The 63,253-nt window shown below is 46.5% G+C and overlaps 1 protein-coding gene across 1 annotated transcript; it reads left to right on the top strand.

Moving 5' to 3' along the window:
* The first annotated feature begins 202 nt into the window (after positions 1–202).
* LOC143976218 (gamma-crystallin-3-like) lies at positions 203–39,255 on the top strand. The gene is made up of 3 exons (XM_077478633.1): positions 203–491; positions 36,049–36,291; positions 38,792–39,255. Exons 1-3 carry the CDS (start codon positions 489–491, stop codon positions 39,023–39,025), a joined length of 480 nt encoding a protein of 159 aa, XP_077334759.1. The 5' UTR covers positions 203–488; the 3' UTR covers positions 39,026–39,255.
* Positions 39,256–63,253: the final 23,998 nt, after the last annotated feature.

The following is a 63,253-nucleotide window of genomic DNA, read 5'->3' on the forward strand; positions in this document are numbered from 1 at the left end:
AACGTGTTCCATAGGAAACCATGGTAAATGGACTGTAGTACAAACCTGCAAAATGCAAAAAGCACTAAAAAAACCATAGGTGTGAATCAGGCATTATAGCACATCAGAAATCAGAACATGCTGTGATGCAATGCAACACACTCCATTTGTTTTTTGTTTTTTTTCCCTTTTGCTCAGAGCTTTCCCGGTAGCTGAAGTCATGAGACGTCATTGCCTTGTTCTTGTGTTGGGACTGTGCTGGGTAAGGCTGCAGCTGTGAACACTCCGTCACTGACCTCCTCCCACCCATACACATCATAGAGATGGTGTGTCCCTTTAAGCCAAGCTGTGTGTGATTTATGCATGTCTGACACACCCAGTGATCTATAAGATCTCCTGCAGTCTCTGTTGTCTCCTCTTCTCTTCTTGTACACTGGAGACCTCCCAGAGACCAGCCATCGCCTACAGGGGACACCGCCTGACCGCCTGACCGCCATCTGCCCCGCACAATGGTATGTCTGACGCTGAGTCTAGGGTTACAGCAGCTGCTGCACATAACAGGTCGGGAACATGCATGGAGGTCGCAGGTTTTGCTCAATCACATCCAGTAGGGATGAGGATTGGCTCCTTTGAAAAGCGATCTGTTTGTTGCACTTTTCAGAGGTGCTTGACAGGCACATAGCTCCCAACTGTCCTGGATTTCGAGGGACTTTCCCTGATTCGGAGCAATGTCCCTCATTCCTCCTCATTTGTCCCATCCTCATTTTGTCCCGTCCTCATTCCTCCTCATTTCTCCCGTCCTCATTCCTCCTCATTTGTCCCGTCCTCATTCCTCCTCATTTGTTTTGTCCTCATTTTGTCCCGTCCTCATTTTGTCCCGTCCTCATTCCTCCTCATTTTGTCCTGTCCTCATTCCTCCTCATTTTGTCCCATCCTCATTCCTCCTCATTTTGTCCCCTCCTCATTTTGTTCCATCCTCATTCCTCCTCATTTTGTCCCGTCCTCATTCCTCCTCATTTTGTCCCCTCCTCATTTTGTCCCGTCCTCATTCCTCCTCATTTTGTCCCCTCCTCATTTTGTCCCCTCCTCATTTTGTCCCCTCCTCATTTTGTCCCGTCCTTATTCTTCCTCATTTAGTCCTGTCCTCATTCCTCCTCATTTTGTCCCGTCCCGTCCTCATTCCTCCTCATTTTGTCCCGTCCCGTCCTCATTCCTCCTCAATTTGTCCCGTCCCGTCCTCATTCCTCCTCAATTTGTCCCGTCCCGTCCTCCTTCCTCCTCAATTTGTCCCGTCCCGTCCTCCTTCCTCCTCAATTTGTCCCGTCCCGTCCTCCTTCCTCCTCAATTTGTCCCGTCCCGTCCTCCTTCCTCCTCAATTTGTCCCGTCCCGTCCTCATTCCTCCTCAATTTGTCCCGTCCCGTCCTCATTCCTCCTCAATTTGTCCCGTCCTCATTCCTCCTCAATTTGTCCCGTCCCGTCCTCATTCCTCCTCAATTTGTCCCGTCCCTTCCTCATTCCTCCTCAATTTGTCCCGTCCCTTCCTCATTCCTTCTAAATTTGTCCCGTCCCGTCCTCATTCCTCCTCAATTTGTCCCGTCCTCATTCCTCCTCAATTTGTCCCGTCCTCATTCCCCCCTTAAATTTGTCCCCTCCCGTCCTCATTCCTCCTCAATTTGTCCCGTCCCGTCCTCATTCCTCCTCAATTTGTCCCGTCCCGTCCTCATTCCTCCTCATTTTGGTCTGATCTCTCTCTCTCTCTCTATCTATTTTTTTATTTATTATTATGATGATGCTTTTTATCTATCAAGTTTTTTTTTTCCCCAGCGTTTAAACCTTTCATCCAACGTCTAAATTGCTGCATTTGTAAATTCCAAAAGCCAATATAAAGGAATAATAGTGTTAAACGTGTGTGTGTGTGTGTGTGTGTGTGTGTGTGTGTGTGTGTGTGTGTGTGTGTTTCCCCCCCCCCCTCCCCCTCCAAAAGAAATGTCAGCGCCTTTTTTTGAGCAAAAAATTAAAACTGCAGAGGTGATCAAATACTGCCAAAAGAAAGCTCTATTTGTGGGGGGGGGGAGCCGTCAATTATATTTGGGTACAATGTCGCACGACCGCGCAATTGTCAGTTAAAACAACGCAGTGCCGAATCGCAAAAAAATGGCCTGGTCATTTGAGCAGCCAAATCTTCCGGTTAATATGTGATCAGTCGTGTCCAATCACAGCTGATCAGTGTAAACAGGAAGAGCTGTGTATCGACTTTTCCTCTACTGGTGCTGATGGGCATGAGTAGAGGACAGCCGATCAGCTGCTCTCCTATGGGTCTGTGCTGATTATCACTGCAGGATGCCCATCCAGGACCACCAGGTATACCAATTGGTGCCTAATGGGGATGGCACTGTGACGATCAGTGCCTGTCAGTGCCCATCAGTAAAGGAGAAAACTTAAATATTTACGTTTTTTTTGTAACCAATGAAGAAAAAACATTTTATATTTTTGTTTGTAGCGCAAAAGATACAGACCTGCAGAGGTGATCAAACAACCGTGCAATTTGTCATTCAAAACGTAACAGCGCTGAGTATTGGTTTGGGCAGGAAGGGGATGAAAGTGCCCGGTCATAGGTCACACCCTTATCACCCTCTGCTGGGCAGATTTCCCCTGCTGCTTGGCTGCAGAGAAAGGGGACTGAGGAATGAATGTCAGTCCCTTTCTGTGTCGCAAAATTGAGACTGTTTAGACCCATGATATTTCACTAAAGCCCCCCCCCCCCCCAATGGGGCTCCTCAAAAAAAGTAAAAAAATAAAGTAATAAAGAACAGTGTATGTATTCTTTATTTTTATTTTTTTTATTACTACTTTAATTTTAAAAAAATTTTTGTAAAAATAATAGAAACTACTGACCCCAATCTCTGCTCTACCGACACTGTCCATCACCCTACTGCCCTATATATACAGTATATGCACACATTTGAGCTTTTGGGTGCACCCGCTAATGCAATAGGCTGCGCACACCTATGTGCCCGGTATTGACGTGGTTAAAGCAGAACTGCAGTATACTTGCCTTCCCTTCGGTGCAGTGGTGTCCCAGAGATCCCTGTTGGCCCCCACACCTCTTCATCACCGCGTCTTCTGGGCATCCATCCCCCTAGCCCTTTGCATCCCTTTAGATGGGGTTTCGCTTTGGGAGTACCACCCAAAAAAAATTGTTGCCGGGGATGCCCAAAACACTCAGACGCCAAACGGCCTTACATTTTGTTTTTATTGGGGGGGAGGGGGGAATAGCTTTAGATTTTGGCTTTTTTTTTGTTTGTTTGTTTTATTTATTGCATTTTTGTGTAAATGAGATTTGAGGTCTTCTTGACCCCAGATCTCACATTTAAAAGGTCCTGTCATACCATTTTTCTATGACAAGGGATGTTTACATTCCTTGTAATAGGAATAAAAGTGACCCCAAAAAAAAAAAACGATGTTACTTACCTGTAACGGTGTTTCTATGAACCTTCCAGGATGGCACACCTGAGAGATGAGAGCTCCTCCCTACAGGAAACACAATCACATGACCGCTTTGTTATAAGTCCTCACCCCCCCCCCCCCTCCTTGATCCTCAGTATGTAATAAAGTAATCCTGAACTGGTTCACAAGGAGCATTGCTCTACATAGGTACTTACCACCTAGTGTTTAGCTTGTCTTTCCCTCCACATAGGGCGGAAAGTAGCCCTGCCGTCCTGGAAGGTTCATAGAAACACTGTTACCGGTAAGTAACATGCACAAACGATGGCACGGCGGCAACATTTAAAAAAACGTACCTGTACGCCCATTTGCCCATCCATGCCATTCTGCCGACGTACATCAACGTGCACCGGTCGGCATGTGGTTAAAAACAATTTTCTCCTATCACCTTCCAGGACGGCACACCCGAGAGGATAATCAAGTAACCTCAGGCCTACTTTAGGGTGGGACCTCTGCCTGCAAGGCCTTTCTGACAAATGTCCGGCTTTGACCTGGATTTATACCTCCACTCCTTAGTGCAGGGGTCTCAAACTGGTGTTGCAAAACTACAAGTCCCATCATGCCTCTGCCTGCGGGAGTCATGCTTTTAACCATCATGCTTGCAATGCCTCATGGGACTTGTAGTTTCGAAAAACAGCTGGAGGGCCACCAGTTTGAGACCCTTGTCTTAGTGTGTGAGGAAGGTATCCTAGCTGGACCATGTAACTGATCTGCAGGTCTGCTCCACCTATGTCCCTGCCTTCTCTTCGGATGCAGGATCTAGGTGGCATGGGCTCTTAAAGTTAAATCCTGAGAGCCTGTGAATTTTGTAGGTTAGAAAAATTGACTGTCAACCTTCTAGCAATCATGGTCTATAATGTCTGTAACTGCTGCATAGGACCACTAAAAGGACTAAATAGAGACTTGTTCTGTGAAACACGGAACTACTTGGTAAACAAAGAATATCTGGTTTTAAACCATTAGTCTGTTTAGGAGAACGCCTTCGAAAAAAAAAGGGCTCCCTGACAGATAATCCTTACGGATCCCCTTTTTACTTATTTGCCATAGCCATGGTGAAAAGGCAAGAACCCTCTCAAGGATAATAGATTAGGGGGAGGCTTATTCCCTGGGCCTCCGAGGACTGGACAGCCTGGTCTATATACCAGGGGCTCTGGATAGACAGTTGAATAAATGGTTCTACTGTATATTGGGATGTATCTGGTCTTTAACCACTTAACAACCGCCCTATAGCCGAATGACGGCTACAGGGCGGTTTCTTAACTCTGGGAGGCCGTCATATGACGTCCTCCCAGAATTCCGCTCTCGCGCACCCCCTGGGGCGCGCACTCGAGAGCATACGGATCACGGTAAACGACCGCTCATAGCGGCCATTTACCACGTGATCGCTCCGTCAAATGACGGAGTGATCACTTGTAAACAAACCGGCGTCATATTATGACGCCGGTTCCTCCCTCCCCCTCTCTGTACCGATCGGAACAGCGGAGGGGGAAGAGATCGGTGTCAGCAGCGATGTGGGCTGCATCTGCAGTTCCCACATCGCTGCTCACCGAAAATTAACCCCTCAATTCCCTGCAAATACTCTGCATTACTCTGCAATACCCTGCAATACCCTGCAATACCCTGCAATACTCTGCAATACCCTGCAATACTCTGCAATACCCTGCAATACTCTGCAATACTCTGCGTTACACTGCATTACTCTGCAATACCCTGCATTACCCTGCAACACTCTGCAACACTCTGCAACACTCTGCAACACTCTGCAACACCCTGCAACACTCTGCAATGCTCTGCAACACCCACCAATACCCTGAAACACTCTGCAATGCTCTGCAACACCCGCCAATACCGTGCAACACTCTGCAATGCTCTGCAACACCCTCCAATATCCTGCAATGCTCTGCAACGCAATACTCTGCAACGCCATACTCTGAGATACCCAGCCATACTCTGAGATACCCAGCCATACCCAGCCATAGTCGGTGATACCCTGCAATACCCAGCCATAGACACCCCCCCCTCCCGCCGCCCTCCGGTGCTTCTACCGACTCGCCAATACGATCAAATCCAGAATCTTTTTTTTTTTTCAGGCTTCCCAGCTTAGAGGTGAGATGCGGGGTCCTATTGACCCCATATCTCACTGTAAAGAGGACCTGTCATGCCATATTCCTATTACAAGGGATGTTTACATTCCTTGTAATAGGAATAAAAGTGATCAAAAAAATTTATTTTTGGGGAACAAAATGTCAAGCTAAAATAAATAAAGTAAAATGAACAATAACATTTTTTATTTTTTTTTTAAAGCGCCCCTGTCCCCGTGTGCTCGCATGCAGAAGCGAACGCATACGTAAGTCCCGCCCACATATGAAAACGGTGTTCAAACCACACATGTGAGGTATCGCTGCGAACGTTAGAGCGAGAGCAATAATTCTAGCCCTAGACCTCCTCTGTAACTCAAAACATATAACCAGTAAAAAAAAAATTAAATCGTCGCCTATGGGGATTTTTAAGTAGCGAAGTTTGGCGCCATTCCACGAGCCTGTGCAATTTTGAAGAGTGACATGTTGGGTATCGATTTACTCGGTGTAACTTCATCTTTCACATTATGCAAAAATTGGGCTAACTTTACTGTGTTTTTTTTTTTTAAGCACAAAACAGTTTTAAATACCACCAAAAGAAAGCTCCATTTGTGTGAAAAAAAGGACAAAAATTTCATAAGGGTACAGTGTTGCATGACTGAGTAATTGTCAATCAAAATGTGAGAGCACCGAAAGCTGAAAATTGGTCTGGTTATTAAGGGTGTTTAAGTGCCTAGTGGTCAAGTGGATAAACCAGAGACTCTGGATAGACAGTTGAATAGATGGCTCTATATTTAGCATGTACTGTATCTGGTCTATAAACCAGAGGCTCTGGATAGACAGTTGGATAAATAGACCAGATTCATCCTAAATACGGCCATCAACCAAAGGCTCTTGGTGGGCAGATGGAGATTTGGAGTTTTGGTGCAGTTAAAATAAAAACTCATCTCTAAAACACTTAGTAAGTAAATGAGTGTATTTAGCATTTTAGACAACCAGTTGTAAGGTTGTTTTTCTTGAGTAACAGTTTCTTATTAAAACCTATTAAAAATTCATACTGCTTTGCAATTTAAAAGGTTGTGGATTTACCTTGCTCTAAATGTTAACAAGTTAATATAAAAAAAGTAAAAGTAAAAAAGCAAGTAATAACGGTAAAAACAATAAAAAATAAAATAAAAATGATAATATTATTAAATATAATCATAATATTGCTAAATATAATTTGCCACAAAAAAAATGGTACACTTTATCATTATCCAACGTATATCGCCTTTCTCCAGGATCTTTTCTGTTGTCATGCAGCACCCTCTGGTTACTTCATAGAGGTAAAACAATATTTCTCCAGTCATCTTCCAGGACAGCACACCTGAGAGATGACTGGTCCACCTGACAGGAAACACAATCAACAACAAGTTAAAAAGTTCCCACCCCTCCCTCAGACCCTCAGTTCTTGATTGTGTTACCCACGGGATGGCAGCGAAACCAAGTTTCTCCTTTTTTATTTTTGTTGAGATGTCTGGGACCTCATTTTTTTTCCCTAGAGTTGATTATCTTTCCCTGGGACTCAGCAGACAGGGTCTGCGATACTCCCTTGTAACCCCCAGAGACACCTGGGGGAGATAGTGCTCACTCAAGGTCTCTTTAGAGAGCCTTGTTCTCAGCCACGTGGGACAGGGGAGTTGTCCTAAACGTGCTGCTCCCCATTTATGCTGGTGCCTACCTTGAACTTTGTTCGTTGGTGGAGTGAGGTGAGCTGCATCCTTCCAGGAGTGCTGAACGTGGATGGCGTGCGTTCCAGCACTACGGCGCATGTCCGGAAGTTCGGACGCGTCACTTCCGGGCATCGAGTTTCCGGATGGAGACCTTGTTGGTACTGTGATGTCTGGACGCACCGGCGTGCGTTCCAGCATCACGGCGCAGGACCGGAAGAGGGCAGTACGTCATTTCCGGGCGACAGACCTCCCAAAGATGGCGCCGATCGGCGGTTTATTTAAACAGCAGAGGGTGCAGTGGAAAGCACCCAGGCTACATTCTGGTGAAGCGCCTTGTGCATTGCAGTATCTCCAAGGCAAACAGGGGAACGCTCAAGACTACACCTTGATCCAGCGATCCTGCAGGGCAGCTAAATCGCCATGGAACTGGAAGGTCCGTCTGAGCAGACAGCCACTGAGGTCGCCACAGGGGGTGAGTGATCCAGCTGTGTTTTAGGGTCAGGGTACTCTGAGACAGACCCCCCGTGGCCCTTTTAGGACATGAGTAGCTAATTGCCTATTTTTTTACTATTTCCAGGGACTGAAGGCTCTGCCCAGGGGTCAGCCTGTAGGTCTAAAGGAAAGGCTACTTCAAAGTCCAGGCATTGTGGTTATTGTAATTTTAAGTTAGCACAAGACAACAGCAAGCCTTTCTGCGATAGATGTATCTTTAAGCTCGCAGGCAAGGAGACCGCCCAGGTCGTGAAGGAATGTAGGGCCTAACAGTCAGAAATGTTAGCCACCCTTCAATCTTTTCAAACTACTCTAGTGAAGAGTCAGGATGAGGGTCCTTCTGGGAGAGAGACTCCTCATTCACAAGAGAATTTTTCCACATCTTATACGGAGAGTTCCCAGGGCCAGGTCTCCCTGTTGTCTGAGGTGGAGGAATGTCAGGTCCCAGAATTTAGTTCTGGGGAGGAAGATTCAGACCAGGATAGCCAGGGGGAGGCAAAACCTGGGGGACTTTTGTTCTCGAGTGAGGACATGGAAGGTCTATTAAAGGCCATTTGCACCTCGGAAGATATCCAGGTCCCCTCTGCTCAGGTTTCAGCACAGGACAGGGTGTATAGGGGCCTAGGAAGGTTGCAGGCCAGAACCTTTCCCATCCACCAGTCTCTGAAAGAGATAGTCCTCAGAGAATGGAAGGAACCTGAACGTAAGCTCCTCAGACTGAAAGCTTGGAAGAGAAGGTGTCCCTTTAAGGATGAGGAGGAGGAGAAATTTTTTAAAACTCCTCGTTTGGATGCAGCCCTAGCGCAGGTGTCTAAGAGGTCTGATTTATCCTTCGAAGATTCTGGAAATATCCAGGATCAGATGGATAGAAAGTCTGAGACATTACTCAAAAGGGCCTGGGAGGCGAATGCGGCAGCAATGGCGCCGGCTCTAGCTTCCGCCTGTGTAGCCAGAAATGCAGACACCTGGCTTGGCAAATTAATGGATCACGTCTCCCGGGGTAAGGAGACTAAAGAAATTGTAGACTCGCTGGAGATAATCAGTCGAGCGGTAGCATATGTGGCAGATGCAGCGGGGGAGACTGTTAGGACCACAGCTAAGGCAGCAGCACTTTTAAACTCCGCCAGGAGGGCCCTATGGGTAAAGACCTGGGATGGAGATTTCACTTCCAAGTCTCGCTTATGCGGCATTCCCTTTGAGGGTTCCCTGCTGTTTGGGTCAGGCCTAGATCAGGTTCTGTCCCGATCTACTGAAAAGTGAAAGAAGTTCCCGGTGAAGCCCAAGAGGGAAAGGGGTAAGAAATGTTTTCGAGGCCCCCACTCAAAGACTCATCATAGAGGGAAAGTTGAACAGAGGAAGAAGTGGAACCTTGGAAAAGGAAAAGATAAGAGTGCAGTTCTTTTCTCCAGTTCCGGAGCCTCTCAGAAAGAAGGCAAATGACGCCACCGTAAGGGTGGGCGCAAGACTCAGCAACTTCCTTCCCCATTGGGAAAGGATTACGCAGAGTCCATATATTTTAAATCTCTTAGAAGAGGGGTACAGACTGGAATTCCAAAGTCTTCCCACACAGAAATTTCTGATTACTTTTCCTCCCAGGGACCCAGCCAAGGCGGCGGGGTTACTGAGAAATTTAAAGGAGCTGGCAGAGCAAGGGGTTATTGCTCCAGTACCAGCCAGTCAGTTAGCCCAGGGTTTTTACTCACACGTGTTTGTGGTTCCAAAACCCTCAGGCAAATTTCGGTTAATAATAAATCTGAGAGGACTAAACCGTTACTTACTTCAGAAGAGGTTCAGGATGGAGAGTATTTACTCAGTAAGAAAACATCTTCAGGCAGGAGTTTTTATGGTGACTCTGGACCTGAAGGACGCGTATCTACACGTACCCATTGCTCCCGAACACCAGAAGTACCTAGGCTTCGCAGTTCACATACAGCAGAAGGTACAACACTGGCAGTTCAGAGCTCTTCCCTTTGGGCTGGTGGCAAGCCCAAGGGTATTCACAAAAGTGATGGCCGAGGTCGTAGCATACCTACACCTGCAGGGGATAAGGTTAATACCCTACCTGGATGACTTTCTGATCTACAGTGTGGATCAGAGGCAAGCAGTGATAGACAGAGACATCGTGTTAGAGACTCTGGAGACCTTGGGCTGGATGGTCAGTCGGGAGAAGTCCTCACTGACACCATCTCAGTCCAAACTATACCTAGGCTACCTGTTAGACTCACAGGCACAGAAGGTATTCTTACCAACAGAAAAGGTAGTGAAGGTCCAGAATGCGGTTGTCACCCTTCTCGAAAGTGGAGAAGCCTCTATGAGATATATAATGAGACTGCTGGGCCTCATGACGGCCTGCATAGCGGCAGTAACCTGGGCACAACTTCATTCTTGACGACTTCAGACTTTCCTACTTGCCTCATGGGGAGGAAAGAGAGAAACATTGGAGAGGCGAGTGTCCCTCACAGAGGAGGTCTCTCTCTCTCTGCGGTGGTGGCTCAACCCACACAACTTGTTGAAGGGTCGCCCCTGGTCCCAGGTAAACCCATTGGTCTTGACCACGGACGCCAGCGCTTGGGGCTGGGGGGCTCATCTGGGAGACCAATATACCCAGGGGTCCTGGAACCGCAGCCAAGCCAGGGAATCTTCCAATTTCAGGGAGCTCCTGGCAGTAGGCAAAGCCCTAGAGTATTTCCAACAGCAGCTGCAGGACAGAGAGGTTCAGGTCCTCTCAGACAACCGGGTCACGGTTGCATACCTAAACCACCAAGGGGGGACAAGGTCTGGCAAACTGAGGGAGTTAGCACAGCAGATCCTTGGGGAAGCAGAAAGGAGTGTCCTTTCACTGTCAGCGATTCATATAAAAGGCTCACTCAATCTGCAGGAATAAAGGAAAAGGTCTGGTGTCCCCAGTGACACACTTCCATCCCTGTAATATATAACAAACAACAAAGGATTCGTCCTGGGACTTTAAATGAAGTGGGTACTGTTTCCGCCAGTAAACATAACAGTAGTAGATATAATATATGGTTTATTCAAGTACAATTGTTTACATGGATAAATAACATCAACGGTTGCCAATATAAAATATATAAACAAGGAGTATTGGTACATAAATGTAGAAGTAGTACATGGTACACGGGCATCATACTACCCGACTAGTTTCGTGAGATCCAGCTCGCTCTTCAGGGGTGGATGTGTGTAACAATGTACCTAGGATGAACAAAAATATATATATATTTGGCAATATAGCACAGTATTAGTTATAACAGCGCAGGGTAGGAGGGGTTGTAGGCCCCCCCATACTTACCACTGAGCTTGGCCATGGCTCCAGGTGTGCGGCCTCGAGACGGCAGCAGTGTATGCCTCCCCTGGGAGCTGAGGGGCAGGATCAAATGGGACCCCATCCAGGGCCAAACGGAGAGCAGGCATGGCAAAGGTGTAGTGATGTATCCCTAGGGTCCTCATTGGTCGATAAAAAGTATAGGCTGTGAACATAAGTATGTTTGTCAGGCATCTGAAGTAGTAGAGTAAAATCAATAGATATTGGTATAAAGATATGTATGCATGTATGCATGAATGAAAGGCCTGAGCCAAAAGTTGTAGGGCCATGAAGATGGTTAGAAACCTAGGACAACAGAGGGGTACTACCAGGTGACAAAGAGAGGGGGAAAAGAGGTGAACTACAATTGTGTGGGTAGTGATGTATCCCTAGGAACCTCATTAGTCCATAAAGCGTATAAGCTATAAACAAATATGTTTATCAGGCATCTAAAGTAGTAAAGTAAAATCAATGAGTATAGGCATAAAGATATGTATAGCCAAGTAAAGCCTGAATCAAGGATGGTAGGGACGTGGAGATGGTGGAAACCATAGGGTAGCAAGGGGGTACTGGTAGGTGACAAGGTAAGAAAATAAAAAAAGAAAGATGGACTCGTGTGGAAAAATCATCAGTATCCAAAAAAAAATAAAAATAAAATAAGAATAAGTGCTCGTAAGATTAACAATGTGTCAGATATGCAAGTGTGCCTAAATAAGGTAAGTATCAAAAAGGTGAATATGGTAAGTACCTGAGTCAGGTGAATATCCTAAGTATAAAAGTAATGAGACACAGCAAGCAGGCAGATTTCCTAAGCAGACAGCCCATCCTTCAAGGGGAATGGGGATTGAGCAAGGAAATCTTCTTCCTGATTTGCAGACATTTTGGCAAGCCAGAAATAGATTTATTCGCTTCCCGGAGGAATGCGAAGGTCTGCAGGTTTTTCTCCCTTTACAAGGATCAAGAAGCAGAAGGGATAGACGCTCTTGTACAGGTGTGGGATTTCAGGCTGGCCTATGCCTTTCCCCCACTGCTACTCCTTCCCAGAGTTCTACAGAAGTTAACCTACTCAAGGACAGACCTGGTGCTGATAGCACCCTGGTGGCCCAAGAGGGTTTGGTTTCCCACCATTCAGAGTCTCTCGGTAGCTCCCCCGCTGCATCTGCCGGTGCAATGAGGTCTGCTCAGTCAGGGTCCAGTCTTTCACCCCGACCCGGGACATCTCTCTCTGACAGCATGGCTATTGAGAGGGAAATACTCTGTGACAGGGGCTGTTCGGAGAGAGTGATAGACACTCTTCTCCTCAGTAGGAAAAGGCGTCACCAGAAAAATTTATGCAAAGGTCTGGAAAGTTTTCTCCCATTGGCTGCAGTCTAAGGAGGGGGCTCTCCAGATGATACCTACCATCCTAGACTTTCTTCAAGAGGGGGTGGACCAAGGTTTGGCAGTCAGCACCCTCAAAGTCCAAGTGGCAGCCCTGTCCGTGTTTTTTGACAGGAAGCTAGGACAAGAACCACTGATAAAAAGATTTTTGTTGGCCAGGGAAAGGGTAGTTCCAGTCAGGTCGGTCAGTTGCCCTCCATGGGACCTGTCCCTGGTATTAGATGCCCTAACAAAGGGGCCTTTTGAGCCGGTGGCTCAAATTTCTGTTAGACTTTTATCATTTAAGTTGGCCTTCCTTCTGGCTATCACTAAGGCCAGAAGGGTGGGTGATATACAGGCCCTTTCGATTAAAGAGCCGTTTTTGCGTATCCTAGAGGATAGGGTAATCCTCACTCAGGATCCTCTTTATTTGCCAAAGGTGGCTTCGCTATTTCACAGAACACAGGAGATTATTCTCCCATCTTTTTGCCAGAATCCCAAGAATAAGGAAGAGGAAAGATTCAATTTCTTAGATGTCAGGTGCTGTCTCCTAGTCTATTTGGAAAGAGTGAAAGACTTTAGGAGATCCAGTCACTTATTGATCACCTTCTCAGGGAAGAGAAAGGGTCTACAAGCTTCTAAGGCAACGATAGCTAGATGGGTCAGACAAACCATATCTATTGCTTATAGGCAGGCATGTAAACCAGTGCCAACCCGCCTTAAGGCAGATTCAACCAGATCCCTGGCGACCTCCTGGGCAGAAAGGGCAGGCGCTTCAATCGACCAGATCTGCAGAGCAGCAACATGGACGAGCCATAGAACATTTCTGAGGCACTACAGAGTGGAGCTGTTGTCCCCTCAGGATTTGGCATTTGGCAGGAAGGTCCTACAAGCGGTTGTCCCGCCCTAAAGGTAGGCCTGAACTTCTTGCTTATCGTCTCAGGTGTGCCGTCCTGGAAGATGACTGGAGAAAATGACCAGTTAGTATAGAAGTCAATGCAAGTCGCCCGAAGTCGCCACAAAAGTAGTACAGGAACCTTTTTTCTAAGTCGGAGCGACTTGAGTCGCTCCTATTAGAACGGTTCCATAGTACAGAACGGAGCGCGACTTGCCAGGCGGCAAAGTCACCTGGACAAGTTGCCCCTGTGTGAACCGAGCCTTACACTTACCAGTAACGGCTTTTCTAGGAAATCTTCCAGGACGGCACCCTTGTTTTATTGGTGTGGTATATTTATTCCTCACAGAATGTTCCCTCTGACACCGGTGTGGGCTTTTCTTTACCATAACTGAGGGTCTGAGGGAGGGGTGGGAACTTTTAAACTTGTTGTTGATTGTGTTTCCTGTCAGGTGGACCAGTCATCTCTCAGGTGTGCCGTCCTGGAAGATTTCCTAGAAAAGCCGTTACCGGTAAGTGTAACTGGTCATTTTCAAGCAACAAAGGTTTTCAATTTAGCATACGGTAGGAACAAGAGTTTAAAGACTGAGGGATATATATATATATATATATATATATATATATATATATATATATATATATATATATATATATATATATATATATATATATATATAATGCAGTGGTTAATATATCCAACATTAATTTTAAAATCACCAGTATTCCTTCCTATTTTCCCCAATTCAGAAAGCAACATTAGTGGATTTACACCCAACATTCGCCCAGTGAAAAAGACATTCTCCAACATCTGGCCACAGTTGTTCTTCAATAGAATGATGCATTTACTGCCATATTAAATCTATTTTAAAAGAAGGGATGTTACCCAGTCCATGCACACTTACCTGCCATTCCTACAACCTGTTTGTAAATGCAGTAAAATGTGTCGCGTTCAGATGCCAAATAATTGCAGTTTTGATTGTCTATGAGAGAGTGATGAATCTGAGTTCTTTGACTTTTTTAAAAATTTTATCCACTTCCGGACCGCCGCAAGCCAATGTACGTCCCTACTATGGGGACAGATATCGTTGTTATGGCAGCAGCTAGCTGCCATAACCCTGGTATCCCCATGTTCGGCCGGTGGTCCGGTACACGATAAAAGTGTGGCGGATTCGCCGCAAGATCACTTTTATCGGCGGCGGGATGGGGGGCCCCTCTCCGGTGTCAGAGGGAAAATTCTGTGAGGAATAAATATACCACACCAATCCTCATCAGATGGCCATGCCCCATGGCTATATAGGAGTCGGCAGAGAGTGGGCGCCAAAACAAAAACAGATGAAGGCATCAACAGAACAAGAGCGGCTTTTAAAAAAAAAAATAGAGGGTAACCGGCAGCGAGGAAAAAGACAGCAGCGGGAAGAGACGGCGATGGCTGGAAGAGGCCGCTAGAGAGAAGACAGTTAGAGAACATGAGGGGCCGCATGCCCCCCAAGTTGGGGGCATGCCGCCTGGTATGGTTTCGGGGGGAGCTTGCTTGGTGGCATGCTTGGATAAGGGTCTGGTATGGATTTGGGGGGGCCACATGTTATTTTTTTTAATTTAGGGTGGGCCTGGTATGGACCTGGGGGGCAACCTGACTCGTTTTTTTTCGTGAATTTTTTTGCTGGCAAATTTTTTATTTCTTTTTACATTCAGCTTTCAGCGGAGAACCCTGCTGCCAGCTGATGACTCATCGGTTGTTAAGGAAGCTGCGGCCGGCTTCCCGGCCGCCTGCTTAGCAACCAGCAATGTACAGTGGTAAATTAAGAACTGCAAAACACATAAAAAAATTGCATCAAAAATGCACCACTTGCGTTTCTGGTGCAGCTCCATTGAAGTCTATTTCATGCAAAACGCAAACTGCAGCGGGAAAAAAGTCCCCGACCCTTTCCAAAAAAATGCAATACCGCAATACGCACAGATGTAAACTAGTTCCATAGGAAACCATGTTAAATGGACTGTAGTGCATTTCTGCAAACTGCAAAACGCACTAAAAAACGCATAGGTGTGAACATAGGGTTAATCTTCACTGCTTCGTATTAGAATAAAAGGGTCTCAGTTGTCAACAGTATACACATGTAAAGGCAAAAAAAGCACACAAATCCTAGTGTTCTCTAGGGATGGCCGAACGGTTCGCCCGGCGGTCGTTTTGCGGCGAATTTCGGCTATTCGCTGTCCGCCCGATCGGCGGACTATTGCCGCCGTTCGCCCGGCGGACTTCCGTGTTTACTGTGTAAAAGAACTTTGACCTATGATGACACATCCATCATGGGGTACAGGACAGCCAATTGAGACATTACAGCCCATGGACACTTGGACATTCCCCCTAACTTATAAATAGACCCGTTCCGGCGGCCATTTTACATTCTTTCTACTGTCACTATAGGGAGAGGTTGCTGTGTGGAGCAGGGAGAGACTTCAGTGACCCAAATCGCTAGCTATTAGGTCCATAAAAGTTCTTTTAAGGACTGGTATCATGGTATAGGTGTTAGGTGTAGTGCAGGATATAGGTTTGAGGCACTGCTGTGCTAGTGATTGTTGCAGCAGCCTGAGTGTCTTTTGTCAGTGTAGAGAAAGGGACAGGACGCTGTGTGCAGCAGGGACAGTCAGTTTAATCATTAGCTGTTACTATTAGGTCCACAAAGGTTCTTTTCAGCACGTATAATATTCTTTCTTCCAAATATAGAAAGAATATTATACTTGACTGCTGCCCTTCTGCTGCAGTAGTCCTTTATGAGTATAGGGACTGAGGTACAGTCTGCTAATCATTCACAACCTACTAGTTCCACAAAGGACTGGTAAGGTATAGGGTACTACAGCACATAGGGTTGAGTGAGGTACAGTCTGCTATTCCTTAAGGACTGGTATAGGTCCACAATATATAGAGTTGAGGTGCACTACTGCTGACTGCTGCCCTATTCTGCAGCAGTCCTTTATCAGTATAGGGACTGAGGTACAGTCTGCTAATCATTCACAACCTACTAGTTCCACAAAGGTCCTTATAAGGACTGGTAAGGTATAGGGTACTACAGTACATAGGGTTGAGTGAGGTACAGTCTGCTATTCCTTAAGGACTGGTATAGGTCCACAATATATATGGTTGAGGTTATCCTGGCTGACATTATCCTGGATGATGAACAGGAGCCAGGCCACCAGACCGCTTCCAGTTTAGTGCAAATGGGGGCCTTCATGCTCCAGTGTTTTAATAGGGACCCCCATATAAAAAGCATAAGGGTCAAGGACCAGTACTGGGTGGCAACGTACTTAGACCCCCGGTACAAACACAAAATGGCGGAAATGTTACAGCCGTCACAGAGGGCTGTTAGAATGGAGCACTTCCAGGCCTTGCTTCGAGTAATGCTGCATTCTGCTTTTGCGTGCGCTGGCAGAGGAGCCATTCCCACTCCCAGAGAAGGAGTTGCGGGTACCAATCCAACAGCGCCTGCAAGAAGAGGCCGGTTTGAAGATGTGTTGGTGACTTCGGATATGAGGTCATTCTTTCAGCTGACCCATCGACAGGTGTCATCCGGATCCAGCATCAGGGAACGCCTAGACCGTCAGGTGTCCGACTACATCGGGTTAACGGCCGATGTGGACGCTCTGAGGAGTGATGAACCCCTGGACTACTGGGTGGGCAGGCTTGACCTCTGGCCAGAGCTTGCCCAATTTGCAATCGAACTGTTGGCTTGCCCCTCGTCCAGTGTCCTGTCCGAAAGGACGTTCAGCTCAACAGGGGGGATCGTGACCGATAAGCATTTGGCTCACTTCCTTGTCCAAAAAAAGCACACCGTACTATATGCCCGTACCCTCCTCTTTGAAGAGGTTGAGCGGTGTCATATTTCTACTGGGGCTGCTTATTATGAGGGGCTCCTACCATCCCTGTGCTGTGCTGACTTCCTCTTGGGGCTGCTTATTATGAGGGGCTCCCACCATCCCTGTGCTGTGCTGACTTACTCCTGGGGCTGTACCTCTGCTGTGCATATTATGAGGGGCTCCCACCATCCCTGTGCTATGCTCATTATGAGGGTCTCCCACCATCCCTGTGCTGTGCTGACTTCTTCCTGGGGCTGCTTATTATGAGGGGCTCCCACCATCCCTGTGCTATGCTGACTTCCTCCTGGGGCTGCTTACGGTGCAGGTGTCAGTGCTCTCTATCACGCTGCTGATGTCAGTGCTCTCTATCACGTTGCTGGTGTCAGTGCTGTATATCACGGTGCTGGTGTCAGTGCTCTCTATCACGCTGCTGATGTCAGTGCTCTCTATCACGTTGCTGGTATCAGTGCTGTATATCACGGTGCTGGTGTCAGTGCTTTATGTCACACTGCTGATGTCAGTGCTCTCTATCACGGTGCTGGTGTCAGATCACTCTATCATGGTGCAGGTGTCATTGCTGTATGTCAGGCTGCTGATGTCAGTGCTCTCTATCACGGTGCTGGTGTCAGATGACTCTATCACGGTGCAGGTGTCATTGCTGTATGTCCCGCTGCTGGTGATCATCTCCTGCACCCTCTTCTTTGCCTACCCTGACCTTCCGTCTCCTCCATTGCCTTCATGCGCTCCACAGTCCTGAATTGTCACAACAATTTCACATATAAAAAAAGAATGCTTGTAGTTGTCAATCCCAGATTCACCTCATACATGTGTTATGTCATTAGCCATGTGGTGGGACTATGTTTGCACAGCTAGTAATTATTTTGTGGCTGCAAATTTGACCTGTAGGTTTGAAAAGTTCGCCTCCCATTGAAGTCAATGGGGCCCGCCGCGAACGTTACGGTTCGCAAACTATCAGCCGCGTTCGCGAAACGTCCCGTCGGAAGTTCGTCCATCACTAGTGTTCTCAGTAAAAACTTATTTAATATGGAGAAAAGTAATAAACTTACAAACAAAACACTCAATCCAGTGCTAGCTGTATATCGCATGTGTTTTTACAAATTCCGGCACTCAGCCGAGTTAAAAGATGGCCGTGGGATGACGTCACATGTGGGACATCCTGTGGACGGGACTTCCTCTACTGAGGCTTGAGTGCTTTGTTTATAAGTGTATCACTTTTTCCATATTAAATTCGTTTTTATACAGAGAGGACTAGGATTTGTGTGCTTTTCTTGCCCTTACATGTGTACTGGTGACACCTGAGACCCATTCATCCAAATATGAAGCAGCAAGGATTAGGAGGCAACATCTTTAACTTCCATCTTCCTATAGGGAAAACTGCGAGTTATGACCCACTGGCAATGCGAGGGGGGTCATAACTGGAGGTGAGAGGCCATGTTGTACCGGTGGTGGGATCACAACGTTTTTTTTTACTTTTCTGACACAGAAGTGATTACTTGGAAGCTGGATTATTTGACACTGAAATAATTGGGCAATCAACTGATTTTCTTTCCTGAAACCCATGATCGCACCGTCTATGATCAGCTTTACTGGCAGAAATAACCTAAACATCCTTTGTCTCCTTGACTGTCCTCTCCTTGCTCCTGTGCCTCCAGGAAGGGGTCCCTCCAGCATCTGAGCTCCAGGCCAGAGGTTACCCCCCCCCAAGCTAGGGGGCACGGCAGCACATACACACATATATATATATATATATATATATATACAGTGGTGTGAAAAAGTGTTTGCCCCCTTCCTCATTTCCTGTTCCTTTGCATGTTTGTCACACTTAAGTGTTTCGGAACATCAAACCAATTTAAACAATAGTCAAGGACAACACAAGTAAACACAAAATGCAATTTGTAAATGAAGGTGTTTATTATTAAAGGTGAAAAAAAATCCAAACCATCATGGCCCTGTGTGAAAAAGTGATTGCCCCCTAAACCTAATAACTGGTTGGGCCACCCTTAGCAGCAACAACTGCAACCAAGCGTTTGCGATAACGTGCAATGAGGCTTTTACAGCGTCCTGGAGGAATTTTGGCCCACTCATCTTTGCAGAATTGTCCTAATTTAGTTACATTAGAGGGTTTTCGAGCATGAACGGCCTTTTTAAGGTCATACCACAACATCTCAATAGGATTCAGGTCAGGACTTTGGCTAGGCCACTCCAAAGTCTTCATTTTGTTTTTCTTCAGCCATTCGGTGGTGGACTTGCTGGTGTGTTTAGGATCATTGTCCTGCTGCAGAACCCAAGTTCATTTCAGCTTGAGTACACGAACAGATGGTCGGACATTCTCCTTCAGGATCTCTTGGTAGACAGCAGAATTCATAGTTCCTTTTATCACGGCAAGTCTTCCAGGTCCTGAAGCAGCAAAACAGCCCCAGACCATCACACTACCACCACCATATTTTACTGTTGGTATAATGTTCTTTTTATGAAATGCAGTGTTCCTTCTACGCCAGATATACTTGGACACACACCTTCCAAAGAGTTCCACTTTTGTCTCATCCGTCCACAGAATGTTGTCCCAAAAGTCTTGGGGATCATCAAGATGTGTTGTGGAGAAATTGAGACGAGCTTTGATGTTCTTTTTGCTCAGCAGTGGTTTTCTCCTTGGAACTCTGCCATGCAGGCCATTTTTGCCCAGTCTTTTCCTGATGGTGGAGGCATGAACGCTGACCTTAACTGAGGCAAGTGAGGCCTGCAGTTCCTTGGACGTTGTTGTGGGGTCTTTTGTGACCTCTTGGATGAGTCGTCGCTGCGCTCTTGGGGTAATTTTGGGCGGCCGGCCACTCCTGGGAAGGTTCACCACTGTTCCATGTCTTCGCCATTTGTGGATAATGGCTCTCACTGTGGTTCGCTGGATTGCCAAAGCTTTGGAAATGGCTTTATAACCCTTTACAGACTGATAGATCTCAATTACTTTCTTTCTCAATTGTTCCTGAATTTCTTTGGGTCTCGGCATGATGTGTAGCTTTTAAGGATCTTCTGGTGGACCTTACTGTGTCAAGCAGCTCCTATTTAAGTGATGCCTTGATTGTGAACAGGTGTGGCAATAATCAGGCCTGGGTGTGGCTATAGAAATTGAACTCAGGTGTGGACAACCACAGTTATAGTATGTTTTAACAAGGGGGGCAATCACTTTTTCACACAGGGCCATGATGGTTTGGATTTTTTTTCACCTTTAATAATAAACACCTTCATTTACAAATTGCATTTTGTGTTTACATGTGTTGTCCTTGACTATTGTTTAAATTGGTTTGATGTTCCGAAACACTTAAGTGTGACAAACATGCAAAGGAACAGGAAATGAGGAAGGGGGCAAACACTTTTTCACACCACTGTATATATATATATATATATATATATATATATATATATATATATATATATATATATATATATATATATATATATATATATATATATATATATATATATATATATATATATATATATATATAATATATAATATATAATTTCTTCATCAGTTTAGGCCAATATATATTCTTCTACATATTTTTGGTAAAAAAAAAAAAAAAATCTCAATAAGTGTATATTGATTGGTTTGCGCAAAAGTTATTGCGTCTACAAACTATGGGATATATATATATATATATTTTTTTTTGCTAGTAATGGCTGCGATATTGTGAACAAATCGGACACCTAACTGACACTTTTTGGGGACCAGTGACACCAATACAGTGATTAGTGTTAAAAATATGCACTGTCACTGTACTAATGACACTGGCCGGGAAGGGGATAACATCAGGGGTGATTAAAGGGTTAAATATATGCCTAAATTGTGCTTACTAACTGTGTGTGGAGAAGGGGGGGTGTTTCTTGATTGGGGGAAGGTAAAGATCAGGGGTGGACTGACAACTCATGGGGCCCCCGGGCAATAGGAGAAGATTATGGGGCCCCCAGGCAATAGATTATGGGGCCACACAGTATACACACACACACACACACACACACACACACACACACACACACACACACACAATCATGCAGTATACACACACAGACACACAATATACACATGCAGTATACACACACAGACACACAATATACACATACAGTATACACACACAGAATACAAATACACACACTGAAAAGGTACTGGAGAGGCGGGGCAGCTATAATCTACAGATTTTTACGTACTGTCCCTGGTTTTATTGAGGCTGGCAACTCTGATGGGGCCCCTTAGTGGCATGGGGCCCTCGGGGGGGCCGAATGGTCAGTCTGCCCCTGGTAAAGATCTGTGTTCTTACTTAGCAGAAACACAGAATCAGTGCATTCCCCTATTACAGAACGGCGGTCAGCCTTGTTTTCATTCTATATATATGTGTGTGTGTGTTTATTTCAATGTGTGTATAGAGATAGATAGAGAGATAGAGAGAGAGATAAAGTTAATGACACCCCTAGATCATTTCACAGATTGCAGTGCGAACAATGAAATGGTGCAGGAATCGGATCGCATGGGTATGAACACCCATGCGATCCGATTCCAGTGCAGACCAAATAAAAGGTCCTGTACCATTTTTTGGTGCAATTGCAATATGATGTAAATTTACATTGCATAAACATTGCATGTGATATGCACAGCAATGCGTCACATATATCTGTGATTGCACGATTGTGATGCCAGCCTCTTTCCCTCTCGCTCGATCTATTTACAGTATCTCACAAAAGTAAGTATACCCCTCACATTTTTGTAAATATTTTAGTCTATCTTTTCATGTGACAACACTGAAGAAATTAGACTTTGCTACAATGTAACGTAGTGAGTGTACAGCTTGTATAACAGTGTAAATTTGCTGACCCCTCAAAATAACTCAACACGCGACCATTAATGTCTAAACCGCTGGAAACAAAAGTGAGTACACCCCTAAGTGAAAATGTCCAAATTGGGCCCAAAGTGTCAATATTTTGTGTGACCACCATTATTTTACAGCACTGCCTTAAACCTCTTGGGCATGGAGGTCACCAGAGCTTCATAGGTTGCCACTGGAGTCCTCTTCCCCTCCTCCATGATGACATCACAGACCTGGTGGATGTTAGAGACCTGCTACTGGGGACTCTGATGTGAAGGGGGCTGCTGGTGGGGACTCTGATGTGAAGGGGCCTTCTGGTGGGGACACTCTGATGTGAAGGGGGCTGCTGGTGGGAACACCTGGTGGGGACTCTGTTTTTAAGGGGGCTTCTGGTGGGGACTCTCTGATGTGAAGGGGGCTGCTGGTGGGGACTCCTGGTGGGGACTCTGATGTGAAGGGCGCTGCTGGTGGGGACATTGATGTGAAGGGGGCTGCTGATGGGGACTCTCTGATGGGAAGAGGGCTGCTGTTGGGGGCTTCTGGTGGGGACTCTGATGTGAAGGGGGCTTCTGGTGGGGACTCTAATGTGAAGGGGGCTTCTGATGGGGACTCTCTGATGTGAAGGGGGCTGCTGGTGGGAACTCCTGGTGGGGACTCTGATGTGAAGGGGGCTGCTGGTGGGGACCCTGATGTGAAGGGGGCTTCTGATGGGGACACTCAAAGTTAAAGTGGGCCGGTCATGATGAAGTCCAGGGCCAAATTTTTGTCCTAGTCCAGCCCTGTGTCACTGAATAATGAAGGTGTCATGTTTAATGACACAAAGATGCTATTTGCATAAAACCTTAAATATAGATTTTAACCCATTCACGTATAGCAAAAAAAAAAAAAAGGTTTCTGGCAGAGGCGTAACTAGAAACCTCAGGGCCCCAATGCAAGAAATCAGGAAGGCCCCCCCCCCCCCGAAAAGCATGATTTTGATACTATATTTTTTTCCACTGTAGAACAAAGTAAAACATTTCTGTGCAGCCTGTGTCCCGAGTGAAACCTGTGTCACCAGTGCAGTGGTGGTACTGGAGGGGGGTGGCGGTGGTACTGGAGGGGGATGGTGGTCCTGGAGAGGGGTGGTGGTCCTGGAGGTGGGTGGCGGTGGTGGTACTGGAGGGGGATGGTGGTCCTGGAGAGGGGTGGCAGTGGTACTGGAGGTGGGTGGCAGTGGTACTGGAGGTGGGTGGTGGTGGTGGTACTGGAGGTGGGTGGTGGTGGTGGTACTGGAGGGGGGCTGGTGGTGGCACTGGAGGTGGGTGGCGGTGGTGGTACTGGAGGGGGATAGTGGTCCTGGAGAGGGGTGGCGGTGGTACTGGAGGTGGGTGGCGGTGGTGGTGCTGAAGGGGGGTGGCGGTCCTGGAGAGGGGTGGCGGTGGTATTGGAGGGTGGGTGGTGGTACTGGAGGAGGGTGGTGTTGGTACTGGAGAGGCATGGTGGTCCTGGAGAGGGGTGGCGGTGGTACTGGAGGTGGGTGGCATGTTGGTGGTACTGGAGAGGGGGTGGCGGTGCTACTGGAGGTGGGTGGTGGTGGTACTGGAGGTGGGTGGCGGTGGTGGTACTGAAGGGGGGTGGCGGTCCTGGAGAGGGGTGGCGGTGGTACCGGAGGTGGTTGGCGGTGTTACTGGAGGGTGTGTGGTGGTACTGGAGGAGGGTGGCGATGGTACTTGAGAGGCATGGTGGTCCTGGAGAGGGGTGGCGGTGGTACTGGAGGTGGGTGGCATGGTGGTGGTACTGGAGAGGGGGTGGCGGTGGTACTGGACATCAGGGTTCACAGAGGGCCCCCTTTCTTTAGGATCCCCAGATACCCCCCTTACATCAGGGTCCCCAGAGAGCCCCCCTTACTTTAGGGTCCCTAGTCAGTCACCTTGCTGGACTCCGATGTGCACCTTGGCCCCAGCAGATCTCTGTAACCCCCCCCCCCCCCCGCACCTGGGGGGAGGCAACGATCAGCAGCGGATGTTGATGGGCGGCGGGATCTTCCTGAGTCTCTGCACACACTGGAGAGGGGTCAGCATGGCTGTGAGTGGAGAGCGTGTCTGTCATTTAACAGCAGCGCAGAGCCAGAGACACCGGGACTGACATTTAATTTTCCCTCGTTCTCTCCCCCAGGGAACACTGGCACAGCTGATCTGCTCCCCCTTCGGCCCCCCCTCCCCTCCTCTCTCCTGTGTTCAACGCGGGAAATGTGAGCTTGTTAGCTTCGCACCTGAATGCCCGCGGAGAACACAGGAGAGGAGAGGAGAGGAGGGAAGGGGGGGCCGAAGGGGGATCAGATCAGCTGTGCCAGTGTTCCCTGGGAGAGAGAACGAGGGAAAATTAAACGTCAGTCCCGGTGTCTCTGGCTCTGCGCTGCTGTTAAATGACAGACACGCTCTCCACTCACAGCCCCGTGGATAGCAACCACAGTGATGGAATTCCAGGGCCCAGTCGCAACTGCGACTGTTGCGACCCTGATAATTCCGCCACTGGTTTCTGGTCTGGTTTTGTTACCTTTTTGAATAGCAATGCAAGCAAAAGGATACAATTGTTGTACAAAAACACTATACAAACTTGAACACGGTACACAGTAAAAAGCTATTCATTCTGCATGCCATGCAAAGTGTCACAATGTGAGTGTGTAAGCAGTAGGGATGAGCCGAACACCCCCCTGTTCGGTTCGCACCAGAACCTGCGAACAGACCTAAACTTCGTGTGAACTTTAGAACCCTATTAAAGTCTATGGGACTCGAACGTTCACAATCTAAAGTGCTAATTTTAAAGGGTAATATGCAGGTTACTGTCCTAAAAAGTGTTTGGGGACCCGGGTCCTGCCCCAGGGGACATGGATCAATGCAAAAAAAAGTTTTAAAAACGGCTGTTTTTTCAGGAGCAGTGATTTTAATAATGATTAAAGTGAAACAATAAAAGTGTAATATTCCTTTAAATTTCGTAGCTGGGGGGTATCTATAGTATGCCTGTGAAGGGGCACATGTTTTTGCTGCTTAGAACTGTCCCTGCACAAAGTGTCATTTGTGCAGGAAAAAAAGTCTTTTAAAATCACTTGCGGCAAAATTGTCGGCTCCCCGTAATACAGAGAACACTCAATGAGTGTTCTCTGTATTGGCCGACAATTCATTCATTCATTGATATATATAAAAAAAAAAAAGCGTGGGGGTTCCCCTAAATTCAATTACCAGGCCCTTCAGGTCTGACATGGATATTAAGGGAAACCCCGTGTCAAATTAAAAAAAAAATTGACGTGGGGGTCCCCCTAAATATCCATACCAGACCCTTCAGGTCTGATATGGATATTAAGGGGAACCCCGCATCAAATAAAAAAAAAAATTAAAAATCCATACCAGACCCTTTATCCGAGCATGCAACCTGGCAGGCCGCAGGAAAAGAGGGGGGACGAGAGAGCGGCCCCCCTCCCTCCTGAACCGTACCAGGCCACATACCCTCAACATTGGGAGGATGCTTTGGGGGTCTGTGACCCCTCAAAGCACCTTGTCCCCATGTTGATGAGGACAAGGGCCTCATCCTCACAACTCTGGCCGGTGGTTGTGAGGGTCTGCGGGCAGGGGGCTTATCAGAATCTGGAAGCCCCTTTAACAAGGGGACCCCCAGATCCCGCCCCCCCTGTTTGAAATGGTAAGGGGGTATAAAAGTACCCCTACCATTTCACAAAGAAAGTGTAAAAATGGTTAAATAAGACAAACACACTTTTGAAAAATTCCTTTATTAAAAATAAAAAAAATATAAAAAAGATTCCAGCGGTGCTAATCCACTCTTGCTATCCAGCGACGGATCTCCGGGGTCCAGCGATGGAAGATCATATCCAGCGACGGGGGATCTCTCAGTCCAGCGCTGTCCATACATACGTCTTCTGTCTCCAGTGCGGAGACACTGCGAAGATCTCAGTGCTGACGTTTCTTATATTAGGAGGGCGGGGCCACCCGTCACATGACCCCGCCCCTCTGACGCTGGAGAGGGAAGCCAGGGGTTCCCCAGTGACGTGTGGGTGGACTGGAGGAGGGTGGCGATGGTACTGGAGAGGCATGGTGGTCCTGGAGAGGGGTGGCGGTGGTACTGGAGGTGGGTGGCATGTTGGTGGTACTGGAGAGGGGGTGGCGGTGCTACTGGAGGTGGGTGGTGGTGTTACTGGAGGGTGTGTGGTGGTACTGGAGGAGGGTGGCGATGGTACTGGAGAGGCATGGTGGTCCTGGAGAGGGCTGGCGGTGGTACTGGAGGTGGGTGGCATGGTGGTGGTACTGGAGAGGGGGTGGCGGTGGTACTGGACATCAGGGTTCACAGAGGGCCCCCTTTCTTTAGGATCCCCAGATACCCCCCTTACATCAGGGTCCCCAGAGAGCACCCCTTACTTTAGGGTCCCTAGACAGTCACCTTGCTGGACTCCGATGTGCACCTTGGCCCCAGCAGATCTCTGTAACCCCCCCCCCCGCACCTGGGGGGAGGCAACGATCAGCAGCGGATGTTGATGGGCGGCGGGATCTTCCTGAGTCTCTGCACACACTGGAGAGGGGTCAGCATGGCTGTGAGTGGAGAGCGTGTCTGTCATTTAACAGCAGCGCAGAGCCAGAGACACCGGGACTGACGTTTAATTTTCCCTCGTTCTCTCTCCCAGGGAACACTGGCACAGCTGATCTGCTCCCCCTTCGGCCCCCCCTTCCCTCCTCTCCTCTCCTCTCCTCTACTGTGTTCTCCGCGGGCATTCAGGTGCGAAGCTAACAAGCTCACATTTCCCGCGTTGAACACAGGAGAGAGGTGGGGCCACCCGTCACCTGACCCCGCCCCCTCTGACGCTGGTGAAGGAAGCCAGGGGTTCCCCAGTGACGTGTGGGTGACCCCGCCCCCTCTGATGTAACGCAGGTTTCCGTTACATCAGAGGGGGCGGGGTCACCCATACGTCACTGGGGAACCCCTGGCTCCCTTCACCAGCGTCAGAGGGGGCGGGGTCAGGTGACGGGTGGCCCCACCCTCCTAATATAAGAAACGTCAGCGCTGGGATCTCCGCAGTGGAGACAGAAGACGGATGTATGGACAGCGCTGGACTGAGAGATGATCATCCGTCGCTGGATAGCAAGAGTGGATTAGCACCGCTGGAATCTTTATTTTTTTATTTTTTTTATTTTTAATAAAGAAATTTTTCAAAAGTGTGTTTGCCTTATTTAACCATTTTTACACTTTCTTTGTGAAATGGTAGGGGTACTTTTGTACCCCCTTACCATTTCAAACAGGGGGGGTGCTGGGATCTGGGGGTCCCCTTGTTAAAGGGGGCTTCCAGATTCTGATAAGCCCCCCGCCCGCAGACCCTCACAACCACCGGCCAGGGTTGTGAGGATGAGGCCCTTGTCCTCATCAACATGGGGACAAGGTGCTTTGAGGGGCCACAGACCCCCAAAGTATCCTCCCAATGTTGAGGGTATGTGGCCTGGTATGGTTCAGGAGGGAGGGGGGCCGCTCTCTCGTCCCCCCCTCTTTTCCTGCGGCCTGCCAGGTTGCATGCTCGGATAAAGGGTCTGGTATGGATTTTTAGGGGGACCCCCACGTAAATTTTTTTTAAATTTGACACGGGGTTCCCCTTAATATCCATGTCAGACCTGAAGGGCCTAGTAATTGAATTTAGGGGAACCTCCACGCTTTTTTTTTTTTTTTTTATCAATGAATGAATGAATTGTCGGCTAATACAGAGAACACTCATTGAGTGTTCTCTGTATTACGGGGAGCCGACAATTTAGCCGCAAGTGATTTTAAAAGACTTTTTTTCCTGCACAAATGACACTTTGTGCAGGGACAGTTCTAAGTACCAGAAACATGCGCCCCTTCACAGGCATACTATAGATACCCCCCAGCTACGAAATTTAAAGGAATATTACACTTTTATTGTTTCACTTTAATCATTATTAAAATCACTGCTCCTGAAAAAACTGCAGTTTTTAAAACTTTTTTTTGCATTGATACATGTCCCCTGGGGCAGGACCCGGGTCCCCAAACACTTTTTAGGACAGTAACCTGCATATTACCCTTTAAAATTAGCACTTCAGATTTCTCCCATAGACTTGTATAGGGTGTTCCGTCTTTTCGAATTTGCTGCGAACAGCCCAAATTGTTCACTGTTCGCTGAACAGGCGAACAGGCAATGTTCGAGTAGAACATGAGTTCGACTCGAACTCGAAGCTCATCCGTTCTCATTCTCACAGTGATTGGTGCAAACAGTTTGGTGACAAAGCAAAATGGGAAAGGTAATTTTTATTTTTATTTTTTTAATGCTTATATGTGAGTGTGCTTATGTAAGTTTAGTAATATTAAAGTGTATATTACCCTAAATATATAGATTTGTGTGTATTTTATAAATCATAGTCTCTATCATTATCATGTTCTTCTTTCATCTGAAGTCACCTTTCTTCCTTGTTCTAAACCACGGGTCTCCAAAGCCGGATGTGGCCCACTGCCTGCCTTTATTATGCCCTTGGGGCACTATTCCTCCCACTGATGCAACTACATCAAAAATGGGGCATAATTCCTCCCACTGACACCAATAATGGGGCACTATTCCTCCCACCTACACCAATGATGGGGCACTATTTCTCCCACCGATGCAACTACATCAATAATGGGGCATAATTCCTCCTACCTACACCAATGATGGGGTACTATTTCTCCCATTGACACCAATGATGGGGCACTATTCCTCCCATTGACACCAATGATGGGACACTATTCCTCCTACTGACACCAATGATGGGGCACTATTCATCCCACTGATACCAATGATGGGGCACTATTTCTCCCACTGACAACAAAGATGCGGAACTATTCCTCCCAATGACACCAATGATGGGGCACTATTCTTTCCACTGGCACCAATGATGGGGCATTATTCCTCCAACTGATACCAATGATGGGGCACGGTTCCCCCCACCGACACCAGTGATGGACCACTATTCCTCCTACCAACATCAATGATGGGGCATCATTCATCCCACTGATACCAATGATGGGTCACTATTCCTTCCACTGGCACCAATGATGGGGCACTATTTCTCCCACTGACACTAATGATGGGGCACTATTTCTCCCACTGAAACTAATGATCGGGCACTATTTCTCCCACTGACACCAATAATGGGGCACTATTCTTCCTACTGATACCAATGATGGGGCATTGTTCCTTCCAAAGACACCAATAATGGAGCATTCTTTACTACCATTGATGCCAAGGAATTTTCTACTCCCACTGGCCACAGTCCGGACCCCTCAAAGTCTGAGGGACAAGTAAAGTGGCCCTTTGTTCAGAAAGTTTGGAGACCCCTGTTCTAAACTGACCACACGAAGCACAGAAGCTGATTGGCAACCGGGTCACAGACAGAAATAAAAACCCGGTGATGTGGTTTTCTAAATGTTTTGTAAATATCTGAGTGGTGTATTGGTGTGCCGCCCGTTTTCTTTGCCTGTGGGATTGGTGCGGTGTCTCCGTTGGCCATGAACCCGGGATCAGTGGAGAGCGGGGAAGGTGGGGGATGAATGATATGAGATACTAGAATGAAGAATATGATGAGTTCTGCCCAGTGTTGCCAACCTTCCAAAGTGAAATTTACTGACAGCACCAATTTGATTTTTTTACTGATCTAACACAAGAAATTTACTGACAACAGCCACATTTTTACTGACACTGCAAAAAAATACATAAAATTACTATTTTCAGAGCAAAACAAGGCACAGATCAATATTTAAAGCAAGATTAAAGCCTTGTATTCTGCTTTTTTTTTAAAATAACAAACATGTTACATTTACCTGCTGTATGCAATAGCTTTGCCCAGAGCTGCCCTGATAATTCTCTTCCCGGGTCCCGTGCTGGCGCTCCTGGCTCCTCCCTCCTGCCGGGTGCCCCCCACAGCAGGCAGCTTGCTTTGTCCATTCAGACACGGAACCACGGCTCGGCCCTGCCCCTCCCTGTCTTCTGATTGGCTCACTGGCTGTGGATTCCACTGCTGCCAGAAGCCAATGAGAAGTGCGAGTCCCCCCAAGAGCAAAGGCTCTCATGGACATTGCTGGATCTAGAGGGGGCTCAGGTAAGTATTAGGGGTGCTGGGAGGGGGGGGCTGCTGCACAAAGGATGCATGTGGGTAAAAAAAACATTGTGCCTTTACAACCACTTTAAGGTACGGTACCAATGTGTATCTAGTGTACTAGCAATGTGTTTAAGGTATAAAAAAAAGGCAAAAAACATATTTGTCCTTTTAGGTCAGGTTAATATTACCGAACACAGAGTTCCCCTGTACATTGGAGTCTGCAGGGTTCCCCTTTAAAGTGCAAACCCTTTTCAAACAATGATGTAATGTAAAGGGGAAGTCTGTGGAGTCTGATGTAAGGGGGGATGCTACAGACTCTGGTGTAAAGGGAAACTCTGATGTAAGCGGGTCTCTGGTCACCACACAAGAGTCCATAGAGCCTCCCCCTTCACATCACAGTCCACAGAGTTCCCCTTACATAGCAGTTTACAAAGTTCTATCCTACATCACAGTCCACAAAGTTCTCCCTTACATTAGGATCCACAGATGTCCCCTTTACATCACGGTCCACCAAGTGCTCCCTTACTTCAGTGTCCACAGAGTTCCACTTTATATCACAGTCCACAAAGTTCTACCTTTTCATCAGAGTCCACAGAGTTCCCCTTTACATCACAGTCCACAAAGTTCTCCCTTACTTCAGAGTCCACAGAGGTCCCCTTTACATTATGGTCCACAACGTTCTCCCTTACTTCAGAGTCCACAGAGTTCCCTTTTGCATCACAGTCCACAAAGTTCTCCCTTACTTCAGAGTCCACAGAGTTCCCCTTTACATCGCAGTCCACAAAGTTCTACCTTACATCGGAGTCCACGGAGTTCCCCTTTCCATCACGGTCCACAAAGTTCTCCCTTACACCAGAGTCCACAGAGGTCCCCTTTACATCACAGTCCACAAAGTTCTCCCTTACATTAGGGTCCAAAGAGGTCCCCTTTACATCACAGTCCACAAAGTTCTCCCTTACTTCAGAGTCCACAGATGTTACCAACCAAGACCCAACCACCCACCCCTGCCCTGTCTGAGGCTGAGCCCAAAGCCATATTTTTTATGGGCAGCCTCTGTCCATAATGGACTTTTATGGACAGTGTAAAAAATCAGGTGATTTGTATAAACCGTCCGTAAATTTATGGACAGTTGGCACCCCTTGTTCTAGCCTTCCCCTTCCCGTATTTTCTGTTACTCTTGGAGAGCTTCCCTCACTTCCTGTCTGGGATAATATTGTCAGAAGAGGGAAAATCTCTTTAACAGAGCGTCGGGTAGACTTAAAAACCAGAGAGGGAATCTAACCTTCTGCACAATCTATACAAAACCAGGAGAAAAATTAATTGTCTGGATATATGCTTTAACCAGTTGCCGACCGCCTACCGCAAATTTACTGCGGCTGGTCAGCTCTATTGCGTGAAATGACATACCTATACTTCGTTCCCTACAATAGCCACTGGGAGGTGCTAGAGGCGCGATTGTGCGCTGATTGGACATAGGGGATGTGTTTGATGCCTGCCAGCCACCCCTGATCATTTCCCTGAGAGGCAGAACGGTGATCGACCTATGTAAAAAGGCAGATCGCCGTTCTGACAGGGAAGAAGATAGAGATCTTCTGTTCCTGTTTCTGCACCGATTTCTGTCTTCATTTAGTCAGACCACCCCCCCCCCCCCCCTCAGTTTGTAAGCACACCCAGGGAACACAATTAACCCTTTGATCGTCCCTGATGTTAACCCCTTTTCTGCCAGTGTCATTAGTACAGTAACAGTGCATATATTATTTTTACCACTGATCACTGTAATAATGTCACTGGTCCCCAAAAAAGCGTCAAAAGTGTCAGTTAGGTGTCCGATCTCTCCGCCACAATGTCGCAGTCCCACCAAAAATCGCTGATCACCGCCATTACTAGTAAAAAAAAAATAAACAGAAAGAAAAATGCTATAAAAATATCTCATCGTTTTGTAGCTTTTGCGCAAACCAATCAATATGCGCTTTTTGGGAATTCTTTTTACCAAAAATACGTAGCAGAATACATATTGGCCTAAATTGATGAAGAGATTTCGATTTTTATTTTTATTTATTTTTTATTGGATGGGTTTTATATATTTATTTATTGTTTTCAAAATTGTCGCTATTGTTTTGTTTATAGAGCAAAAAGAAAGTTCTATTTGTGGGAAAAAAGGGACATAAATTTTATTTGTGTACAGCGTCGCACACGACCACGCAATTGTCAGTTAAAGTGCCATATTGAAATTAAATGGCCTGGTCATTAAGGGGGTAAAACCTTATGGCGGCGGAAGTGGTTAAGCAGCTCTCTGGCTGACATAATGAACTGCAGGAACACAACACATGACTTGTGCCATGGCATGGGTCACATGGCCATAAGCAAGTGAGGCATCTTCTGGCAACATTATGTGGCAATGACTATGAGAATGATTGATTGAATTTTGTAACTATATTTTAGTTGATTGGTCAACTTTAGTTTATTAAACCTTTAAGTAATGGTCCATATAATAATTAGACTAATATAATAGCAGAAAAGTTTTTATTTTAGTAAGGGGTCCGGCGCCACTGTTAGTTGGCTCCAGTGGGGTGTGTACATAAGTTGAGAGTACACGCACACCACTAGCCTAAAAAACACAGTGATTGTCAGGTAGATCTCAAATCCTCTACAGCGGAGTGTATATGTAAGTTACAGAGGGAGGGGGGTGTGTACAAACCAACCCTCAAGCAGGCCTCTACTATTATAAGAAGATAATCTCTATCACCAATAATTCCTATAGCCGTCCAATAGGGTGCCACCAATACTAGCTATGCATACACTCTCTGGACACATACCTGAGCATCAGAAATTAATACTATAATACATAACTTACAGTGATTACGTGCAGAAGTGATAAAGGTGTATATAATAATAAACCACTTGAATTAGGAAATATATTGTGAAAGTGTCCTGGTAGATAAATATGGAGTAACAAATTACAATAACCACACTGAGCACTATATCCTCAGATAAAATAGTTAGTGAATGGTTATAAAAATATGAAAAAAAATTTGTGAGAGTATGTAACAGGCACAAAAAACTTATTATATGGGTAATAAAGATATTGATATGTAATAAACAGTGCAAAAAAATTTGTTATAAAAAATTTATATAAACCCCAGAAATAGCATAACCTATATAGTGCAGTCCAAAAATTGAAAAAAATTAGTAATTAATAGTCCACAAATTCTTCAAGAAAGTGCAATAGGTGAAAAGTGACTGGTGCTCGGAGACAAAAGAAATTTTCAGGTGACTTCCGTGCTCACCCCCTTAGCTCCCCACTCACCGGAACTATGAGCCCACGAAGGGCAGTCAGGCCCGTAGGTATCACACAGCAAACGTTGATGCGCTGATGGAAGGTATTGTGAAGATTGTAATCCTGATGAGCAGGTAGAGCTGATGCTGATATTCAGAGTTTCCTCAGGAGAAAAAGAGGGGGGAGGGTTCCATAGTGTAGTAATTCCAACGAAAGTGTAAGTTGTTTAAAAACGATATGCTTTATTCACACATCAGTATCCAGACAAGAGATGTGTTTTACAAAAAATCATAAAAAAACATAAAAAATATATATAAAAAAGTTCCACAAAAAATTATTTCCACAAAAGATTTTTTCACAGGAGACCTATGGGGGTATATGTTGTAACACCCCAATGTGGCACAAAGGACAAACAATCAGTTCAAAGGAGTACAAAAAAGGAGATATATCTAAATAATGTTGAAAAAATTATAATATTGAAAAAATAAATAAATAAATAAAAATAAAAATAAAAAATAAAAATAATGATACTAAAAATCTATATAAGAAACTCTGTATAGCACAGAGTATGTGATATCTTTAAATGTATGCACCTCTCCACTGCCAGGAGCCCTCAACCGGGCCCTGGTAGAGTGTGAACTCAGGCACTAACAGAAAGAGGGGGGTAGGCAGGGTTAGGTAGACAGGGGGGCACAGCATATCTGTCTATTCCCCCAAGCACAAAAGCCGCTGCGTCCAAAGCTACAGGCTGGGGGGAGAGAGGCACCTCCACCGTCAGTCCGCACACGGGAGTCTAAACCTACCACCTGTGTGGGAGCTAGCAGTACCCAGTCTTAGCACGGAGTCAGGCACGTAGGCAGCCGTACCTGGCGTGCGTTCCACCCTGCGTTCCACGTAATGATAATCCGGAAGTGGCGTGATTATTTGTGCTTGGGGGAATAGACAGATATGCTGTGCCCCCCTGTCTACCTAACCCTGCCTACCCCCCTCTTTCTGTTAGCGCCTGAGTTCACACTCTACCAGGGCCCGGTTGAGGGCTCCTGGCAGTGGAGAGGTGCATACATTTAAAGATATCACATACTCTGTGCTATACAGAGTTTCTTATATAGATTTTTAGTATCATTATTTTTATTTTTTATTTTTATTTATTTTTTTTTTTTTTTCAATATTATCATTTTTTCAACATTATTTAGATATATCTCCTTTTTTGTACTCCTTTGAACTGATTGTCCTTTGTGCCACATTGGGGTGTTACAACATATACCCCCATAGGTCTCCTGTGAAAAAATCTTTTGTAGAAATAATTTTTTGTGGAACTTTTTTATATATATTTTTTATGTTTTTTTATGATTTTTTGTAAAACACATCTCTTGTCTGGATACTGATGTGTGAATAAAGCATATCGTTTTTAAACAACTTACACTTTCGTTGGAATTACTACACTATGGAACCCTCCCCCCTCTTTTTCTCCTGAGGAAACTCTGAATATCAGCATCAGCTCTACCTGCTCATCAGGATTACAATCTTCACAATACCTTCCATCAGCGCATCAACGTTTGCTGTGTGATACCTACGGGCCTGACTGCCCTTCGTGGGCTCATAGTTCCGGTGAGTGGGGAGCTAAGGGGGTGAGCACGGAAGTCACCTGAAAATTTCTTTTGTCTCCGAGCACCAGTCACTTTTCACCTATTGCACTTTCTTGAAGAATTTGTGGACTATTAATTACTAATTTTTTTCAATTTTTGGACTGCACTATATAGGTTATGCTATTTCTGGGGTTTATATAAATTTTTTATAACAAATTTTTTTGCACTGTTTATTACATATCAATATCTTTATTACCCATATAATAAGTTTTTTGTGCCTGTTACATACTCTCACAAATTCTTTTTCATATTTTTATAACCATTCACTAACTATTTTATCTGAGGATATAGTGCTCAGTGTGGTTATTGTAATTTGTTACTCCATATTTATCTACCAGGACACTTTCACAATATATTTCCTAATTCAAGTGGTTTATTATTATATACACCTTTATCACTCCTGCACGTAATCACTGTAAGTTATGTATTATAGTATTAATTTCTGATGCTCAGGTATGTGTCCAGAGAGTGTATGCATAGCTAGTATTGGTGGCACCCTATTGGACGGCTATAGGAATTATTGGTGATAGAGATTATCTTCTTATAATAGTAGAGGCCTGCTTGAGGGTTGGTTTGTACACACCCCCCTCCCTCTGTAACTTACATATACACTCCGCTGTAGAGGATTTGAGATCTACCTGACAATCACTGTGTTTTTTAGGCTAGTGGTGTGCGTGTACTCTCAACTTATGTACACACCCCACTGGAGCCAACTAACAGTGGCGCCGGACCCCTTACTAAAATAAAAACTTTTCTGATACTGATCGCACCCTTGGGGGTTGTGATTTCTAGGGGTGGCGACACTGAGTGTGGGTCCTTCCATCTACGCCTGTATCTCATCATAGCCTCTGTAGCACGGTCTGTGATCTGACAGATCTGAGTATTTTTTCATAATATAATAGCAGACATTTTTTTACGAAAAAAACTTTTTTTTTTTTTTTTATGGCAGATCACTTTCTACGAGGACAAGAACTTCCAGGGTCGTTCTTACGAGTGTAGCTCTGACTGTCCTGACCTGTCCTCAAACTTCAGATGCTGCCACTCCATCCGTGTGGAAAGTGGGAACTGGATCCTGTATGAGCAACCCAACTACAAAGGACACCAGTACTTCCTCCATAGAGGAGAGTATCCTGACTTCCAGCAGTGGATGGGCCACAATGACTCCATTAAGTCTGGTCTTCTGAGTCCCCAGGTGATAACACACAGGCTTTCATTGTTGAGATCTTTAAAATGAATATTTCGCCTCCTCCACCGCCGCCATCTATCCCGGAGTGACTTCCGAATATCGCAGCTCCGGCGCTGCGACTGGCCAGAGCCGCGATGACGTCATTCCCGCGCATGCGCGCTGGTGTCGCCACTGATGGCATGATCGCCGTTAGAAACGGCACGCTCAGTGTGCCGCTATTCCTGAAAATATCTTCTAAACCTTTTAGGTTTGGGAGATATTTCTTGCACCCACAGGTAAGCCTTAATCTAGGCTATCCTGTAGGTTAAAGTGGTTGTAAGGGGTTTACATCCACTTTAAGCCCCGTACACACGATTGGATTTTCCGGCGGGTAATGTTGGATGTGAGCTTGTTGGCGGAAAGTCCGACCGTGTGTATGCTCCATCTGACAATTGTTGTCGGACTTTCCGCCAACAAATGTTGGCTAGCATGTTCTCAAATTTTCCACCAACAAATGTGTGTTGTCAGAATTTCTTTTGTCCAATGGACTTGTGTACACACGCTTGCTCGGAAGCAGAAGCAGTCGGTCTTGTAAACTAGCTTTTGTAATGGAGAATTAACATTCGTGATGCGCCAAATTATGAAATGGATGGATTATTCTCCAGGAGCTCCAGCAGCAAAGGCATATGACATAATTGGTCACCATTAATAAAGCAACCAATTTTTGGTCCAAGAATTCCTCCTAATTCCCGGTCCTGGACTGGACTTGGGTCAAAGCAATAACTCCAAGACTAATTATAAATAACACGTTATCTCCTCCGATTCCGCAACATGGCCGGTCGACAAACAGCCGTTCAGAAATGAAATGAAAAGCCCGAAATGAAAAGCGCGAAATGAAAAGCCCGAAATGAAAAGCGTGAAATGAAAAGCGGGAAATGAAAAGCGCGAATCAACACTCATCAAACTTCTACTAACACGAAATTAGCAGAAGGAGCCAAAAGGGTGACGCTAAAGAGCTGAAAAACTATGTAGTATGTTGCTACGTTCATATTTATTGGCCAACAATTGTGTGGCCGTGTGTATGCAAGACAAGTTTGGGCCAGCGCCCTTCAGACAAAATTCCATGGTTTTGTTGGACAACAATCTGATTGTGTGTACGAGGCTTAAGGATTGTGTGGAGGTGCAGCATGGAGCGAGCAATAAATACACAGAGTGCGGTTATAGCTAAACTTGGAACTTGCATTAGTCAGAATGCCAAAGTTACTAACACCCAGGTGGTAGAACACCGCTAGGGAAACAACTCACAGTTCAATGTAGTCAGATGTAGAGAAGGGGAGGTGCTGGCAGCATTTGCTGCAAGGGGTGAAGTGTGGCTTGGCTGGTCCAGCTCAAAAGTGAAGCTTCTATTCAGGATAGTGAGTCCCTAATCTTTCCCTCCTTGCCAGGAACATTTCCTTACTGTTAGTTGCTTTCCCTAACCAGCAGGGGGGGGGGGGGTCTCTCTGTCTACACTATCCAGATGCAAGAAGCCCACGCCAAAACCCAGGGGCAGGGACTTAAAGTGGTTGTAAACCCTTACAAACCACTTTGACCTACAGGTAAGCCTAGATTAAGGCTTACCTGTAGGTCCAAGAAATATCTCCTAAACCTATATGGTTTAGGAGATATTTGCCTGAAAACGGGCACCGCTGTCTACGGCGCATGCGCCGTAGACAGCGGCATGCAGGCGCACTGAGCGTGGCATTTCCAAGAATGGAGCTGCCGCGCGTGTCGACTCCCGTGCGCATGCGCAGGGGTGACGTCATCGCGGCTTCGCCGAATGACAGCGGCGGAGCTGCGAGACGCCACCAGCAAGATGGATGCGGCGGACTACAGGGGACAGCGGCGACTTTGCTGGCTCCTGTGTCAGGTAAGTGACACATAATGGGCTACTATGCGATGCATAGTAGTCCATTATGCTTTGCCTTTGCAGGGAATGAAAGAGGAAGTAAACCCATCAGGGTTTACTTCCTCTTTAAATAGGCCCTGCTGACCCAAGAAGGCCACTGAGGGTGACATGGACGCAGCGTAACCAACTAGAATGCTGCTCCGCTGACCCAGGAAACCATGGAGAAACGGTGTTTCCCTTGGAATTCTCTCCCCCTTGCTGCGGTGCCACTCAGTTGAGCGCCACCTACAGTGGAGGAAACAAACTGCACCTGCCTGCAGGCTGGTGGCTGCCTTTTATGTCAGATTATAGTAAATTCAGACTATCATAAAGTTATTGAAACAAGGAAGATTAAAATAAAAGAAGTAGATACTTGGTATAGAACTATGAGGAAATGCAGTCTAGAGTGTAGAAAAAGAAAGCTTGGTTCACAACACAGCCTTGTCTGTTATGGTAGGAACCAAGGTATGGAGAGACATTTGCCGAGCTCATCATGACAAGCAAAAAACTTTCCTTACTTCTGACCTTTTATCAAGTTGGCCTTCTTTTACATTTGTTACCCTTTTCTATATCTCATTTTGTTTTCTTTCATTTTAACAGCACCAAGGTTGTCCTCATGTCCAGGAGAGATCTTGCCACCATGACATCCACTCCGTCCAGGTCCAAGATGGGCACAGGATGTTCTATGAGGAGCCCAACTACAGGGGACGTCAGTATTACCTGAGACCTGAAAGTACAGGAGATACACCGACTGGGGAGCCACAAGCCCCAGAATTGGGTCCTTCAGATGTCTCCACCACTCCTACTAAAGCAAAATACAGTAAAAATAAATAAAAATTTAAACAATAAATTGAAACAAACAAAAAAGAGTTTTTTTTTTTTTATCATAAAAAGTTATGGAAACTGCAAAGACAGCTTACAACTTATACACAATGTTGTGCATGTATTTAGCAGCAAAGAAAAAAAAAAAAGAAGGAACAATATAACACAAAAAAATCCTTTATCGTTGTTGACCAGGAAATATTTCCAGTATTTTATTGGTATTTTTTTCCCCCAAATTTTTTTTTATACACAAATTAAATCATTTTACTCTTCATACTTCAAGTCTTAAAAATAAAAAAATATATATTCTTTGTGTAGTGACCTTATTTATCACATTCTCAACTTCAACTCGCATGTAAGTTAAAAGAAGGCATTTATTTACTTTTAGCGCTACCTATTAAAAAAAAGAAATGCTGTTATGTTGGTGTTTTTTTTTTTTTAATTTTCAAAAGCTCTTTGAGTAAATTAAAAGTGGAGTTCAGGATTAAAAAAAAAAAAAAACATTTATACTCAGCTAGGTGGATGCAGCCGCCGTCTCTACACAGAGAACTGAGCGATCAAATGCCGCTGATTACTCAGTTCTCAGTCTTCAGCGGGAAGAGACGCTGTTAGTATCTGGCTCTCTGCTCTGCCCCTCCAGTGCTCAATGGAGTGCTGGGCTGTGGAGGGGCCAGCTGCAAGTCTAGGCACTTGGGTGGATCCCGACAGTTAAGTCAGGATCTCTCGAGTCTGGATCGGCTGAGTGACATACTTCGTTCTGCACTCCTGTGATCCCCAGGAGAAGTAGGGTCAAAAGAGCTTTTGGTCAGATCATCAAAATTTATATATATATTAAAAAAAAAAGAAATATTGGATGTTTGAACTTTTTTTTTTTTTGTTATGCCATGGATTTCATTTCCCTAAGGCAAATAGGCTGTGTAAGCCCTTGTACACACGGTTGGACATTCTGACAACCAAATCCATTGGATTTTGTCCAACGGATTTTTTTTCGAAACTGTTGCATACATACGGTTGGACAAAGTTGTCAGAAAATCCGATTGTACATAACGTGATGACGTTATTTCGTTACGAAGGGACTACGTTCAGGCTAGTAGCCAATAGCTTTGGTCTAGGAATTTGATCTGAGCATGCGTGGCACTTTGTCCGTCGGAGTAGGCTACACATGATCGGAGTATGTCCGATTGGAGCATTTTGATAGAAAATTTTACGGACAAGTTGGAAAACTTGGTCCGTCGGATATTCTGACGGAAACAGTCCGATGGAGACCACACACAGTCGGATTATCTGACAAAACGGTCCGATAGGACACATTCCGTCGGAATCTCCGACCGTGTGTACAAGGGCTAAGTGTTACTAAACCCACAATGGTAAAATCAGTCTGATATGGTATATGTAGGAAAGCATGCTTGCTGTACTCTCTGTGGAACCTAAGGGGTTAATCCTTTGCATAAAAAAACAGCTGTTTGATCCTGTCTTCTCTGATCCGCCCTTCTTCCACTGTCCCCAATTCATCTGTTGATAGTACAGAGCCTTATGCCACGTACACACGATCGGAATTCTCGTAGGAAAAAGCTCTGATGGTTTTCTCGTCGGAATTCCAATGGAATTTCGTTCAAACTGTCTTGCCTACACACGGTCACACCAAATTCCGATGGTCAATAACACTGCGACATACAACACATTGGACGGCACTAAAAAAGGGAAGTTTAATGCTTCCGAGCAGGAGTCAAATTGTTTCTGAGCGTGTGTCAGAATTCTGCGTGTCGGAATTGCATCGGAAAATCCGATAGAAAGGTTTTCCGTCTGAAAAATTAAGAACAGACTCTCAATCTAAAGTCTGTCGGAAATGCCGACAGAAAAAGACCGATGGGCATGCACACGGTGGGAAAATCCGATGAAAAGCTCCCATTCTCCCATCGGACTGTTTCATTCGGAAATTCCGGCCATGCGTACGCGGCATTAGAGGTACTCTGCACATGCTCAGTTTGGTGTGTATTACTAGAGAGTTTTTTGGGGTTTTTTTTTCTGGGAGGGTGTATGTCAGCACAGGGCCAATCAGCACTGTCCAGACAGAGGGTCAGGGGTCCGGTAGCCTCATAGGACAGTCAGAGGATAATGAAAACTCCTTCTACAAGCTTTAACCAGACACTGATAGAAGTCACAAGACTGCTATATACTGCTGATGAGAAAAGGTAGCAGTTTATATTTACTAAAATAATTGCATTTCCATCTTTTTTGTACTGTGGGAGCCCAGATATAGTGAATAAAGTGAAAATTATACAATATACTAAAAGTCTGAAAATGGTATATAATATAAAATATTCTAATATTTATAATCTAATATAAAATAAATAAACAGATAATAGGATAATTAAGTAAAATATCCCCAATTATATCCCCTCATTATAATTAAGCACCTCTCCCCCGGTCAGTCGGTTGGTCACCGGGGTCAGGTGGGTCTGGTGCACTTACCCTATCTATGGTGGGCAGCGCTTCTCTGGGCTTCGGCAGCGGTGGTGGTGATGGCTTTCCCTTCCCCTGCTCTCCACAGGCATCGCAGTGGCTTCCTTCTCCTCCCTCCTCCTCAGCAGCCAATTGGGACTCTTCTCTTTCGGGTCATTCATAAAATGGGTCTGGGACCCCACCCCCTTATGATGTCACAGTCCCAGCATCCTCTGGGACTGTGACATCATAAGGGGAGGGGTCACCCATGACCCCACCCCTTGTCCCTATATAAGTTGCCGCACAACGCGTCCCTGTCATTGCGGCCAGAAAGACGCGGGGTCTGGACAGGTGCCTGGTTGGTCAGGATCCGGCTCAAGCACCACAACAATACCGTGGCGCATGTACCTGACAGCTCCTTCATAGGTAGAGACCGGATCCTGGTCTTCTACCCTGGACAGCCCCGTCATGTCAACATTGCAAGGAAGAAGGACAAGAGAAGAAGGGCGGCCACGGTGGCAATGGCGACAGCGGCAGTAAAAGAGCTGGAAGAAGAAAACGGAGGCCCGGCAGAAGAACCGAAGAGGGGGACAAGACCCCCGAAGAGCAGGACAAGACCCCGAAGTCGGAAGAAGACCCCCGAACGGCGGCGACGACGACGAAGAAGAAAGCCGGGATAGTCCGATCGTGTGTACGCGGCATAAGAGAAAATTGGATGTGCCCAGTAGCGCCTGGATGCCCTTCTCCTCTTTTTCTGTTCAGCCTATTGCTCACACATCAGCATCGTCTTCTGGAGGCCAAACATTCGATAAAGCATAGTAAAGGAATCCATGCTGTTGCCTTCCCCGCTAATGGAGTATGCACAGGAAACATTCACCATGACAAGCCACACCTCAAACTGTTTATTTCCTGTAAAGAGAAGCACGGATAGGAATGCAATGATAAGGAGTGCTGGACATGACAGTGTGGATGAGGGACACAGAGGGTTAAGCTTTATGGGTGGAGCTGAGAGGAAAGGTTTGCAGGAAGAAAGTTTAGTGTAGGGGAGGGGTCATATAAAAGGGAGGGGTGTGGCTTAGAGGATCATTTGGATCCCAGCGTGACACAGAGGAGGCAGTTTTTCGCTGCTTCTCTGCAATGGCCGACCTGGAGGGACTCTTCGCGCGGCTGCGACGGGCGGCGGAGGTGCACAGCGCGGATTGGCTGCGGGACCGCGTGGGGGACCTGGCGGACGGCGAGGAGGACGTTGGCGGGACAGGTGAGGTGCAGCTGCGCGCGCGGAGGTCTCGGCCTCCGGCGCATTTTTCTCCTGGGCCTACACCTCGGCCACCTCGTGACTCCCGGAGCCCGGGGAGGACCGTTCGGTCCCCCTGGCTAAACGGCCGGTACTCGACTCTCCCCGGTCCGGGCGGTCGTTGCGCCGCCGACCGGAGGGGGCGGGGCTTCGCAGCAGCATGGCGCTGGCTCCGGGCCTGGACGGGGCCCGGTGGAGGAGGGGGGGAGAGCGGGAGGCTCGGGGTCTTGTTTTCAGGGGGGTGGTGCACATGGCGGGCGATCCGAGGCCTGTGGGCTCAGGGGCTGGGATCCGCGCAGTGGAGGGGCGGGGGTGCCTCGGGGGGGCCGCATATTTGAGGGGGGACCGGGCGGGTCGCAGAGGGCCGCCAAGGTGCCTGGCATGGCCGGTTTCAGATGCCGGCATGCTGGGGGCGGTGGGGGGGTACGGACCTTGCCGGCTGTTCCGGATCGCATGGACCGGAAGGACCGCTCAGAGCACAGGGGGATAGCGGCGTCCCCGGTGCGCGCTGGGGAGGTCGGGTCCGAGAGTGAGCTGTCCCAGGAGGAAGAAGTGTCCTTTGCTGCGCCTGGACCGGTGCAGGTCGGCGGGGCCCCGGTGGGGCCAGGTAAGTTACCTGATTCTGCGTTGCCGACGGAAGCACTGTGAGGTTTGATGGGGGTGACACAGGGGGGTTCTGGGGCCCCGGGGTCCCGGGACGGTTTGGGGGGGTTTCGGTTGGTCCATTGGGGGGCGGGGCCAGTTGCCTCGGGGGGGCCCTCGGGTCCGCTGCAGGAGCTGTTGGAGGGGTTGCAGGCCCCGCGGTGGGCAGGTTTGCTGGGGGCTCGGGGACGCCACAGGTTGGCCCCTGGCTGGGTCACGGGTTGGGGGCCGGGGGGTCCGGGGCTGCGCCCGTGATGGACGCCCCGACCGCGGTGGCGTCGGGGGGTGTGGACGTGGGGGCAGGGGGCCCGGGGGTTCCCCGGTGGCCGCGGACCCGGTGGCCGCGGACCCGGGGGCGCGGTCCGATGTGGTTAGGCTCGCGGATGCTGCCTGGTGCGAAGTCTATATTTGCTTCGAGGGCCCGTTGGGGGCACATTTGAAGCAGGAGGTGCGGGACAAGATCGGCAAGGGTGAGTATGTGGAGATTTTCTCTTTGCTCCCCCTCGAGAAGTTTAACTTGGACAGGGTCAAGCCGGACAGTTCCAAGAAGGACGACGAGGAGAAGCGTAGGTATTGGCTGATCCAGCGCACATTTGCGAATTGGCTTCAGGCGTTCGCTATCTTGGCTAGCGTGATAGGGGAGAAGAACCCCGAGCATTGCTCGGCGTTGTTCTGTTATCTGGACGCGATTGGCGAGGCTTATCGGGTGTATGGGGGGTTGGCGTAGCTGCGCTATGACGAGCAGTTTCGTCAACGTAAGGCGGTGCGGGCGGAACTGCGCTGGAATCACAAGGACATAAGCCTCTGGATGAGGCTTATGTCTGCGGCGCGGACGCCTACTCCATTTCTTCAGGGGGGGGCCGGGAGTGCGTCGTCCTCGGGGCTGCCGGCCGGAAAGAAGTGGGGGGTGTGCTGGCCCTTTAATGAGGGGGCTTGTAAATTCGGGGGAGCGTGCCGATTCAAGCATGAGTGCTCCGGCTGCGGCGGCAACCACGCCCTCTCCCGCTGTTTCAAAAAGGGTAAGCGCGCCGGCGATGCCGGTCACAAAAGGGGTGACGCCGGTGAACTTGGGAAGGATGCTTCCTTTCCTAAATAGGTATCCGGATGGTGAGGCGGCGCGGGAGTTGATTTCGGGTTTTCGGGACGGTTTTAGGATTCCTTGTTCGTTGGCGGGGGTGCCGCCACTAGCCCGGAACTTGCGCTCTGCTTTGGATCACCCGGGGGTGGTCGATGAAAAATTGGGTAAGGAGGTGGCGCTGGGCTGGATGGGCGGGCCTTTCGAAGTGCAGCCATGGGGGGACCTGGTGGTTTCCCCGTTGGGTGTAGTTCCTAAGAAGGAGCCGGGGAAGTTTCGCTTGATTCATCATCTGTCTTTTCCGAAAGGGGGGTCGGTCAACAATTTCATTGACCCGGACGCGTGTACTGTTACCTACACGTCTTTTGTTGCGGCGGTTCGGTGGGTCAGGAGGTATGGTCGCGGGGCTCTTATGGCCAAGGCAGATGTGGAATCGGCATTTCGGCTGCTGCCGGTCCACCCGGACAGCTTCCGGCTGTTGGGGTGCCATTGGCGGGGCAAGTTCTATGTGGATTTGTGCCTGCCCATGGGCTGTTCCATTTCCTGCGCCTATTTTGAGGCTTTTAGCTCGTTTTTAGAATGGGTGGTGAGAGACATTTCGGGCCTGGAGTCTGTCATCCACTATTTGGACGACTTTCTGTGCGTGGGCCCGCCTGCCTCCAATGTGTGTGCGATTCTTTTGTCCACGTTGCAGCACATTGCGGGCAGGTTTGGGGTGCCGTTAGCGGGGGACAAGACGAAAGGCCCGGTTACGGAATTGAGTTTTTTGGGGATAGTGATTGATTCGCTGGCAATGGAGTGTCGATTTCCGGAGAATAAATTACGGGATCTGCAAGCAGAGTTGGCGGGGATGCAGGGCCGGCAGAAGGTTCAGCTTCGGGCCCTGCAGTCCCTGTTAGGCAAGCTGAATTTCGCTTGCCGGATCATCCCTATGGGCCGTGTGTTCTGCCGACGGCTGTCGGGGGCCACCGCCGGGGTGACCGGACCTAACCATTTTGTGCGGTTAAGAAAGGAACCCAGGGAGGACCTGCGGGCGTGGCATGAATTTTTGGCGTCATATAACGGGCGGGCCATGTGGATGTCGGGGCCAGTGAGCAATTTCGATGTGGAGTTGGTCACTGACACGGCTGGGTCTGCGGGTTATGGGGCGTTTTTTCGGGGACGGTGGAATGCCGAACCTTGGCCGCGCTCCTGGGAGGTCGAGGGGTTGTTGGGCAATTTGGTTCTGCTTGAATTATTCCCGGTGGTGTTGGCTTTGGAGCTATGGGGGGAGGAGTTTCGTCATTTGAAGTTGCGCATCAATTGCGATAACATGGGGGTGGTTCAGGTCATTAATTGGATGACTGCTTCCTCGCCCCCCGTCAGCTGTTTTTTCGGTGTTTGCGGCTCAATGTTTACGTTTATGCAGTGCACATACCTGGGGTGGAGAATTCTTTGGCTGACTCGCTCTCTCGTTTTCAGTGGGACAAGTTCCGGCAGCTGGCGCAGAGAGCGGAGGAGTCGGGGGCGCCCTGCCCCGGTTGGATGTGGGAGCTGCCCTTGGAATCGCCGCAGGTTGGTTAAAGAGGTCACTGAGTGAGGCTACGTGGTCCGCCTATTCTAGGGCGTGGGCGGAATGGTGGGCATTACTGCGGGAGGTTGGCGTGGCTGGTCGGGGCTCCGGCCAGCGCTGGGTGGTCTTGTACTGGGTGGCCCGTAACATAGAGATGGGACTGTCGCCTGCGTCTATTGAGCGGAAGCTGGCGGGGTTGGCCTTTTTGTTTAAGATGTGGGGCGAGCCGGACGGGACAAAGGAATTTTGGGTGCGGCAAACGTTGAAGGGGTACAGGAAGGATCGGAAGGGTCGGGATGCGCGCCGGCCGGTGTCGTTTGACAATTTGGTGGCAATTTGTTCTCGGCTGGAGGACATTTGTTCTTCTGCTTACGAGACCGTTCTGTTTACGGCGGCTTTTTCGTTGGCAGTCTATGGGGCGTTTAGGATAGGGGAGTTGGTGTGTCGCTCGAAACGGGTGGCTGGAGGTTTGTTGGATCAGGATGTACAGGTGGTTGCTGATCGGGTGAGTATACGGTTGCGTAGGTCCAAGACTGACCAACGGGGCAAGGTAGTGGCGATTACGCTGCTAGCCCTGCCGGGCTCGGCTGTGTGCCCGGTGGCGGCGGTACGGGCTTTCTGGACGGTGCGGCCTGCGGGGTCGGGCCCCTTTTTGGTGCATGCGGAGGGCTCTTTTCTATCCAGGTTTCAGTTTGTGTCGGTTTTTCGTCGATGCCTGCGGGAGGTGGGTTTGGATGCACGGGAATACGCGTCACATTCTTTCCGGATTGGGGCGGCCACGGAAGCTGCACGATGTGGGCTGGAGGAGGCGGTTGTTCGCCGGATTGGTAGGTGGGAGTCTAGGAGGTTCCGCTCCTATGTCCGGCCGCAGTTGATCCTGGGGTAATTCGGGTTGAGGCTGGGAGTGTGGTTTGTTGTGGGGATTTCTGGGGGGAGTACTGTGTTTGTGAGTATTACGTTGGTTGTTGTGTTATTTCTTTTGTTTTTATTCCAGATGGAGGTTCTCCACGCCTCGTTTGGATCCTGGGGCATTCGTACGTGTGCTGGGGGGCCAGGAGAGGTGATTCTCTACCAGCAGGCAGGCAATTGGGTATCCCCAGGCGGGAGGCTAGGGTGATGTGGTTGGGGTTCCCGGGTATGCGGTGGGAGCGTGTTATGAGGGAGGTGGAGACAGGCCCCCGGATGTGCTGGTTATTCACGCGGGGGGCAACAACCTGGGCGTTTGGAAGGTGAAGGATATTTTAGAGGACATTAAGGCGGACGTGTTGCGCCTGCGGGTCCTTTTCCCGGGCACCATTTTGGTTTGGTCGGACATTGTGGCCAGAACGGTGTGGCGGTGGGCTAGGTCTTTGGCCAGCATTGAGAAAACGAGGATCAGGGTGAATAAAGTGGTTGGGAGGTTTGTGGTGCAGAACGGGGGCATTGTGGTTCGACATCGGGAGTTGGAGGTGAACGTTGGTCTTTATCTTCGGAAGGATGGCGTTCACCTCTCGGACGTGGGTATCGACCTTTGGTCGTTGGGTTTGCAGGAGGGGATACAAAAAGCTCTTCGGGTGTGGGGTGGCCCTCAAGGTTGAGGGGGTCACCCTTTCGGGCTGTGGCGGTGTGTTTTCTGGTGGTTTCTGACGGTAGACATGTACTCAGAAGGGATCTGAGGGTGTGGGGGGCTCATCAAACGATTGGCCCCTCTGGGTATTCCTGAACGTTGGAGGGAATACGGTTATGTTCACTGGCGGAAGTTGTCTCCGACCGGTCACAGGTGGAGGCCTTTGGGAAGTTGGTCAGGTGTACCGCAGTGATTTGGTATTGGCTTAAGTGGGGTCACCGTCAGAGATCACCAGAATGGACAGTCAATGTTATTTAATGTGGTTTAATGTTAATAAAGTTATTTATATTTATATATTTATATATATTTATATATATTTTCATATTTACAAGTTATTGGAGTGAATTTTTGAGTTATGTTTAATGAAGGCTGTTGTGGCCAGTTTACTCCAACCTATGGTGTGGTCTCGTTTCTAATAGGGGAAGGTATGGGTAAGGTATAATATAAGGGGAACATTCAGACTACACTAGTCATGTCACTTCTCTTTAAAAAAAAAAAAAAAGAGCTTGGGGATCAGTTTTAAGCCAGTCTAACGCATATACTAAAGTACATTAACGCCAGTCTAATGCCCATAGTAAAGGGCATTAGGGCCAGTCTAATGCCTATACTAAAGTGCATTAACGCCAGTCTAACGCCTATACAAAACCGCATTAACACCAGTCTGACGACTATACTAAAGCACTTTTATGCCAGTCTAACGCCTATACTTAAGCGCATTAAGCCAGTCTAACACCCATACTAAAGGGCATTAAAGCCAGTCTAACGCCTATACTAAAGCACATTAACAGCGGTCTAATGGCTATACTAAAGAGCATTAACGCCAGTCTAACGACTATACTAAAGCGCTTTTATGCCAGTCTAACGCCTATACTAAAGCGCATTAATGCCAGTCTAACGTCTATACTAAAGTGCATTACCGCCAGTCTAACGCCTATAATAAAGCGCATTACCGCCAGTCTAACGCCTATACTAAAGAGCATTAACGCCAGTCTAACGTTGATACTAAAGGGCATTACCGCCAGTCTAACGCCTATAATAAAGCGCATTACCACCAGTCTAACACCTATACTAAAGCGCATTACCGCCAGTCTAACACCTATACTAAAATGCATTAACGCCTGTCTAACGCCTATACTGAATCTAATTAACCCCAGTCTAACGCCTATACTAAATCGAATTAATGCCAGTCTAACGCCTACACTAAAGTGCATTAACACCAGTCTAACATCTCTACTAAAGCGCATTAACGGCAGTTTAATGCCTATACTAAAGGGCATTAACACCAGTCTAATGCCTAAACTAAAGTGCATTAACGCCGGTCTAACTCCTATACTAAATCAAATTAATGCCAGTCTAACAACTATACTAAAGCGCTTTTATGCCAGTCTAACGCCTATACTAAAGCGCATTAACGCCAGTCTAACATCTATACTAAAGTGCATTAACTCCAGTCTAACGTCTATACTAAAGTGCATTAACGCCAGTCTAACGTCTATACTAAAGCGCATTAACACCAGTCTAATGCCTAAACTAAAGTGCATTAATGCCAGTCTAACGCCTATAATAAAGAGCATTACCGCCAGTCTAACGTCTATACTAAAGCGCATTACCGCCAGTCTAACGCCTATAATAAAGCGCATTGCCGCTAGTCTAACGCCTATACTAAAGCGCATTAATGCCAGTCTAATTTCTATACTAAAGTGCATTACCGCCAGTCTAACGCCTATAATAAAGCGCATTACTGCCAGTCTAACGTCTATACTAAAGTGCATTAACGCAGTCTAACAACTATACTAAAGCGCTTTTATGCCAGTCTAACGCCTTTACTAAAGCGCATTAACGCCAGTCTAATGTCTATACTAAAGTGCATTATCGCCAGTCTAACACCTATACTAAAGCGCATTAACGCCAGTCTAACGTCTATACTAAAGTGCATTACTGCCAGTCTAACGCCTCTAATAAAGCGCATTACCGCCAGTATAACGCCTCTAATAAAGCGCATTACCGCCAGTCTAACGCCTATACTAAAGCGCATTAATGCCAGTCTAACACCTATACCAAAGCTCATTAACGGCAGTCTAATGCCTATACTAAAGTGCATTAACGCCTGTCTAACGCCTATACTAAATCAAATTAATGCCAGTCTAACAACTATACTAAAGCGCTTTTATGCCAGTCTAACGCCTATACTAAAGCGCATTAATGCCAGTCTAACATCTATACTAAAGTGCATTAACGCCAGTCTAACATCTATACTAAAGTGCATTAACGCCAGTCTAACGTCTATACTAAAGCGCATTAACACCAGTCTAATGCCTAAACTAAAGTGCATTAATGCCAGTCTAACGCCTATAATAAAGCGCATTAAAGCCAGTCTAACGTCTATACTAAAGCGCATTAAAGCCAGTCTAATGCCTATTATAAAGCGCATTGCCGCCAGTCTAACGCCTATACTAAAGCGCATTAACGCCAGTCTAATTTCTATACTAAAGTGCATTACTGCCAGTCTAACAACTATACTAAAGCGCTTTTATGCCAGTCTAACGCCTATACTAAAGCGCATTAACGCCAGTCAAATGTCTATACTAAAGTGCATTACTGCATTACTGCCAGTCTAACGCCTATACTAAAGTGCATTAACACCAGTCTAACATCTATACTAAAGTGCATTAACACCAGTCTAATGCCTAAACTAAAGTGCATTAATGCCAGTCTAACGTCTATACTAAAGTGCATTACTGCCAGTCTAACGCCTATATTAAAGCGCATTACCGCCAGTCTAACGCCTATACTAAAGCTCATTAACGCCAGTCTAACGCCTATACTAAAGCGCATTAACACCAGTCAAATGTCTATACTAAACTGCATTAACGCCAGTCTAACATCTATACTAAAGTGCATTAACACCAGTCTAATGCCTAAACTAAAGTGCATTAATGCCAATCTAACGCCTATAATAAAGTGCATTACCGCCAGTCTAACGTCTATACTAAAGCGCATTAACGCCAGTCAAATGTCTATACTAAAGTGCATTACTGCATTACTGCCAGTCTAACACCTATAATAAAGCGCATTATCGCCAGTCTAACGCCTATACTATAGCGCATTAGCGCCAGTCTAACGTCTATAACGTTTCAAAATTTTCGGTCTATTTTTGTTTCTTCAGCAAAAAATAAAAACCCAGCGATGATTAAATACCACCAAAAGAAAGCTCTATTTGTGTGAAAAAAAATAAAAATTAATTTGGGTACAGTGTTGTATGACCGCGCAATTGTCATTCAAAGTGTGATGGCGCTTAAAGCTGAAAATTGGCCTGGGGCAGGAGGGGGGTGAAAGTGCCCGGTAGGTAAGTGTTTACATAGATATTTCTTAAATATATTATTATATGGGGGAATTCCAAAAGTATTTTGAAGGAGAGAGCTAATCCAATATCTAAATCTATAAGATCTATGAGTTTTATTAATATTGTATTTCTATTGTAAGCAATGTTATAACTATATGAATGGTGTACCCAAAGTTGGGAGTCTTGGAGGGTGGGAATGGGAACGGTTTTGTACTATTTTAAAAATGTTCTAAATCTCAATAAATAAAAAAATAAAAATAAAATAAAAAGACAGAGATAGTGCTACAAGTTTTTATATCAGCCCCCGTTACAGTAAGCGAAGGAAGTGGAAATCACCCTTGTTTACTTTGCTCCACCTACTGGTGGAAATGTAGAAAATATCAAAATACTCTAATGCAATACATGCAATAATATTCAATATTCCACCAAATTTAAGTATATAAAAAATACAGTTGTGCTCATAAGTTTACATACCCTGGCAGAATTTATGATTTATTGGCCATTTTTCAGAGAATATGAATGATAACACAAAAACTTTTCTTTCACTCATGCTTAGTGTTTGGCTGATGCCAGTTATTATCAATCAACTGTGTTTACTCTTTTTAAATCATAATCACAACAGAAACTACCCAAATGACCCTGATCAAAAGTTTACATACCCTGGTGATTTTGGCCTGATAACATGCACACAAGTTAACACAAAAGGGTTTCATTGGCTATTAAAGGTAACCATCCTCACCTGTGAACTGTTTGCTTGCAATTAGTGTGTGTGTATAAAAGGTCAATGAGTTTCTGACAGACCCTTGCATCTTTCATCCAGTGCTGCACTTATGTTTCTGGATTCTGAGTCATGGAGAAAAAGCAAAAGAATTGTCAAAGGATCTGTGGGAAAAGGTAGGTGAACTGTATAAAACAGGAAAGGGATATAAAAAGATATCCAAGGAATTGAGAATGCCAATCAGCAGTGTTCAAACTCTTATCAAGAAGTGGAAAATGAGGGGTTCTGTTGAAACCAAACCACGGTCAGGTAGACCAACTAGAATTTCAGTCACAACTGCCAGGAAAATTGTTTGGGATGCAAAAGAAAAACACAAATAACTTCAGATGAAATACAGGACTCTCTGAAAACATGTGGTGTGGCTGTTTCAAGATGAACAATAAGGAGGCACTTGAAGAAAGATGGGCTGCATGGTCGAGTCACCAGAAAAAAAGCCATTACTACGCAAATGCCACAAAGTTTCCAGCTTACAATACACCAAACAGCACAGAGACAAGCCTCAAACCTTCTGGCACAAAGTCACTTGGAGTGATGAGACCAAAATGTAGCTTTTGACCACAACCAGAAACACTACATTTGGAGAGGAGACAACAAGGCCTATGATGGACGGTCCACCATTACTTCTGTGAAACACGGAGGTGGATCGCTGATGATTTGGGGATGTGTGATATACAAAGGCACAGGAAATTTGTTCAAATTTGATGACATGATGAATGCAGTATGTTATCAAAAAATACAGGAGGAACATTTTCATTCATCAGCCAGGAAGCTGCGCATGGGACGTACTTAGACATTCCAACATGACAGTGACCCAAAACACAAGGCCAAGTAGACCTGTCATTGGCAACAGCAGAATAAAGTGAAGGTTCTGGAGAGGACATCTCAGTCTCCTGACCTCAATATTATTGAGCCTCTCTGGGGAGATCTCAAACATGCCGTTCATGCAAGACAGCCCAAGAATTTACAGGAACTGGAGGCTTTTTGCCAAGAGGAATGGGCAGCTTTACCATCTGAGAAGATAAAGAGCCTCATCCACAAATACCACAAAATACTTCAAGCTGTTTGATGTTAAAGGGGACAATACACGGTATTAAGAACTGGGGTATGTAAACTTTTGATCAGGGTCATTTGGGTAGTTTCTGTTGTCATTATGATTTAAAAAGAGTAAACCCAGTTGCCTGATAATAAAGGGCTTCAGCCAAACACCAACCATGAGTGAAAGAAAAGTTTTTGTGTTATCATTCATATTCTCTGAAAAACAGGCAAGAAATCATAAATTCTGCCAGGGTATGTAAACTTATGAGCACAACTGTGTATGTGTATATATATATATATATATATATATATCTTACATTTAAATATATATAAAAATATATATTTAGTCCAGGCTATAATAAATTGTATTAAAAAATCTGCACAAAATTATTATATCCTCTCTCTAAGCCCCACAGCATTATAATAGGAATGTGCACATCTTTCAAACCTGGCAGTAGCAGCTATAGATGGGTGACCAGGTTCATTTTCACAGAGAACTGCAACATAAATGAGGTCATTCCTCTTATCTTTATTTTTAGAGGAAGTGTGGTATGAGAAAAGGAGAAAAAGACCAAACTGAGTGATAAATCATAACCTGTCCCCTATACTTCACTAATTGAAAATGTTTCCAAATATCTGTCTATATAAAAAAAGGAAATGTCGCTGACTGAAAAATGATCTCCCAACATCTCATTTTTAAAAGTGACCTCAATTTCTTGGAGTTCATATTGTGATGTCTTCTGTCATGCTAGCACTGAACCAGAAATAGCTCCATCATTTCTCGTCTTCTGCCCATGATGGTTTGCTGACATACTATGACTGAACAATATGAAATATCTTTGCCTATACGAAGACAGAAATCTGGTATTCTCTCACTAACTCCGTTATAGCAAAAAAGAATCAACTTTCTTAAATGATCTAAAAAAATTACAATATATATATATATATATATATATATATATATATATATATATATATATATAAATATATTGTAAAAAGTATTGGGACACCTGTCTTTACACGCACATTTACTTTAACTTTAATGGCTCCCCAGTCTTAGTCTGTAGGGTTCAATATTGACTTGGCCCACCCTTTGCAGCTATAACAGCTTCAACTGTTCTGGGATGAATGGTCAAACACTCCCATAGACACACTTCTAAACCTTGTGGACGGCCTTCCCAGAAGAGTTGAAGCTGTTATAGCTTTTATAGCTGCAATGGTTGGGCCAACTCAATATTGAACCCTACTAAGACTGGGATGCCATCAAATCAAAGATCCCTATTGCTCTATTTTTTTCCATGAGCAGGCTCTGGAAATGTATGTTTCAAAGCAAGCTATTATCTAGTTTTAAAATGAATACCTTCTCATGGTACAAGGGAATGAGCAGCTGAAAAATTAACCAATCACTTCTACAAGTTTTCGACAAGACTCTTCCTCCCAGCAGAGGATCCAGTGTTGTCAACCCACCACAAGGTTTTTTTTTTCCTGGCAAAACGTTAGACAAATAGAAAAAAGACCATCCAGCTCTCAGACCAAAGACCTTCACCGAGGGACTATGGCACTTAATGGTTTCAACGATGCAGCCCTCCTCAGACTGGGAAATGAGCACAAACGCCTAGTGCATTACCACCAAAATCATTGATTAAAATCATAAGTGTTATACTCACAAAGGCAGAACAAAATCAAGCTTAACAATTGCACCACTTCAGCAGGTGAGATGGGCATTTCCAACCGAGGCCACACGGTGGAAAAATGAACACGTTTCCGAGGACAGACCCCTTCCTCAGAGAAAACCCAACCAGACAGTGTACAGTATACCACCATTTTGAACATGGAGAACACCCCCCAACGAGAAAATGGGCGGGTGCACCTATCATCCCCTCCACGATTACATGGAAAATTTGCTGACGGGGCACATTTTTTTACTGGCAATCTGAAATATCACAGAAACTCCTGTTAGAGAACTGATATTTAAAGATTATGTAAACATTAACAATACCTACAACAAGTAACATGCCTTGCTTTGCTATAAAACAAAAGCTAAAACAGTGCGACAAAATGTGAACCCCCAAGGATTGGGTAGAAATTATATCCCATGGCATGTGTGGCATACCATTGCTAACGATGGTCATGGTCAGGTTGTGACTAATGGTGGGAGTGGGTTAAGGTGGGATGATTTAATTTGAGCTACTAAAAAGTAATAAAACCAAATAATGTACTGTCGTCCTATAAATTTAGAAAACCAAAAAAGCATAAAAATGAAGCAACTGTGGACTTTTCATGAAAAAACGCTCATGTTAGTCCTTATCCTACCATGAAAGTCCACAGTTGCTTAATTTTTCTGCTTTTTAGTTTAGTTTTCTAAGGTGGTATGATTAACCAGAATCCAAACCTAGTCATTGTATACACTGCAAACATATGCCACAGTCCTTGTACTCAAAACATACTTCTAATGCCACAAGTGACAGTCTCCCAGACACACATAAACCTCAAGACAAAAATTTTTTTTTTTAAAAATCTATTAGGTATGCTTTTCTGTGCACAAGAAGATGTAATTTTACCTGGCTGTGCCTACGTTAAAGAAGGACTGTAGAGACAATAAACACTTTGGTCAGTAAGTACTAGGGAACGTACAGCATGTATAGAGTGCAGGAGTCAGGAGTAACATATAACGCAGCATATAGAGTGGAATGAGTGGGATAGAGAAAGGGAAAGAGAGGTAGAGTGGGAGGGAGAGAGAGGGGTAGAGAGAAGGAAGGAAAGAGAGGGATGGAGGGATAGAGAGAGAAAGAGAGTGAGAGAGGGAGACGGAAGGTGAGAGAGAGAGGTAAGAGGGGGAGAAAGAGAGAGAATGGGAGAAGAGGGAGGTAGGGGGGAAGGGGGAGCAGGGACGAAGGGAGGTGGAGATGCCTGGAAAGTGGTACAGTTGTACCCATTTTTTCACAGCCACTTTCACCTCATCTGTGTTATCAAATCATTTCCCCCAAAGACTCTCCATCTTTGGACTAAACAGATGGAAGTCAGAAGGCAATAAATCTGGACTTTACGGTGGATGGGGAATAACTGACCAGTAGAATTTTTTTAATTCTTGATTTGTTGCCAAGATGTGCGGTCATGCATTATCATGGTGAAAGTGGATCGTTTTCAGATTCTTGTTTGGTCTCTTCCTCCTAATGTTTTGTCAAAGCTTCTTAAGTGTCTCAATGCACTACTCACTGGTCACAGTATGGCCAGTATTGAAAAATCAAGGAGAATAACACTCTTGCCACTTGGCTGGAGTTTAACTTCTAACTGAGGAAACACCTTGAAAAACAGGGGATGTTCTGTGGCTATAATAACACAGTCCTTTTGAATGCCTCCCCTCCCACTGGCTGGCAGCTAAGTCTGGTGGTTGAAACGGGAGAGTTAAGTTAAAGGGGCAAAAAAGACTGCTGAAAGAATGGTCCCCAAACTAATCCCAGAAGAAGGTTACACTGTCAAATAAGAGAGTAGCAAAGCAATGGTCAACCAAGAGGCTGTGAACTAGTCCCAAAATCTTTGGGAATCCGCAGTTGCTCAGTGAGAGATCTAGGGACCCACCTCTAGTGATGTCCATTAACAGCTTTTTACTTGCCAATAACAGGCCTTGAAGCACACCAGGATCAAAAGCAGTCAGTAGCCACGTATCAGGGCACACCTGGTTCAACACTGCAGATGTCCCTTGTTTATGCAGTAGGTCACTGAGCAGCAGCAGCCTCTGGAAGGACATAGGTCCTTCTAAGCAGCAAATTGTCCCTGTACCTGTGCTCTTTCCTGAATTCATGTAGAATTCTGCAATCAGCAGCCTGGGCTTCTGCTCCTCTTTCCCCCAACAGCAGCTTTTCCTCCCAGGACTAAACAGTCTCTGCTCTGAGCAGCACTGCCTCACCTGGGGACTATATCTTAACACCATAATGCTTAGAAGCTTCCAGTAGATCTACTCAGGTAGGGGGGCTTTAACTCTTCAGTCTGCTGCCAATGGCAGTTCCACTTGTTCTCTTTAGGTGGTGGTGGATGGAGCCTAGACTACAGCTCCGACCTTGGCAATCTTCAGTTGTATCCCCCTCTCTTCTAACTCTGTTCTCCAGCCTGCCACTCAATCCCCTTGTGGCCAGGAAGAAAGTTGACAGCAGATGCTGTCCAGGGTGGCCCTGTCAGTGTAGCCTGAGCCAAGAAGTCACCACAGAGACAGATGCTGTTGGCCAGGCTACACAAATGTAATGTATTTGTTGCACTAATAGTTAAAAACCTCCAACGTGTTCCAGGGGTCTTAGAAGTCCCCTTTCATCAGGGTTAGAATATAACAGATAAAACGTATGTCAAGAATGAAACTGTCCTGTTTGCAACACACATCATGTTGAAATACACGGGAAAATGTGTACATATTCCTCTATAAAAATAAAGTCATTAGTAAATGTAGAGCATTGATCATTAACAATGCTATTGACCCCTTTTTTAAAGTGCTTCAACTTCTTACATAAGCTTCTAAGTGAGCAATGTTTTCATAATAAGTATATCAGGGAGCTTGTCTGACCTTGATGTGCCCGACTCTCTGTGATTCCCCTCTTTCTGGGATAAGATCGTGCCACGTACGGTCTTCCTCTTACTCTGCATCTCTGTATCTGGGTTTTCTGACCCTGCTGCTCCTTTTGTAGTCCCAACTAGGGATGAGCCGAACACTCCCTGGTTCGGTTCGCACCAGAACTTTCGAACGGACCAAAAATTCATGCAAACTTTAGAACCCCATTGAAGTCTATGGGACTCGAACGTTCGAAATAAAAAGGGCTACTTTTAATGGCTAATATGCAAGATATTGTCCTAAAAAGGGTTTGGGGACCTGGCTCCTGCCCCAGTGTACATGGGTCAATGGCAATTTTTTAAAAAAAATGGGCGTTTTTTCGGGAGCACTGATTTTAATGATGATTAAAGTGAAAAAAAAAGTGAAATATTCTTTTAAATATCGTGCCTGGGGGTGTCTATAATATGCCTGTGAAGTGGCATGTGTTTCCCGTGTTTAGAACAGTTCCTGCACAAATTGATATTTAACGGAAAAAAAGTAATTTAAAACTGCTTGCGGTTTTAATGTAATATCTGGTTTCTGGCAATATGAATGAAAATCATTGAGAAAAATGGCATGGGTAGCCCCCCCCGCCCATTACCAGCCCCTTTGGGTCTTATACAGATATTAAGGGGAACCCCGTACCCATATTAAAAAAAGGAAAGGCGTGGGGCCCCCAGGCCCTATATATTCAGAACAGCAGTATACAGGCGGTGCAAACAAGACAGGGACTGTGTAGTTTTGTTGTGTTAAGTAGAATCTGTTTGTAATTTTGAACTGGTACATTTTTAAAGTGTAGCTCCAGTCAAAAAATCTATTTTTAAGATTTTTGGAAAACATAAGGAAGGGTTATCACCCCTGTATATTTTTTTGGCCATCCGTCTTTTTTCATCTTACTTCCTGTTGTCTCTTTTCTTTTGCAAGTAGGAGACGTTTGTAAGTTGGATGTTTGAAAGTAGGGCCTGCCCTATATGCTCTGCAGAAATTTGCGCCTAAGGTGTTGGTGTTGCCACAACAATGTAAGCCCTCAAAGTGACTCTTGGTGGGTGCTGGAGCGCCCTGCTGTGAACGATTATATCAAGACTTGTAATTACATGCCATTGCTGAACAGTGGTAGAAAAATTGGGCCTTTGGTGGTTGTGGTGGTGGTGGTGCTGGGCTCACAACACTATAAGTCCTCACAGTTACTATTGGTGGGTGCAGGAACAGGCCTTGCTGTGAAATATTATATCAAGAATTGTAATTACATACCCCTGTTAGGGGGGTGAAAAATTGGGCCTTAGGTACTGCTCGCTGGTGCCACGACACTGTAACCTCTCCCAGATACTCTAGTTGGAGTGCAGGAATGAGCCCTGCTGCAAAGCATTGCATCAAAAATTGTATTACATGCCCCTGTTAAACAGGGGCTGAAAAATTGGGCTTTAGGCACTGGTGCTGGTGCCACAACACTGCAACCTCTACCATATACTGTAGTTGGAGTGCAGGAATGAGCCCTGCTGCAAAGCATTGCATCAAAAATTGTATTACATGCCCCTGTTAAACAGGGGCTGAAAAATCGGGCTGGTGGCATCACCCGGAACCAAAAATGTTCTTCCAAGATATCAGCGGGATCATTGAGAAGGAAGAGGATAGTCAGTCAACATAACAGGACAGTCACTCAGCATCAGCATAGGCAGTCTTGAAGGGATGTGACATTTCCAAAAAAATTATTCGGTTACATCAGCTTCAGGTGCTTGGTAGCTGTGGGTGATCCAAGACTGATTCATCTTTATGAAGATCAGTTGATCAACTGAGTCGGTGGACAGGCGCACCCTGTGATCGGTTACAAAGTCACCAGCTGCACAGAAGGTGCGTTCCGAAAGAACGCTGGATGCAGGACAGGCCAGTAGCTCAATTGCATACTGTGCAAGCTCTGGCCAGTGATCCATCCTCAAGATCCAGTAAGCCAGAGTATTTTCGGTGGGAAAGGTGTCCAACTCTGACCTTGCCCCTAGGTATTCCTGCACCATGGAAATCAGACGCTGGCGATGGTTGCTGGAACCAATCATACCTTTGGGCTACAGACTAAAAAAATTGTCTGAACGCATCGGTCAGACTGCCACCTTCTCCACCGCTCCTTCTGTGACTGACCCAAGCCTCAGCAACACGTTGTCCAGGACCAGGAGTTTGGAACCTCCCAGTCTCTGGGAACTGTGCATCAAGGAGAGCGGCCAGCCAGTAATGGTCCCTCTCCTTGATCCGAAGAATATGAGGATCCTTCCGCAGGCTTTGCAGGATCAGGAAGGCCATGCAGCGTAGGTTAGCTGAGGTATTTGGTCCGGAGTCTTCTGGGTCACTAAGGACAACATGATCCGCAGCCACCTCCTCCGAGCCACGTAGAAGTCTACGGGTTTCTTGGGACTGTAAATCATCCCTAAAAGACTGCTGCTGCTGATGCTGAGTGCCAGGCTCCACATCCATGCTGACACAATCCTCCTCCTCCTCCTCCTTGTCCTCTTCCTGTGTGATGGGTGGGACAGCAGAAACACTGTCTGGATAAAGGGGGCCTTGAGAGGCAAGGAAGTCCTCCTCTTCCTGCCTTTGTTCTGCCTCAAGTGCCCTGTTCATTATTCCATGCAGCGTATGCTCCAACAGGTGGACAAGAGGTACAGTGTCACTGATGCATGCACTGTCACTGCTCACCATCCTTGTGGCCTCCTCAAACGGTGACAGGACAGTGCATGCATCCCTGATCATGCCCCACTGACATGGTGAGAAATAACCGAGCTCCCCTGACCCTGTCCTGGTGCTGTAGTCACACATGTACTCATTGATGGCCCTCTGCTGCGTGTGCAGCCGCTGCAGCATGGCCAACGTTGAGTTCCACCTGGTGGGCATGTCACATATAAGGTGGTTCTTGGGCAGGTTCAACTCCTTTTGGAGCTCAGCCAGCCAAACACAGGCATTAAATGATCGGCAGAAATGCACACAGACTTTCCTGGCCTGCCTCAGGACATCTTGTAAGCCCGGGTACCTGCCCAAGAACCACTGCACCACCAGGTTAAGGATGTGAGCCACACAGGGCACATGGGTCAGTTGTCCCTATCGGAGGGCAGAGAGGAGGTTGGTGCCATTGTCGCAAACCATCATTCCTGGCTTAAGCTGGCGCGGCGTCAACCACCCCTCGGATTCTCAGATTCCCTGTAGAGTGCGCTGCTTTCACTATACTCTAAGTTTCCGACTCCCCTGAAGGTGAAACAGGAGGATTCAGACCCAAAATAGCATGCATCATCTGCTGGACTGTTTGCAGGGGAACTCAGAGTACAGCTGATGTGCTGGAGTGGAGTCTGCAGACAGGTGGTGCCCGTAAGATGTAGCAGGACTTTGGTAGCACAGAGATTGGAGAGAAGTTGGTTTGAAGCCAAGGTGGGTTTCAGAGCAGACATGGTCAGGTGCATAGCCGGGGTCAAACACAAAGAGCGAGAAGAGAAGATCCGTTATTCAAGCCAAGGTCAGTTAAGGAGGAGACAGGTTTCGGCCAAGCCAAGTCAGTAACAGACAATCACAGGAAGCCCTTGTACACACGGTCGGACATTCTGACTACCAAATCCGTTGGATTTTGTCAGACGGATTTTGTCCAAAACTGTTGCATACACACGGTCGGCCAAAGTTGTCGGACAATCCGATTGTTCAGAACGTGGTGACGTTATTTCATAGTTACATAGTTAATTAGGTTGAAAAAAGACACAAGTCCATCCAGTTCAACCTTAAAAACAAATAAATAAAATAAAAAATAATCGTACAATCCAAATACCCAATTTTATGCCCACAATTGATCCAGAGGAAGGTGAAAAAAAACCCAGCAGAGCATGCTCCAATTTGCTACAGCAGGGGAAAAAAATTCCTTCCTGATCCCCCAAGAGGCAATTGGATTTTCCCTAGATCAACTTTACCTATGTTAGTACCCAGTTATATTATGTACATTCATTATGACGGGACTACGTTCAGGCTAGTAGCCAATAGCTTTGGTCTAGGAATTTGATCTGAGCATGCGTGGCACTTTGTCAGATCGGAATTCTCTACACACGATCAGACAAAGTTTGATCGGATCATGTTGTCGGAAAATTTTATAGCCCTGCTCTAAAACTTTGTTGGTCAGATATTCTGATGGAAACAGTCCGATGGAGCAAACACGCGGTCGGATTATCCGACAACACGGTCCGATCGGACATTTTCCATCGGAATGTCCGACCGTGTGTACAAGGGCTAACAAGGGAGGTCTCAGGTGTGAATGGGGAGCAGGTGTGTTAAATTTGGTGTTATCGCTCTCACTCTCTCATACTGATCACTGGAAGTTCAACATGGCACCTCATGGCAAAAAACACTCTGAGGATCTGAAAAAAAGAATTGTTGCTCTACATAAAGATGGCATAGGCCATAATAGATGATTGCCAAGACCCTGAAACTGAGCTACAGCACAGTGGCCAAGACCATACAGCGGTTTAACAGGACAGGTTCCACTCAGAACAGGCCTCGCCATGGTCAACCAAAGAAGTTGAGTGCACGTGCTCAGCATCATATCCAGAGGTTGCCTTTGGAAAATAGACATATGAGTGATGCCAGCATTGCTGCAGAGGTTGAAGGGGTGGGGGGTCAGCCTGTCAGTACTCAGACCATACGCTGCACACTGCATCAAATTGGTCTGCATGGCTGTCATCCCAGAATGAAGGTGATGCATAAAAAAATGCACAAGAAAGCCCGCAAACAGTTTGCTGAAGACAAGCAGACGGTGGACATGGATTACTGGAACCATGTCTTGTGGTCTCATGAGACCAAGATAAACTTATTTGGTTCAGATGGTGTAAAGCGTGTGTGGTGGCAACCAGGTGAGGAGTACAAATGTAAGGCTGACCGCAGGTCAGCCTGTGTTTGTAGGAGGAGTCAGGCTGCATAAAGCCTGCCCTACTCTGCCTCCTCCTCTCGTGGATGCCGGCTCTCATGGAGAACGAGCACGCAGGTGGTGGAAATGGAAGAGCGATGTCCTCAACACTGAGCCCGTTCCCACAGCCGAGCCCCACTGTCCTTCCCGGGCCGGGGAGTGTACCTTCCTCTGTCCACTCCACAGTCCTCCCTCCTCACGCATCAGCTACAGCTGTGTAACCCTGTGCGGGAAAGTCACCGGTCTACATTGTAGGCTAAGCGCCCTCACCCGCTCTCTATAGGCGGCGGACTGAGCCTTCCTACTCCGCACTCGTCCGTCTACATATCTCGCTGTCTGGGTGTCATTACTTGAGCTTTGGTGCCCGGCCTATTTCTTCTCAATACAGCGGTGCCTTCCGCCATTACCATGGTAGACGCAACAGAATGCGGAGGTCCGAGGAAGAGTGACGTCACGCCCATGTGATCTAAGGGGCGCGGCCTGGGGTGGATGGATGCCTGGGAATAGCAGCGTGCTTCGGCTGTAGGAGAGTCTCTGCCGGTTCTTCTCAGGCACCAATCAGATGGCGGGACAGGTTGGAGGTGAAGTTTGTGGGCAGCACGAGCAGAGAACTCCCATCTCCTTCATTTTACTCTGAGAGAAGAACATACTTTAGGGTCAGGAGATGTAAAGTCGCCACTGGCCGGGGCTCCAGGCCTGCCACCATATCCATGCCACGTGGGCTCCCCTGAAAGGGGAGATATCATGGTTGTGAACATATTTATTTATTTTGTCACTGAAAGTGTCCATTGCGAGGAAGATTGCATACCGGGCACTTTCACCCCTTCTTGCCCATGCCAACTTCCAGCGCTGTTGTACTTTGAGTGGCGGTTGCGCGGTCATGCAGCTTTGTACCCAAAACTAGGTTTTTGTCATTTTTTTTCACACAGATGGCGCTTTCTTTTGGTGGTATTTAATCACAAAACCTCTTTTTTTTCCT

The sequence above is a fragment of the Lithobates pipiens genome, unplaced genomic scaffold (assembly GCF_037356315.1).
Source record: "Lithobates pipiens isolate NorthernLeopardFrog02 unplaced genomic scaffold, aLitPip1_a1.2 Scaffold_13, whole genome shotgun sequence".
NCBI lineage: Eukaryota > Metazoa > Chordata > Amphibia > Anura > Ranidae > Lithobates > Lithobates pipiens.

Excerpts from the sequence above, each read along its gene's own strand:
- LOC143976218 (XM_077478633.1), top strand. Across the intron at positions 36,292-38,791 it reads CTGGTCTTCTGAGTCCCCAG|CACCAAGGTTGTCCTCATGT; the intron begins GTGATAACACAC and ends TCATTTTAACAG.